The sequence below is a fragment of the Giraffa tippelskirchi genome, chromosome 3 (assembly GCF_054371585.1).
Source record: "Giraffa tippelskirchi isolate mGirTip1 chromosome 3, T2T-mGirTip1v1.2.pri, whole genome shotgun sequence".
NCBI lineage: Eukaryota > Metazoa > Chordata > Mammalia > Artiodactyla > Giraffidae > Giraffa > Giraffa tippelskirchi.
Genome location: NC_137277.1, coordinates 153,777,483 through 153,849,571, shown reverse-complemented (window position 1 = coordinate 153,849,571; position 72,089 = coordinate 153,777,483). Strand labels below are relative to the sequence as shown.

General features: G+C 43.1%; 2 long non-coding RNA genes across 2 annotated transcripts; one reads left to right on the top strand and one right to left on the bottom strand.

Annotated features, from left to right (window-relative positions):
* Positions 1-28,820: 28,820 nt before the first annotated feature.
* Positions 28,821-32,996, bottom strand: LOC145541464 (uncharacterized). Its single transcript, XR_014079038.1, has 2 exons — positions 31,804-32,996; positions 28,821-31,101 (listed from the first exon to the last, which is right to left on the bottom strand). It is a non-coding gene; the product is annotated as an uncharacterized LOC145541464 (long non-coding RNA).
* An 85-nt stretch (positions 32,997-33,081) lies between these two features.
* Positions 33,082-62,837, top strand: LOC145541463 (uncharacterized). Its single transcript, XR_014079037.1, has 3 exons — positions 33,082-33,399; positions 54,571-55,555; positions 62,721-62,837. It is a non-coding gene; the product is annotated as an uncharacterized LOC145541463 (long non-coding RNA).
* Positions 62,838-72,089: the final 9,252 nt, after the last annotated feature.

The window sequence follows — 72,089 nt, the reverse complement described above, 5'->3', positions numbered from 1 at the left end:
CTTACCAAAGTGGGAAAGTAGGTGAATATGCATTTGAAAAACACTTTCATTGAATAATGTTGAAAATATATAGATGTCCAATCTCTCTTTAGTAACCAAAAAACTTAATAATTTAATTGAAGTTTGTATTCGATAATTCCTTACTTCAAAAGATCCTAGGATACTTGCCAATCATCAACATACAAGACATATATCGATATGCAAGATATACTGCTCAAGTCAATACCTAGGACATAAAGATAATTTCTTTTAAACTGCTGAGAAGGCAAGAAGAAAATCTTTGAGAGACTATTAGAAAACTTCTTGCCTAAACATTTTCTTATGTCCTTTTATTCCCCCTCATCAGAATTCTTGTCTTCTCCTTAAGCCTATGTACCCTGGTAAGATATTCCAGGGTCTTTAAAAGAAAAAAAATATTGGGCAAGGCTGAGGCCAAGGGAGTACAATTAGTTTCAGAATGAGATTTTCAAGATGGGAGAAAACTCATCTGGGAAAAAATATCTTTCCATTGGCCTTTGTGGTTTGAAACTCTGCTTTATCCCATGACTCTGTAACCCCCATGTCTCTGTTTGGATAATTCATTAGGAAAACACTCAAAGATGTACAAGTGTATTCATTACCACACTGATTTAGATAATGAACTAATAGAAACAGACTAAATGATCATAATTGGGGGATAAATATAAACTATGACACATACATGCTATGGAATAATATGCAGTTAAATCTGTTCTGAATATGAGTTTTTTGTTAAATACATTTCTTATAAATATCTGGTGTGGCTTGTCTTTTCACTCTCTTAATGGTGCCTTTTGATAAACAGATATTTAAAACTCTGTAACTTATCATTTTATACTTTTTTATATTAGATTTTTTATGTTATATTTAATATATTATGTTTATATTATAGTTTCTATATCCTGTTTATGAAATCTTCTCTCTGCATGGTCATTGAGATTTTTTTTTCTTTAAAAAAATGTATGGCTTTACTTTTTATAGTGAAATCTACAGTCTATCTAGGCTTTATTTTTTACTATAGTGTGAGGTAGGGACTAAAATGTTTATTTTTCTGTATGAACATCCTTTTTCCCCAACACGATTTACTGTAAAGACATTTTCTCTTATTTTTCATCACTTCTAGTTTTATTACAAATCAAATGATTGTATATGTATGGAATTTCTGTTTTTTTCTATCGATCTATTTGTCTATCCTTATGCCAATACACACTGTCTTAATTAACTGAAGCTTTAAAATAGATAAAGGACTTAAAATCTTCATAAAAGAGAATATTCAAATGTCCAACAAACTTATTAAAAAGCACTCAACCTTAATAGTATTCAAGGAAAATATATACTAAAACCATAATGAGATATCACTACTTATCTACCAGAATGGTTAGAATGAAAATAAAAAGACTGACAGAAAATACCAGATGTTGATTAGGACATGGAACAACTGGGACTCTCATTTACTTCTGAATACACATTGGTACAATCGTTTTGGAAAGATGTTTGGTAGAAATATATGGATAATGTATGTATATTATATCATGTAGCAATTTCATTCCTAGACATATACTCAACAGAAATGCTTACATATGTAGGCCAAAATACATATACCCACATTACATACATACATACATGGATATGAGTGCAAATGTATCCTTAATAGGACTTTCATGTCCATCAGTAGTAGAATGAGTAAATGATTTGTGTTATAATCAGTCAATGAAACTGAACAAGCTATTGCTCATTTGTATGGACAAGCTATTGCTTACTTGTATGGAAAAACATGGATGGATCTTACAAGGATAAGGCTGAAAGAAAATAGACACAAAAGAATATACTCTCTGTAACTCCATTGACATGAAGTACACAACCAGGCAAAACTAATACAAATTAGGTAGAGACTGGGGACTAGAAACAAGAAGAGGAGCTGAGGCAGGATTCTTTGATGACAGTAATTTCTATTTCTTGATTTTGGTGGGGATTACTGAAAGAATGTTCACCTTGCAAAAATTCTTTGAGCTGTACACTTGTGCCCTGGTTAGTGTATATTATTTTCAGTAAACATTTATTTAAAAAATTAATCAGATATTTATATATTCAGTTCAGTTCAGTCTCTCAGTCATGTCCGACTCTTTGCAACCCCATGAACCACATATTATTGAGTACAAATTACTGAAATATGTGTATATATATATATATATATTTATATAGCACTTTTGTAAGTACCCACAAAGTAATACCACACATACATAAGTGCATATATATATATATATATTTAGAGGATATTAGATGTTGAGCATATGTTGGCTCATTAGAATCAGAATGATTTTACTTGATTTAATTCTCACAATTCTGCTGGCATCAGTGTTGAATCAAATTGGTAATGAGATTATTGGGTACATCCAAATTTCCTAAGAGAATGACTAGTTTTTTTCCTTATTCCCATTTTAGTTTATTTTCAAACTTTAAACTTTTTATTTTGTATTGGGGTATGGCTGATCAACAAAATTGTGGTAGTTTCAAATGAACAGTGAAGAGACTCAGCCATACATACCCATGTATCCATTCTCCCCCAAACCCCTCTCCCATTCATTCAGGCTCTGACATAACATTGAACAGGGTTTCATGTTCTATACAATAGGTATTTGTTGTTTATCCATTTTGAATATAGCAGTGTGTATGTGACCTTCTCAAACTCCCTAACTATTCTTTACCCCCAGCAACCATAAGTTGATTTCTAAGTCTGTGAATCTGTTACTAAGTTCATTTGTATCATTTCTTTTTCATTTCCATATATAAGGGATGTCATACAATATTTCTCCTTCTCTGTCTGACTTACCTCAGTCAGTACGACACTCTGCAGGTACATCTATGTTGCTGCAAATGACATTATTTAATGTAAGAGAGGGACTCAGCAAAAGGGGGTAATCAGAAAATTCCTATTTTCCTAGCACTAAATAGAGCAGAAATTATAAACTGACCAAACTGAAGGATCCTTGAGTACCAGTTGATCATAAACAATCCCTCAAACATTGTATCAGCTACTTTAACATTAGCTGTTTAATTTAACTGAAAAACAACCCCTGCAAATCCAAACTGTTAAAAAAAATCAAACATTAAAAAGTGCATCAATAAAGAGAACCAAAGAAATTCTTAAAAGATGGATGCTTCTTTTACAAGTTGAATTAGAGAAAATTCAGTCATAACAATGTTTAGGTAGTTTGGGAGAGTAAACATGGGGCCAGGATATGTGTTTATTTAAGAACCACAGAAAATGAAAATGTGTTATAAAAAAGGTGAAAGTCAGGACAGCCCGTTGAGAAGAATTCTGTGTATCACGCTTCCCAGGTGGCACCTGTCTCCAGCTTCAGGAGAGTAAAAGAGAACAAATGCATTTTGACTCTTTAAGTTGGGGTTTAGATAACAACAAAGCCAGGAGTCCTCCTGAAGCTTCCTGTGGACTTGGCTCCTGGGAAAGCAGGTAAGTTCAGTGAAGAATCTCCCCACAGTTAGCCTCCTCTCTTTCGGGGATATTAATAAGTAATTAAAAATAGTGATATTAATAAGTAATTAAAAATAAATCCCTTTGTTCACGTAAAGGCTAGAATTGGCTCTTTGGCCTTGGATGGTGGAGGTCCTGTATTAAATATTTATACCAGAGGAAGGGGCCATCATGTGTTATGGATGAGGAGCCTGCAGAGGGTGAAAATGCCTTAGAGCTCATGAGTTCTCAGCCCAAGCTATCTATTAGATTCACGTGAAGGACTTTTACAACACTGAACAGAATCTCAGGGGTGAGGGCGAGACATTGGTAGTTGTTAAATGCCCCCAATGGATTCTGATGCCTTTTGTGGGTTGAGAACCACTGGTCTATTCGGTCCATTGATTTTCATCTCTCTAGGACTCCGTGGTGTGCCACAGAAGTTTCAACTGAGATGCCCCACTGGATTCTACTTTACAGTTTCACAATTTGAAGAAAGGGTTCTATTTCTGAAGGCTTAAATATTTAGGACCATTGATGTAATCCAATGAATTTTCAGACTTTCATCTCTCTTCACCTGAATTTATTTGTCAGGTTAATCATTTGGCAATAATCTCACGTGTGTGTGTGTGCTCAGTCACATCTGACTTTTTTGTTACCCCGTGGACTGTAGCCTGATCCTTCAATTTGGACTGTAGCTTCCTCCGTCCATGAGATTTTCCCAGCAAGAATACTGGCATGGGTTGCCATTTCCTTCTCCGGAGGATCTTCCTGACCCGAGGATCGAAACTGTGTCTTTTGCATCTCCTGCATTGCAGGTGGGTTCTTTTATAGCTGAGTCACGGGGGAAGCCCCATAATCTCATGATGAGGCTGAAATTGGTAAGAGCCGTCCCAGGTTGCACTTTCTAGAAAGAGATTCAGAGCACTGTGCTCACTGCGCTCTACACCTGTGAAGAGGAGGAACCAGGAACAGATTGGGCACAGAAAGAAGCCTGCTGTGATGCAGGCCCAAAAGGCCTGGGCCCGTATCGCCAGGAATGCTGAGATTGGTGTCCTTGGCATCATGCTCTGGTGGGCACCTGTCTCTGCCAAAGGCTGTAGGCTGTTGGGAAAGAGAGTGATCTTGGAGAGGAGAGTCTCTGCAGCTGAAGCAGACCCCAGAACAGCTGACACCTGGAGCATCACTGCTGCTGACCTTCCTTCCACCGAACCCTCCCTTGCGGGAGATGCTAGGCAGCGCATCAGTGGATCAACAGGACAGGTATGAACATTTGTGGAGGTAGGAAATGCCTGTGGATCAAAGATCTCTGATTCAAGAAGAGGAAGGTGGTAACAGGGGCAGTACAGGCATGGTAAGCCAGGCTCCTGGCAGTGGGACCTGAGAGGCTCCTATAGGAGCACAGAGAGGTGATGCAGGTTGGAGAAGAAACAGTGCACCTCTCCTCTTCTTGGGACACCTCACGTGGTAGACCTCCTCTGCATAGCTTCCTCTTGAGGATAAAAAGGAAATAAAAAGAAATTTTAGACCTGGGATGGGGTTAGATATCATGCCAGAGGATACAGTTGTTAACTTGTGTCTCTCGCAATAGACTAACTTTAGCATAAAGGAACTTGAGCTGTTGTAAGTCAGATTCAGCCTATGTTTATCAATCTCCTGGCACTGGCTACCCTCTGGGTTAGGTCTTTTTATGCACAGTCCTACCGGGCCCATATTCTCATCTCAATCTGTTTGTTGAGAAGATAACCCTTGGGGTGATTTTCTTTTCATTTTTTGACTTATCTACTTTAAAAAAAAATCTAAACGTAAAGGACGTAATTTTTCTGAATTGAAAACAGTAGAATCCCGTTACTAATGTGATGAATCTTGTTCTCATTGTGTTTAAAAGATACACTGTTATCAACACTTTAATTATGCTTGTAAAATAAATCTTTATGAGCAGAAATGCCTTTAGCTAGGCCTTAATTTTAAGAGATACAGCACAATCCTTTTATAGTGGTTGAGTAGATTAGATCAAGAGCAGTGAACTAATACTGAGTTAATTATCACCAGATTTGTGCTTTATAACAACCTCCTATGACCAACATAGGTTAGAAAAGTAAACACAGGCTGTTTTCTACTACAGACCACAACATTCAATAACACATTTTTACAACAAACATATGTAGTTTCTCATAGTGAACACTTACAGTTTCAAGACTGTAACTGTTCTTAGAACTATTAAAAGAAACTTTTTAATATTGCAAGAACTCTCATTGCGGTAAGGAAGAGATTTAGGCAGAAAGTTTAACATAAGGTACAAACAATGGGCTGAAACAGCTTAAATTATGGTAACTGGTATGTAAATATTCAATACTAATTTTCTTAACCATTTATCAAGATGTAATTTCTAACTGAAAGATCTGTCTCTCAAACTACCTGTGTTGACTGTCTCCCAAGCGTTCAAGGTTTCTCATTAATCTGCTCACTGAAGCTTATAACTTCTGGCTTCAGTTATCATTTCTAGTCAGAGGTAAGTAAAAGAATATGGAGCTTATTAATTCCTGTTGCCATGCTAACTAGACTAGGTTTTGAATAAGCTATCTGTTATGTGTATTCTCTTTTGTCACAAGCACAGACATCCAGGACAGGCCCTGAGGCAGTGGCCTTAAGCAGGGGCAGATACTACAAATCATGTGTGGGTGTATGGACACCCCAAAACCAACTGCCACCCAGTGTTTCTGATCAGCAGCGTAAAGTGAGGGTCAGGAAGAGAGATGGACAGGAGGTGGCAGAAATGAAGGAAGGAGGGACTTTCCCAGAGCTTTCAGGCGTCACTGGGCCACCCCACTCCTCTAACTCCCAAATTATGTGCAGTGTACAGTATGAAATGGAGGCTGGTCATCAGGGGTGGTATGTTTTGTTTATAAATGAAGGCTAGGGCAGAGAGGCACATGAGGACATTGTGACTTTCCTGGGCCCTGTGCCCACCGCTCAAAGTGCCTAAGTGGGCTGTGTGTGTCCAGACGCAGTTTCAGAGTTCTGAGTTCCAAGTCTCAGTTTCACAGAATAATAGGAGCAGAGCCACCTTGTCTACTTGACAGCAAATCTGGCCACTTCAACCTCTGCAGGGAAAACCAGGTAAGAGGTACTCATCAGGGGCATAGACGAAGTGTAGCATCTTGTGGAAGAGTCCATCATCATAGGTGTGTTAGTCACCCAATCGTGTCCAACTCTTTGCATCCCCATGGACTGTAGCCCACCAGGCACCTCTGTCCATGGGGTTCTCTCATGGACAAGAATACTGGAGTGGGTTGCCATTTCCTACTCCAGGGGATATTCTGGACCCAGGGATTGACCCCAGGTCTCCTGCATTGCAGGCAGATTCTTTACCATCTGAGCCACCAGGGAAGTCCCCATCATCATCATCACAGTAGCGATTTGAAAAGATGTTTTCAATAATTAAGGTGGGGGGAGGAAGTGGGTAGGTTCTAGGGAGCCAGTGTTCTGTTAAACCTGTTACTCTAGAAACGGGACAACCCCAGAGGAAGACACGCAAAGAAGTTAGGAAGGTACTGAGATGAATGCTTACCCACCATGTCACCTCACTACTAAAATCTCTTGAGGGTAATGCCTTCAAGTTTCACATCTTCCAGTTCACATCGTATTGCTTTCAGGGTTGGCCCTTTAACATCTGTTGTGACATGCCACTGAGTATACAAGAAATAGCATGAGAAGCCTCCTTTGGACCTTGAGGAATTTATTTAATTTGTGATGGTTTGCATTTTGTTTGTGGGAGGAATGAAAACACAACAAACCCTAGGAAATAACTACTTCATTGCATCTTATAATTTATTCCACCAGGAGGTTGGAAGTATGCCTCCAAATCTCCCTAACACAATCTTTGAGGATTTGGTGGCTCATACTATCTGAAGTCAGTGGAAAATTTCCACATGAGAGAATTATAGTATTGGATCCTTTAAAACAACAACATGTGCACATACCACCCCATCCCAGTCCCACTCCCCCAGCATTTCTGAATGTCTGGAAATCCTGATTAAGAATTTGAAGAGCAGTCAGCATCTATTGCATCAGTTGTATTCCAAAGTATTTATGCAGTATATGTTTTAATACCAAAAAATGATTTGATTAGACTTAGCATTCTCAGCCTCATTCTCTGAGAGGAGTTTTTAATTGTTGTTTTAAAAAGTCCTGCTTTAAATCATTAGATAATATACAGGGGTTTGATGGCTTGGATTCTTTTGAAAAGCTAGGTAAATGGCATAGAATGTGGTAATAACCCATCCCTGTCTTCTACAAAATAGCTGATGAGAAAGAACCAATCTTTCTTTTCTTTTTGCTTTGTTCCTTCTTCCTTTCTCTCTTTTGTCCTCTCTTCCTTTCTTTGTTGCTTAAACAATCCTAACTAAGACTAACAGACTAAGAGCCACTCTCTTTACATATTTTATCTATTCTTGCTCTCAGATGGCAACTGTATTCAACTCATTTTGACCCAGAATGTCTTGAAATCTAGAAGTAGGTGGTGGGCAGAGAACTAGAAAGATGCTGGTTTTCAACGTCTGGTCTTGCTGTTCTGATCATCTCAGTGCTACGGGACATGGTCCAATGTAATCCCATAACAGTTACCCTGGCTTGGAATAGCTTTCCCCACTTGGACCCATTTTCACCTAGACAGAGCTTTTTCTTCCTTCAAACCCATATTTTTCATTTTTATGGGAACCTAAGTGCAGGCAAAGAGAGGTTGGGCTTGGCAAAAATGGTGACAGGTCAGTGGAGGCTGTCGGAATGGCAAGATCATCAATCCTACTCACAATTATGATTGTGGAAGTGGGGGAGGGACTGGTGGTGCTGGAAGGATCCCAGTTCAAACTGGACCAACCAATCAGTTAATGGAAGTCTTTCACCAGAAGATTCCATGCAGAAAGCCAAAGTTTATACCAGAGGTGCTTGGTAACATAACAGGAGTCTCCTCATTAAAACTCCTAGTCCATATTGCCAGCAAATTCAATTGGCTCTACTCCCTAAAGATATTTAAAATCTAATATTCTCATCACCTCTGCCACTAACATCTGGTTGGAGCCACCACCTTCTCTGACTTGGATTATCAAATACCTCCTGGTTTCCCTGCTTCTGCCTTCTCTACTGCAACTTCTTGGTCTCAATCCATCAGCCAGAGTAATCTTTCTAAAACCTGTCAGGTCACATCATTCCTCAATATCTCAAAGTAAAAGCCCAAATTGTCCCATTGAACTAAAAAGTTTCTGCCTAGCAAAAGTAACCATCGACAACATAAAAAGGCAACCTACTGAATGGGAGTAAATATTTGCAAATCATATGTTTGATACAGCTCAAAACCCTCCTAAGTCCAAACAATTTGATTTGAAAAATGAATTGAGGATTTGAATATTTTTCAAAGAAGACATACAGATGTCCAGCAGACACATGAAAAGATGCCCAATATTACTAATCTTGCAAATCAAAACCACAGTGAGCTATCACCTCATATCTATTAGCATCAGTCCAGTTGCTCAGTCATGTCTGACTCTTTGCAACCCCATGGACTGCAGCATGCCAGGCTTCCCTGTTCATCACCAACTCCTGGAGCCTATTCAAACTCATGTCCATTACGTTGGTGATGGCATCCAACCATCTTATCCTCTGTCGTCCCCTTATCCTCCCACCTTCAATCTTTCCCAGCATCAGGGTCTTTTCAAATGAGTTGGTTCTTTGCATCAGGTGGCCAAACTATTGGAGTTTCAGCTTCAGCATCAGTCCTTACAATGAATATTCAGGACTGATTTTCTTTAGGATGGACTGGTTGGATCTCCTTGCAGTCCAAGGGACTCTCAAGAGTCTTCTCCAACACCACAGTTCAAAAGCATCAATTCTTCGGTGCTCAGCTTTCTTTATAGTCCAACTCTCACATCCATACATGACTACTGGAAAAACCATAGCTTTGACTAGAGGGACCTTTGTTGGTAAAGTAATGTCTCTGCTTTTTAATTTGCTGTCTAGGTTGGTCATAGCTTTTCTTCCAAGGAGCAAGTATCTTTTAATTTCATGGCTGCAGTCACCATCTGCAGTGATTTTTTAGCCTAAGAAAATAAAGTGTCTCAGTGTTTCCATTGTTTCACCATCTATTTTCCATGAAGTGATGGGACCAGATGCCATGATCTTAGTTTTCTGAATGTTGAGCTTTAAGCCAATTTTTTCACTCTCTTCTTTCACTTTCATCAAGAGGCTCTTTAGTTCTTCGCTTTCTGCCATAAGTGTGGTGTCGTATGCGTATCTGAGATTAGCACAGACATCATCAAAAAGAAATAACTGTTAGTAAGGATGTAGAGAAAAGGGAACCCTCATGCACTGTTGATAGGAATGTAAACTGGTGCAGCCACTATGAAAAACTGTATGAAGGCTTCTCAAAAAAATAAAAATAGGACTACCATATGATTCAGCGGTTCCACTTCTCGGTATTTATCCGAAGAAAATAAAAACACTAATTTGAAAAGATATGTTCACCCCAGTGTTCATTGGAGCATTATTTACAATAACTTAAGATATGGAAGCAAGCTAAATGGCCATCAACAGATGAATGGATAAGGAAGATGTGGTATGTGTATACAATGGAATATTACCATAAAAAAGAATGAAATCTTGCTGTTTGCAGCAACATGGTCAGAACTTGAGGCTAATATGCTAAATGTAATAAGTCATCCAGAGAAATACAAATACTGCATGATTTCACTTCTATGTGAAATCTAAAAAATAAAACAAGTGAACAAACAAAACAAAACTCATAGATACAGAGAACAGGTTGTGAGGAGTGCCAAAGGGGAGGAGTGTTAGGGGAGTGGGTGAAGGGAGTGAAGAGGATCAAGAGGTACAAACTTCCAGTTATAAAATAAACAAGTCATGGGGATGTGATGCATAGCATGATGACTATTGTGAATACTGTATTGAATACTCAAAAGTTGCTAAGAGAGAGCTTAAATCTTCTCGGCACAAGAAAAAAAAATCGTGACGTTCTGTGGAGATGGATAGCAACTAGACTTACTGTGGTGATCATTTCATAGTGTATACGAATATTGAATCATTACATTATACACCTGAAAATAACATAATGTTATATGTCAGTTACATCTCAATAATAAAAAATTAAAACAAACAGACCCTTACCAGGGCCAACAGGGCCCTCCATGGGTCTCCTTTCCCTTCTTTCTGACATTATATCCTCTGTCTTTCTCTTTCTTTGTATTAATACAATGGTCCATCTACTGTTTTCCTTTTCATCCCAGGCACACTCCTACCTCAGAGTTTCTGTATTGTTTTTCCCTCTGGCTGGAGCACCTTTGCCCTGGAGAGCTGCATGGGCCACTCCTCCAACTCCTCCAGAACTTTGCTCACTGGTCACCTTTCTGATAGGAGAAGGCAATGGCACCCCACTCCAGTAGTCTTTTGCCTGGAGAATCCCATGGACGGAGGAGCCTGGCAGGCTTCAGTCCATGGGGTCGCTAAGAGTCAGACACGACTGAGCGACTTCACTTTCACTTTTCCCTTTCATGCACTGGAGAAGGAAATGGCAACCCACTCCAGTGTTCTTGCCTGGAGAATCCCAGGGACGGCGGAGCCTGGTAGGCTGCCATCTATGGGGTCACACAGAGTCGGACACGACTGAAGCAACTAAGCAGCAGCAGCAGCAGCAGCAGCACTTTCCTGATGAGTCTTAACCTGAGCACATCTTTAAACATCTTCCCCCCCAACCCCCTCCAAACCCCCACCAACCCTGGCTTGCTCTATCCCTCTTTCCTGGTTTACTTCTCTCCATAGCACTTATCATTGTCTGAGGTACTATACATTTTATTTTTTGGTTTATTTTCAATTTCTTCTCTTTTTTAGTAGAACATAAGCATGTTTGCTTTCTAATGTAGCCACAGAACTTAGAATAGTATAGAGCAAGTACTTAATACCTATTAATATTTGTTGAATGAATAAATGAATGAGTTCATTAACTAGGCCCCTAAGTATAATGGGGAACAAGTCAGCTCAAGAGTCAGTGAAATTGTCAGAATCTCAGTTCATGGTGCCAAGGCTAGGCTTTTGGAAAACAAAAGCAAATAAGATGCTGTTCATGTTTCTTAGATGCTCATAGTAGAGGAGTCCTATACCGAGTGTTATCAGTTTGTCAGAGAATGATCGATACCTATGCTCTAGTAGACTGAACACAGCCAGAGACTGACTCTGGCCTTCTGTGAACTCAGGACTCTAGCCCTTCTGTGAACCTCTATAACAATCACTGTGTCATCCATTCACTCGTCTATCCACCAATCCATCCATCCATCCACCCAGTCTTATGTCAGTTATTTATCCAATGGTTTTGCAAACCCAGCTTTGTATTTCTCAGATTTTCTGAACAGCTCTCCTATAGCTCACATTTTTGTGAGCAGGAACCTCTACATCATTGAATCTTGAATCACATTTCCCAACATGATGCTTTGAATGAATGAACCTTGGACAAGAGGTTGTGCCTTATTCTTTCTCTGTAAAACCCAAGAGGAAGAATCATGAGAATGGACAAATTATATAGTAAAGGTCTCAAATTTTCCAAACTAAGGGTTCAGATGTTTCTGACTGGTGCTGGGTACTCTCCCAATGCTGCCCACTTGCCTTTGTTCATTCACTGTGCACCCTCCCCATGAGATGGCTCATCTCACAGGATTGTTCCTTGTTTGGGAAACTGATAAGCCCAAGGATGGTCCCAATACTGAAAAAGAGGCTTCATTCTTGATTATTTATTCCATTAATTGCTAGATTGTTTTTGTCCACCTCACTGATTTCATTTCTCTTTCTTGTTCCATATTCTACTTGATATTAAATAACTGTAGCCTTTTCACACAAGTGAAAGTGAAAGTGTTAGTCACTCAATCGTGTCTGACTCTTTGTGACTATAGCCTGCCAGGCTTCTCTGTCCATGGTATTCTCCAGGCAAGAATACGAAGTGGGTTGCCATTCCCTTCTCCACGGGATCTCCCTGACCCAAGGATTGAACCCAGGTCTCCTGCATGACAGACAGAGTCTTTACTGTCTGAGCCACCAGGGAAGCCCACAAGGCTCTTAAAACAGATTTGTTAGTGTTTCTCCAAACAGTTTTTAATTCCTCACTGTCTGTCTTACTCCACTCAGCTTGCCATAATGATATATCACTGGCTGGGTGGCCTGAACACAGACATGAATTTTCTTACAGTTCTGGAGGCTGGAAGTCTAGGATCAAGGAGCCAGCCTGGGTGGGTTCTGGTGAGCCTCTCATCCTGGCTGGCAGATGGTCACCTTCTTGCCATGTCCTCCCATGGCTTTTCCTCAGCACATTTCAGTAGGGAGAAAGATTTTTCTCCCTCTTCTATTAAGGCTACCAGTGCTATTGAATTAGGACCCCACTCTATAACTTCATTTCACCTTAATTACCACCTAAAGCTTCTTTCTCTAAATATATCGTTGCATTGGGAGTTAAGGCTTCAACATAGGAATTGGAGATGGGGGGAAATAGCACTGCCCTCCTTCAGATACACAATGTCAGGTATCAATGGGGTGAAATTTGTTATAATTTTAATTTGATCATAACTTCAAGCCCAGTGTTTGTATTTTCTTCCTCACTTAGCATGTATTTCCATTCACCAATTAAATCAACTTCAGGGTATGTGATTTATAGATTAGTCTTACTTTGCCCCAATTGTAGGCTTTCACTTTACTCTGAATCTGGTTTCTTTTTTTTTTGTTAAAAAAATGGGTCAGTATGGAATGCTCTATCCCCATTAAACAATTTTACATGCCATCCTGTCTGGCCCTCATCTCCTCTGTCCTGTCTGTAGTTGCACAGATAAATACACACACACACACACACACACACACACACACACACATGCATGTATGCACATTCTTTACGTGGCGGCCTTCTTCTAATCATTTGAGCTAAAAAGCTTCACTGAGGTCTTGATCAACTATCATAGCTACAGAAGTCAGTCTCATCACATCACCTGTTTTCTTTTCTCTCTAACACCTAAGACTACTACCATTTTATGTATGGGTAAACTGAGGTTGGGCTAACCCCAATGGCTCAGTGGTGAAGAACTCACCTGCAAAGCTGGAGAAGCAGGTTCAATCCTTGAGTCAGGAAGAACCCCTGGAGAAGGAAATGGCAACGCATTCCAGTATTCTTGCCTGGAGAATTCCAAGGACAGGGGCGTCTGGCGTGCTATACAGTCCATGGGGTTGCAAAGAATTGAACAACAGCTTAGTGACTAAACAACATCAACAACATCCCATGCAATGCTTGGGACATATTTAGACTAAAACATTACTTGTGTTTCATCTGAAATTCAGATTTAACTGGTCGTTCTGCATTTCATCTGGCACCCCAAGCCAGACAGCTGCTCTACAACTACATGTATCCTGTGGGTAATGATTATAAGCCTCTGGTGAGTGTGCTGGGGAAAGAAAACAAGCAATACAATCACTTTGAGCTCTCTCATTTTCTTTAGTGACACCGTGATGTTCTTTGACAATAAAAACAACAACTTAAATATTCCCAAACGAATATATATTTTACTTTGGAAGATTTGACTTATATCTTTATTAGCTCAGTTCCTTTGATTTTCTGTAAATTCACAGCACTTATATAGCTAAGTATAAAAGGAACTAGAAAACGGCATGAGTTTGTCAATGCTGAATTCATGTTTGGGTTAACCTGGACAAGGTATCTTACATCTCTTTTGGCCTCAATTTATTCATTTGTAAAATGAAGATAATAAAAGCACCTGTCTTATAAGGTTGTGAGGAGTGAAGGAGAAAAATGTCTACAAAAGTGGCCAGTAGTTCAATGCTCACCATAGGTCAGTTCAGTTCAGTCACTCAGTCATGTCTGACTCTTGGCGACCCCATGAACCACAGCACGCCAGGCCTCTGTGTCCATCACCAACTCCCAGAGTCGACCCAAACCCATGTCCATCGAGTGGATGATGCCATCCAGCCATCTCATCCTCTGCCGTCCCATTCTCCTCCTGCCCTCAATCTTTCTCAGCATCAGGGTCTTTTCAAATGAGTCAGCTCTTTGCATCAGGTGGCTAAAGTATTGGAGTTTCAGCTTCAACATCAGCCCTTCCAATGAACACCCAGGACTGATCTCCTTTAGGATGGACTGGTTGGATCTCCTTGCAGTCCAAGGGACTCTCAAGAGTCTTCTCCAACACCACAGTTCAAAAGCATCAATTCTTTGGCACTCAGCTTTCTTCACCTTCCAACTCACACATCCATACATGACCACTGGAAAAACCATAGCCTTGACTAGACAGACCTTTGTTGACAAAGTATTGTCTCTGCTTTTTATTATGCTGTCTAGGTTGGTCATAAATTTCCTTCCAAGGAGTAAGTATCTTTTAATTTCATAGCTGCAATCACCATCTGCAGTGATTTTGGAGCCTAGAAAAATAAAGTCAGCCACTGTTTCCACTGTTTCCCCATCTATTTGCCATGAAGTAATGGGACCAGATGCCATGATCTTAGTTTTCTGAATGTTGAGCTTTAAGCCAATTTTTTCACTCTCCTCTTTCACTTTCATCAAGAGGCTCTTTAGTTCTTCTTTACTTTCTGCCATTAAGAGTGGCATCATCCACATATCTGAGGTTATTGATATTTCTCCCGGCAATTTTGATTCCAGCTTGTGCTTCATCCAGCCCAGTGTTTCTCATGATGTACTCTGCATATAAGTTAAATAAGCAGGGTGACAATATACAGCCTTGTCGTACTCCTTTTCCTATTTGGAACCAATCTGTTGTTCCATGTCCAGTTCTAACTGTTGCTTCCTAACCTGCATACAGGTTTCTCAAGAGGCAGGTGAGGTGGTCTGGTATTCCCATTTCTTTCAGAATTTTCCACAGTTTAAAGTGATCCACACAGTCAAAGGCTTTGGCATAGTCTATAAAGCAGAAATAGATGTTTTTCTGGAACTCTCTTGCTTTTTCGAAGATCCAGCAGATGTTGACAATTTGATCTCTGGTTCCTCTGCCTTTTTAAAAACCAGCTTGAGCATCTGGAAGTTCACGGTTCATGTATTGCTGAAGTCTGGCTTGGAGAATTTTAAGCATTACTTTACTAGCGTGTGAGATGAATGCAACTGTGCAGTAGTTTGAGTATTCTTTGGCATTGCCTTTCTTTGGAATTGAAATGAAAACTGACCTTTTCCAGCCCTGTGGCCACTGCTGAGTTTTATATATTTGTTGGCATATTGAGTGCAGCACTTTCACAGCGTCATCTTTCAGGATTTGAAATAGCTCAACTGGAATTCTATCACCTCCACTAGCTTTGTTCGTAGTGATGCTTCCTAAGGCCCACTTGACTTCACATTCCAGGATATCTGGCTCTAGGTGAGTGGTCACACCATCGTGCTATCTGGGTCATGGAGATCTTTTTCGTACAGTTCTTCTGTGTATTCTTGCCTCCTCTTCTTAATATCTTCTTCTTCTGTTAGGTCCCTACCATTTCTGTCCTTTATTGAGCCCATCTTTGCATGAAATGGTCCCTCTAATTTTCTTGAAGAGATCTCTAGTCCTTCCCATTCTATTGTTTTCCTCTATTTCTTTGCATTGATCACTGAGGAAGGCTTTCTTATCTTTCCCTGCTATTCTTTGGAACTCTGCATTCAGATGGGTATATCTTTCTTTTCTCCTTTGCTTTTCAGTTTCCATCTTTTCACAGTTATTTGTAAGGCCTCCTCAGACAGTCATTTTGCTTTTTTGCATTTCTTTTTCTTGGGGACGGTCTTGATTCCTGTCTCCTGTACAACGTCCCGAACCTCCATCCATAGTTCATCAGGCCTTCTGTCTCTCAGACCTAGTCCTTCAAATCTATTTCTCACTTTCACTGTATAGTCATAAGGGATTTGATTAAGGTCATACCTGAATGGTCTACAGGTTTCCTCTACTTTCTTCAATTTAAGTCTGAATTTGGCAATAAGGAGTTCATGATCTGAGCCACAGTCAGCTCCCGGTCTTGTTTTTGCTGACTGTATAGAGCTTCTCCATCTTTGGCTGCAAAGAATATAATCAGTCTGATTTTGGTGTTGATCTGGTGATGTCCATGTGTAGAGTCTTCTCTTGTGTTGTTGGAAGAGGGTGTTTGCTATGACCAGTGCGTTCTCTTGGCAGAACTCTATTAGCCTTTGCCCTGCTTCATTCTGTACTCCAAGGCCAAATTTGCCTGTTACGCCAGGTGTTTCTTGATTTCCTACTTTTGCATTCCAGTTCCCTATAATGAAAAGGACATCTTTTTTGGGTATTAGTTCTAGAAGGTCTTGTAGGTCTTCATAGAACTGTTCAACTTCAGCTTCTTTGGCATTACTGGTCAGGGCATAGGCTTGAATTACGTGATATTGAATGGTTTGCCTTGGAAACGAACAGAAATCATTCTGTCATTTTTGAGATTGCATCCAAGTACTGCAATTCGGACTCTTTTGTTGACTATGATGGCTGTTCCATTTTTTGTAAGGGATTCCTGCTGACAGTAGTAGATATAATGGTCATCTGAGTTAAATTCACCCATTCCAGTCCATTTTAGTTCACTGATTCCTAGAATGTTGACGTTCACTCTTGCCATCTCCTATTTGATCACTTCCAGTTTGCCTTAATTCATGGACCTAACATTCCAGGTTCCTATGAGAGTTCCAGAAAAACATCTATTTCTGCTTTACTGACTATGCCAAAGCCTTTGACTGCATGGATCACAATAAACTGTGGAAAATTCTGAAAGAGATGGGAATACCAGACCACCTCACCTGCCTCTTGAGAAACCTGTATGCAGGTCAGGAAGCAATAGTTAGAACTGGACATGGAACAACAGACTGGTTCCAAATGGGAAAAGGAGTACGTCAAGGCTGTATATTGTCACCCTGCTTATTTAACTTCTATGCAGAGTACATCATGAGAAACACTGGGCTGGAGGAAGCACAAGCCAGAATCAAGATTGCCGGGAGAAATATCAATAACCTCAGATATGCAGATGTCACCACCCTTATGGCAGAAAGTGAAGAAGAACTAAAGAGCCTCTTGATGAAAGTGAAAGAGGAGAGTGAAAAAGTTGGCTTAAAGCTCAACATTCAGAAAACTAAGATCATGGCATCTGGTCCCATTACTTCATGGCAAATAGGTGGGGAAACAGTGGAAACAGTGGCTGACTTTATGTTTTTGGGCTCCAAAATCAGTGCAGATGGTGATTGCAGCCATGAAATTAAAAGACACTTAATCCTTGGAAGGAAATTTATGACCAACCTAGATAGCATATTAAAAAGCAAAGACATTACTTTGTCAACAAAGGTCTGTGGTTTTCCTAGTAGTCATGTATGGATGTGCGAGTTGGACCATAAAGAAAGCTGAGCGCCAAAAAATTGATGCTTTTGAACTATGGCGTTGGAGAAGACTCTTGAGAGTCCCTTGGACTGCAAGGAGATCCAACCAGTCCATCCTAAAGGAGATCAGTCCTGAATATTCATTGGAAGGACTGATGTTGAAGCTGAAACTCCAATATTTTGGCCACCTGATGCAGAGAGCTGAGTCATTTGAAAAGACCCTGATGCTGGGAAAGATTGTGGGTAGGAGGAGAAGGGGACGACAGAGGATGAGATGGTTGGATGGCATCACTGACTCAGTGGACATTGGTTTGGGTGAACTCTGGGAGCTAGTAATGGACACGGAGGCCTGGCGTGCTGCGGTTCCTGGGGTTACCAAGAGTCGGACACAACTGAGTGACTGAACTGAACTGAGGGAACGAGGAGGGAGTTGAGAAAGAACGAAACTTCCCTATAAAGCAAGCAGAAAAAGTTGGGTGGCGATTAAAAGGGGATATGGAGTTAAAGGATTTAAAATTTTTTAATGGCAGTTATGACAGCATGGTTAAGCTGAAAGGAGTGACCAATAGGGAGGAAGGCAGAAGGCAGACAACTCTAGGAGTGAGTGCTTGGCGAGTTGATAAGGCAAGAGACTCCAGTGCGCAAGAGGATTTGAGCTTTGACTGCTTCCAGGACCTTCTGCTCACTGCAGAAAGAGGGGGGGTCAAGTGTATGAGGTTGAGGGAGGATGTGGGGGCTTAGTCGCCTTGGCAGTGAGAATATTGGAAGCTCTCCTCTAGCTTCTCACTTATCTTTATCAATAATTATTGATGGTTAAGTTGAAAATAATTATTGATGTTAAGAAGTGATAGCTTCCTTGTACCAAGCACCCCCAAATATCTAGGATACATAGCATCATCTCCCCACTCCTCCTGTGCACAGGAGACCGATACTTAATTCATTCACAGTCAGCTCTTCCGGCCCCCTGTGCTGTTCCCAGGCTGAGGCGCTCGTGTTGTGATGATTTCCAGCCGTCACATGTTCCTCTCCATTGAGATAACTTCTTCCAGAAGAAGCTGCCCATCTTGACAAGTCTGTTTCGCGTCCGTGCTTCACTGCACAGCCAGACCTGAAAGTGACAGGAACTGACAAACTCTCTGAACTTGTCCCATTGGATTTGTCTAATGGGCCTTTGCCTGACATAGATGAAAAAGTCATTGACAGAAGCAGACCATTTACCAAGAGCCCGAGCAGAGGTATAAGCAGCGACAGATGAAATAGGTCTTGAAACGAAGCTGGGAAATTCAGGACATGTGATGGTCTCAAGGAGATCTCTGCTTTCGAACGTCAAGATGAAATGGATAGGACTGGGTTTTGCAGCCCCAAGTCATCTGACTGATTAGTGAGAAAGCCAGGCCCCCACTCCCCTTCTAACTATACTAAGATTGACAGAAGCTGTTTAGTGGTGATGTGGGGGTCAGGGGTGCCTTTCAACAGGACACTCCAGATCCAAAGTGGGAGGGTATTCTCTTTCAAAAGGTAGTGAGACCAAAGAGAAAAAAATAATAACCACCATTCAAAAATTCTCAGCCATTTAGAAATTCCAGTCTGAAGGCAGAATTCTTACTGAAGGAAGCTTTCAGACAGAAGAGTTACATCTTAGCAGTGATATTTTTAGGTTCTATAATCAACACCTAACGTGAACATCATATAAACTTAGTATTACCCTTGAAAAGCCCTATATCACCCACAAGACATACAATCTTGTGTTCTAATTTCTCTCCACACTGAAATTTGATAATTATTGCACTTGATTAAAGGAGCAAACAGAAGGGAAATCCGTGGGCAGATGTCTGGCCTTGAGACCATTCTACCTCTAAGGCAGCTATCAGACCCCTAGCTTTGAATGAGCACTGGGTAGAAAATGCCAAGAGCTCTTTTTGGGCCACAGGTTTGACTCTATTTCCTTTTTAATACTAAATCTTGACAAACTTTATAAATAGTACAGGATGTGTTTGGAATTGTGAGGGTTAAATGGAATCATGACAGTGCAACAAATGCAGATTGGGGTGAAAGTCTGAGTGTCGATTCATGCTAAACTAATACCACCCCATTCCATTTACTGTAAGAAACATTTCAGATAGTCCAGTGGATATGGAAAGTCTGAGTCTCCTTTAAAAGGAGATGTTGGCTCAATGAAGAGTTATAATGGCTTTATTACGGCAATTTAATTTATTAAAGTATTAAGGCAATTTCTTAAATGAAAAAAAATGACAAAAGTACCCAGGGAAAGAGGGTACTCTGCCAAAAGACGGTTGGTGGATATTCAAAAGGGAAAAGGAGGACATCTCGGTAGCAGCCCAACATTGGAGTCTGGAAACTAGCACGGGGAGGAGAGAGAGAGAGATGGCAGGACAGAAAAGGTGCCCAGGAGGAACAGAGCCTGAGCAACAAGAGGGGCCTTGAACAAGGAGAGAGAGAACCAGTAGGTGCTGATGTTCTCAGGGAACAGAGATCGGAGCTCAACTTTCGTGTTTCTCTTCTGGCTTTTGAAAAGCCCTGTGATCTTCTCAACGCTCTGGTAGAGTCAGTGATCTGCTACAGCAAATGTGGTGGGGAATTATGCAGTGGGTCAGAGTCCAAGCTGGAATAGGAAAACTGGGAGTGCTACCTAGCCTTCCCAGGAGCACCCTTCCCCCCAGGGGTGGAAGCATCTCTGTATGGTTATTGCAGGTCCAAGGAGGTGAATAGCAAGTGCATCAGAGGAGTTCATGGTGGAGCAAAGATGGAAACTTAGTAGCCAGACAGTAGAAAGGACACAGCTGGAGGACCCCACACAAGAGTGGACTGAGACAAATGCCCTTTCTCTCCAATACGCTGGTATGAGAGCTGCTGAATCCAATGCCTCTGGAGTTAACAGGTAGCACCAAAGACTGAAGGTGTTAGCATAAACTTATATACTAAGTAAAAGTGCTGAGCTCCTTCTACTGGAATTAAACCTCACATCTGCTAAGAAACCTTGGCTTTTAAAACATTTTGAGGATGAGTCAGACAGTGAAACAAAACACTTTCTTGGGCTTCCTACTGCTGCAGGCTTCCAGGCTGTAGCTGCAACATGGGGGTCCTCAGACAGGTAACCCTCTGAGGAGGGAGATGCAGATGGGTCTCCAGCCTGTTTGTGTTTTCAACAAAGAGTCCTGAGAGCTAGCGCTGCCTGTTCTCCCTCTTGAGAGGGGATTTATGACCGTGGGCTCATGGATCGTATCCAAAGTAGCATCTCTGCCTGCCCCACAGGACGCAGCTCAGCCTTCAGCCGTTACAGAGATGAACAGAAACCTTTTCTATTTGTTCAGTGTTTCGGGGCTTTAAAGGAAATGTGCACTCCTGTTTCTGCCTGCATTTCTTGGTCTGCCACCACAAGGCTGACTCATCCTTCTTGGTCTGTGTTCTCCTGAAAGCAGAATTTCCGTCAAAGACTGAGTGTTTTCCAGGATCAGAAAACAGGAGAGAGGGAGCAGAGAGACTGGGGCAGGGTCTCACTGTAGTACATCACTGAGGTCTCTGCTAACCATTTACAGAAAGGGCCTGGGGCCCTGATGCATGGGCACTGGTCTCTTGGTAGTTGCAGGCTGGGGGAGGGGAGCGTTAACTCCTCTGAGCTTTCCTTGTGCGAAACTCCTACAGCTTCATAAAGGGCCCTAAGGCTGAAAAGCAGAGAGAGGTGGCCATGGGAGTAAGCTTGAGTGGGCATAAATGTAGGTGGGGGCTATGGTGCAGGACATCCAGAGTGTCTGCTCCCATCTCTAATGCAAGAGATGGGGACCCACTGTTCTTGGGGTGTGCCCAGGACTTGGCTTCACGCCCCCTCTTTTTCCCCCTCCCTGCTACTCCATTGTGTAAGCCCAGGATGCCTTCCCTAGACTGGGTGCTCCCTTGTTGCTTTCATCACACTCACTCTCAAGGTTTTCCATGCACTGAAATATGTGAAGAGCCAAGCGCATAGCAGCAACTCAGGGGAAATGAGTTCCTTTCTTGGTTTCCTCCTTTACCTTCTACTAAACTTTCTTTTTCCTCTTTCTTTTCCTCATAATACATGGTGGCCTGTCAGGTATAAATCCTGCGGATGCTTATCTTTTTTCTCCCCCCTCCCCAGGCAGTTATTTGGTTCCAGGGTCAGTGCTCCCCTCTGTGTCACTGCCTCTACCCCTCTAGGTAGGGTCTCTCTTTCTATCTATGACCTTCTGTTAATCCTCATTTACTGCAGAATCACCTGGTTATCTTTATGCTCAAGTTTGGGAACCTCAGACTCTCCTGGTGGCTCAGTGGTAAAGAATCTGCCTGTCAATGCGGAAGACAGGGGTTTTATCCCGGGTCAGGAAGATCCCCTGGAGAAGGAAATGACAGCCCACTCTAGTCTTCTTGCCTGAAAAATCTCATGGACAGAACAGCCTGGTGGACTACAGTCCATGGGGTCATAAAAGAGTCAGACATGACTTAGTGACTAAAACAAAAACATTGGGAACCTTGCCTCTAGAGTGGAATCTCGCACAGTGGGTTAAATGCACCTTTTTGGCCGTCTCCCACTCACCCCAGTTCCATATGCTAAAAGGGACCTGGCTTTCTACTCCCACCCATGCCTCCCTGACTCTTCCCAGTATCCTCCCTGTCCCCACAGAAAAAGAAAACACAGATTCTCTATTTCTGGTCATGCTGCAATCGATCCATGTCTGCATGTGTTCAGAACCCTGGAGCCACATTTGATTCTTTGGTCCTTCTGGAAGGAGCTCATAGGCCACAGTGTGGGATCAGACAGAGGCAGTGGCAAGGCTGTCTTGGAACAGATCAGGAGGTGAATAGCCAAATTTGCAAGGTCTTCAGCAACACACTGAGGCTGTAGAGTCCCAATGTCAAAGCTAGTAATAGAAGAATTGTTAGAGCCTGGCTTGTACAACCCCTCATGTTGCTGATGAAGAAGCTGAAGCCCAGACTGATGCTCAGCATTGACAAAGGTCACTTGGCCAGCTCATTCAAGAGGGACAGAGCCTTTCCTTCTCAGTGCCCTTCTGGCAATGATACCAATCAACAAGGAGCTCGTGTCAGGGACTTTTGAGTAGAATACAGAGCTCAAACAACAAAGTTATTTCATATAAGAAAAATTTTGGTTAGAAGTGTCTGGCTTCAGGGGATGTTCGAACCAAGAGCTTAAGTATGCCAATAAGGGCTGGTGGATGGAGTGCCCTGATGAGCTGAATCCAGACTCTGTGACCCCCCTGGGATGATGTGGGAGACTCAGAGAGATATGGGCTGTTGCAGACAGGGAAGAAAAACACTAGCTATTCATAGAGCCAGCAAAGAATCACTACAAAATCCAAAAAAGGACAGAGGTATGTGATCTGAAGTCTGAATGGTCCAAGGTCATGGCCAGCCTGTGTTCATCTCAGGACAATCTGGATGGAGGTCTGGGTTTGGGGTTGAAGCCAGTGGGAGCTCTGGGACTTTTCGTTGGATGACGGCCTTCCATAATTAATCCCTGTGCCCTGAACATTCTTCTTGTCTGTTCAGAGGGCAACACTACATTCTTGGGATGACCTAAGACTCCCCCTGGAGAACCTGGTGTACTGGGTGGTTTTGCTTATTTCTAGGAAGTGAGGCAGAGGAGGGAGGCTGGGAGAGCTGCCCAGCCAGGACCTAGACCTTCCCTCTGGGCAGTCATCTTCCTTGGTTAGCTGGTCAGTGGTTAGAACCCTGTACCCCGGCTCTCACAGTCAGTAGGACTTGAAGCTCTACTTCTTCTTCTTCACAGTGCCTGTAGCATCAATCTCTTCCTCTTCTCTCCACTGCCAACCTTCAGCTCAGGTGTGAGTTTCCTGGTGCCAGGACCACCTGCCAGAGTTTGCAAGCTGGTCTCCCAGCCTTGCTTCTTACCTGTTCCAGCGTATCCTGTGCCTGTGCCAGAGTACTTGCTTCCAATACTGATTTTGTCATAATATCATTCTCCTGCTCAAAAGCGTTCAGTGAGCCTGTCCCCACTAAAAGCAAGAGCAGGTCCAGGCTACTAATCTGGGTTCAAATATCACCTCCACTGAGACCCCTGATAGACATGTTGAGTGAATGAGTGAGTGAAAGTCACTCAGTCGTGTCCGACTCTTTGTGATTCCATGGACTATAGCCCGCCAGACACCTCTGTCCATGGAATTCTCCAGGCAAGAATACTGGGGTGGGTGACCTTTCCCTTGTCCAGGGGATCTTCCCGACCCAGGGATCAAACCCAGGTCTCCTGTACTGCAGGCTGATTCTTTATTGTCTGAGCCACCAGGGAAGCCCTGCAGACCCAGGTGCTGTGGTGATCATTCTTGTCTTCAAACCCCAACAGCACCAAGTGTCACCCTTGGTTAGAAATGACCAGCTTTTCCAGTTTTCCATTGTTAATTACAGTTTTATATGTGTCTTCTTACTTTGATTCCGTGATCTTGGCAGACAGAGATGTACTTATCTAACTATCTCTCTGTGCCCTGTATACAATGGATGAACAAATAGTATTAATTGATACAAATAGTATTAATTCACTGGAGTTAGACTCATGCTTGGAATTTTGGTCAATTAAGACTTTCTTATTATAATATTTTTAAATCTCTAGAAATGTAAGTTCAAATTATGAGATGGGAAGAAGATAAATGGGAGAGATTTTCCTACCCTTTTCTTACAATTAATTTTCCTTGTCTGCTTGAGTATATATCAGCATCAATATCTACCTCGGACTTAATTTAGCAGAAAATGCTCTTAAAACCTAACCAGTGTGCATTCCTAGAATTCAAATGGGCATATGGATTGAAATACCAAATTTGTCATGTCTCCAGCATGCAGGCTCAGAAGAGTATTTCAAAAAACAACACACACACAAAAAAAATGGATTTGAGGCCAAAACAATTTTAAATGGGAGTTTTTGAAGCATTAAAAAAGTTTCACAGGAGTGCTTTTTCTTGACTCTCATCCATTTAATTATTCTGTAGTTATGAGGCCAAAACCCAACTGTTGGAAAGGCCTCTGCATCCCAGTCTTCAAATGGGCTGAGTGCATGGATGGGACAGCCCTAGCAGAGAGAGATTGCAAATGGTATAGACTTATGTGTTGGGAATTAGGAAAAGAGGCTCCTTTGGTGAGTTTTAGCTGGGGTAATGTGACATGGCCACTTGATGGGTGGCGGAAAAACACAGCATGGAGAGAGTCAGGTATACACCTGCCACTTGGCGTTTTCCTGTAACGTAGGTCAGTCAAATGCTGAGTCCCAGTTTATGTTCCAAACCAATGGACCAAATTTGATTGCTTGTTTTCAGTGTTGATCAAGAGGTAGTCAGGCAGAAGCTGCCTTCATTCGAAGGAACCAAAGTGAGGGACTCTCTTGGCAGAAGTGGAGAAATAAGGGCAAGGAGTTGATAGGCCCCTTCCCTCCACCCCAGTACAGTTATTGCTGCTGTCCTTCCTCCTGTACCCATGGAACAACTGACTAAAAAGCTAACGCTTATAAAACCCCTTCTTTTCTGTTATCACTGCCTGAAATGCAGTGGAATTATTTGATCTTGCTTTGGTGGATGGGTGGGTTAGGGGAATGGTCATGGCTGTGGGTAAGTAGACATCTGGGGCAGAGCTGGAGTATTCCTATGTCAATGGCAGGACATGTGTTTACCAAAATGTTTGTGCACACAGAGACTCACGTATTTGGTCCTGCAACACAGAACAATCATCATGGTTTAGATGGGCTGAATCGTCCCCAAATTCACATGTTGAAGCCCTACCTCTCAGGACCTATGAATGTTACAGAGTTTGGAAATAGGGCCTTTAAATGAATAAATAAGGTACGCTGATAAGAGGAATTAAGGGTTATACGGGTGAGCCCTAATCCACTGTGACTGGTGTGTCCTTATAGGAAGAGGAGATCAGGACACAGACACGCACAGAGGGAAGACCATGGAAAGACATGGACATCTTCATCCAGGACTTTCTGCCTCTAGAATTGTAAGAAAAGAAATTTCTGTTGTTTAAGCTACTCAGTCCTTGGTGTGGGCTGACACAACTGTTAAGAAGGAGCTGAGAGAGAGAGAGACAGACTTAAAATGGAGAAGCACAACTTCGCGAAAGCCCTGAGTTTTATTGTGAATGAATAAAGAAGGCATCCATTCATCCTTCAGCATATACTTTTATTTCAGACCCTTAGAGAGTGGCACGGAGCAGCTGGAAGAAGTCCTCCCTTTCATGGTCCCCAGTTGAGAAAATGAAACATACCGGGGAGGGCTTAATAACCTCTGGTCAAGAGCTGCTGGTGCCCTGGCTCTGGGAGGCGAGGATAAATCTAGTGATCCACTGATTGCTGCACACATAACTGAGATCACTGGGATCAAGCAACTATTATCTTTTCATATTTTCATTGAACCTGATACTGCAGAACCAATGTTATCCCCAAACTTTACGTCCTCCGTTTGTCTATAGTCCTGGCTTGCATTGTGAGTGTCCAAAATAGATAAAATATTTAATATCTTTTTATTGCCCCTCTCAGCACTGTGCAAGGGCCTGGCTGGCCTCAAGCACGTGGTGTGGACAAGCGGGCTCACTCACTGAGCTGCTCTTACCAGCTGCTTTGTTAATGGCTCTAGCAGGTGGTGCCGTATTGAGGGGAGGACAGGAAGTCTGTCCCTGGAGGCTGGGCGAGCATCTCTGGGTAAACGGGTAAAGGACCATCTTGTCAGCTTGAGACACTGCAGCTCCCCACGCCCCACTTCTTAAGCTGATTTCTCCCTCCTGACTCATGTCTGCTGCCTCATTTGAGTTACTGTGCAAACGTTTAGCCAAGAGGCCATACCAGACCTCGCACTTATTTATGACCGACGGCCGGGGAGTCTCAGGGAGGCACTGAGGCTGCATTCCAGACCGAGCCTTCTGGTCAAATAAGGACAAAGTGAACCACACCTTTCATTCTTGGCCAGTGAAGTATGTGCCTTAGAGTGCCCTGTGCTGGTGCAGGGGCCTCCCCTAGGGCAGGCCGATCCTTGACTGGCTCCCCAGCCACTAGTGAGTTAGAAGAGAGAAGGGACAAAGGGTTGTGTGGGGACAGAGGGTGCTGGGGGGAGGTGCCCTGTTTGTTCCTCTTTCTGTGTTTCCTACAGGAAGCCAGTTGTGCCTTCTAAGGCAGAGGTGCTTTTGCCATTATATATATCCTGTTTGGCTGCAGGAAGCCTTCTAGAAAAAAAAAACCCTCAAAGAGGGGCATGAAACAATGCAGTCTAAGACACACATATGGGTACGGGCACACACATACACACACAGCTGAAAAAAAGCCCAAAGGAACAGAGGCGTAGCTGCCAAACTAGGGGAAGAATCACCGAAGAAATCAGCCTCAGTGAGGGGACTTGAAACCCAGGGTGGCCCTGCCAGGCAGAATTTCTCACTTGAAAAGCCTTCAGGTGTGCTTGTCACCAACCAGAAAAGTTGAATTTGCTATCTGTAAACCCAGGCCTGCTTCTTCACCTTGTGAGGAACCTGACAACTCCCCACATCTGGCTGGGAGGACTTTATGATCCAGCGAGGTAGATAGGTTCAATTAAACAAAAGCACAAATGGTCAACACCAGGGGTGGGATTTGATGACCCAGGAGTCAGACTGTTTCAGAAGTTCTGATGATGTTGTTATTGTTCAATTGCGAAGTCGTGTCCGACTCTTTGCAACCCCACACACTGCAGCATGCCAGGCTTCCCTGTCCTCCACTGTCTCCCGGAGTTTGCTCAAACTCATGTCTGTTGAGTTGGTGATGTCATCTAACCATCTTCTTTTGCCTTCAATCCTTTGCAGCATCAGGGTCTTTTCCAAAGAGTCAGCTCTTTGCATCAGGTGGCCAAAGCATGGGAGCTTCACTGAGGCTGTGCTATTATTCTATTTGTTTAGTAAATGATAAGCCTAATTCCTAAGCAGTAAGATCTACTATATGTAAACCCCTTAGGTAGCAGAGGATCTAGTGGGAATGGCATCAGTTAGAACCATTCTATCAGCTCTGGCATGGAGTCTAGCTGGTCTGTAGAAGGGACCTAATGCTACCAGCTGTGTACTTCCCAGGGTGGTCAGGAGGAGCAAGCAAACAGCATAAGGCATGCCGCTGCTTGGAACACTGCAAGTGCTTCACGAGACATTTGAAGACAAGAGGGTAAGTGAGCTTCCATTTCCTCCTTATACATTAGTCCACAGCACAAATTTGGGTGATCATGATGGGGAGGGTTTTAAAGGAATCCCTCTGGGGTGGGGCTGGAGAATGCTTCTTTATAAGATAAATATTTATAACTAAAATAAAAGGGCAAAAGGAAAAGGAAATAGGCCCTAGGCTTCCCATAAATATTTTCCTATCTCTTGGTCTCTCTTTTTTTTAAGAGGCATTTCTTTCTGTCTCATCCTCTCCAGCCCCAGCCCACTACCTGCTGCTCCTGCCTTGTCTCCAGGGAGATTCCTCCCCTCCACCCTCCGTTACAGCTGTCCCCAGGAGGAGGAGCCCCTACTCCACTGGCGGGGTGGGGGGTAGGGGTGGTGAAAAGGGCCCACTGACGGGAGCTACTTCTCCACCTCTCATCAGCTTCTGTCCCCGCGCTATGGTTTTGTCAAGGAGCCTCTGACACACATGCTTTCACAGCTAGGATAACAAGGGCTGGCTCTGCCTCACACCCCTTCCCACCCTTCGTCTCAGCACCCCCCTTCCCTTCCCCTGCCACATGCTTCTTCCCGAGAGCATCCTTCGGGAGCACTGGGGACACCCCCATCCCGGTCATCAGGGCCAGTTAGGAGGCTGTGCAACTGGCAGGGAGCACAGACCTTTGCAGGCAGCGTGGCTGAGATGTGAATTCCCCGCATGCACATCCCGGATGCACTGTGAAGAGTCCTCTTTGGGGGAGGGGAGGGATAGGAGGAAACAAAGGAGGACAAAAGAAGAAAGGTGGGCAGCTCAGGACTGCACCTCTTTATTGTTCCTTTCCAAATGAGATGGCAAACCTCGGTGAAGTCCATAGGGGTTGTGTCTGGCATGAGTCAGCAACCAACACAATTTACTGCCAGTTGATTAAATTAGCATTTGTTATAAGCCAGAAAGGAAGGGGGGAGGGTGTCATGTGCGAGGATAGATGGAGAATGAAGAAAATCTTCTTCATGCCTTTTGAATTATTTATGGCCTGGAACTTTACATGCTAAAACCTAACCAGACTTGATAGAGAGAGCCTGAGAAGGATTCTCTCCTCCCTTAAAGCCACAGAGCACATGCTTTTGGTCCCCTGGGGGACCAGGAGAGTGCTAACAATGACAGACTCCAGTGAGAAAGTGGAACTCTTTCTTAATTTCATTATGACCTTGAAAACAGCAATGCTGCACAGATATCCTGCCTCCACCAGTCACAGAAGACTTAGATTTCTCAGTAACCTTGTGAGCTGCGGCCATGAGTGTGTGAATATATTCCACTTTGATTTTGCCGTGTGGGAACTCGGGCTGACTGTCAGATCAGTGGACAAAGGATAGGTCTCTTCGATCTTCGCCTCTGGCTTCCAGCCAGATGGGAGAGAAACAAAGACTTTGGAGTCTCTGCCTTCCTTCCCCCACCCCTCTCCCTCCTCGCCTCTCCTCCTGCCTTAACCGCTTAGAGCCGATTAATCTGGATGGAGTCTCCTGACTGCTCTTACATTTGGGGAAATCATGTCTAATTGTTTAGGGTGTGAAATGAAGTGATACAGTCTCAGAAAGGGGCCCTCCTTTCAGAAGATGTGCAATGCAGAAGAGAGAACCCCATGCTGGGTGTGTGTGCAAGGGAGCTGGGCAGGGTGGTTGACAGTGCAGGGGAACAGTGTGTGTGACTTCCAGCTGCTCCTGCTGGGTACCAGGGTGGCCTGGTGAGCATCTTTTGTTCTTGACTCCTCTGACTGCGGTTGGGGGGAAGGGTGGCGGGGTGGGGGGAGGTGATGGCACAGCAGGACAGACCCTACACCAGCCCAAAGGAGCTGCCTAGGTTCATCATCAAAATCTGAAGCTTTTGTCTTCAAGCCCCAGAAAACAGGTGAACTACTGGGGTCCTCCTATAGATTCATGGCCTGCCCCCCAAATAGCTGTAGGGTATTCCTTCTTTTCACTGGAACTGTTGCCCACGGACCACACTGTAATCAAAGGTTTTCACTGAACTAGAGAGAGAGAGAGAATAAGACAGTAGTAAGGGAATAGTGGCTGGCTGAAAGAAGGAGAGACAAAAGCCACGTGGCAGATAACAGGGAGCAGAGTCAGACAAAGAGCTGGGACATGTGCTTTGGTGAAAAAAAAAAAAAGCAGGGAATGGAGTCATTTCCTTGCTTCATCACTGTTAGCTCAATTTACCCATAAAATAAATACATTAAAAAATAGAGTCCAATGCTGACCCTTTAGTAAGAACTGAGTCATTTCTTCCAGTTGTTAGCCTAAGTCCTCTATTTTCACCTGCAACAAAGCAGGTGGCATCTACTGCAGTCTGGTAAATGCAAAGCGAGTAAGTGAGGAAAGTGAACATGTTTCTCATGGAAAACAGAAGGGCTCATAGCGTTGAATGGGAGCATGGGGTTTTCTCTCTGTCCCCATTCAGCACCAAAGGCGATCCGTGTACCTCAGGCCATGGGGAAGGGCTGGGATCTTACAGCTTGCATACCATGCAGTGCCTAGTTCTCCCTTAGTTACACCAAAAAGTAAATCGAAGTTATCTTCATAATTTAGGTAAAACCTCCTTTTCCACAAGAATTACTGAGATATTTCAGGCAAATGCAGATCTCAAAAAAAATTAAATGGCAGAATTTGAATTTGGGAGCTCATTAAAAAGCAGTGAGACTTCCTGTGTTGCATCAATTATAAACAATTTGGAGGAGAGAGGGGCTGCTTTTTTCTTTTAAAGAAATTATCTAGAAAATTACCCAGGTCTTCGCTTCCTCTTTTCAGATGGGATCTGGACAGACTGTGTTAAATACTGTAACCTAATTAGGATAGGTTTAGATAATTAAACCAGGAGAAGAAACCAAGAAGCCGAAACTCTGCCCTCAGGCTTGTCTCCAACCAGCCTTACCTTTGATGGTGTGTGCTCAACTGCTCAGTCGTGTCTGACTCTCTGTGGCCCCACGCACTGTAGCCTGCCAGGCTCCTCTGTCCATGGAATTCTCCAGGCAAAGAATAATGGAGTGGGTTGCCAATTCCTTCTCCAGAGGATCTTCCTGGCCTAGAGATTGAACCTACATTTCCTGAGTCTCCTGCATGGGCAGGTGAATTCTTTACCACTGAGCTACCCGGGAGGCTCCTTACCTCTGATAAGTCAGTTCATCTCTCCAGGCATTAGTATCTTTTTTGCCTCCACTGAAATGAGGCCAACCCCTTTGACCACTTGTCCACCTTATAAGAATGCTTTAAAAATTAAAATATACTATGAAACCAGGAGAGCCTCAGAGGAACAATCCTATCTCAACACGAAGCATTATCAGTTTTGTTTTGCCTGCCACTCTCAGTTGGCAATGATATATTGTTCAGAATCTCTCTAAAAATCTTTCTTTTTCTGACCCCCATGACCAATAATGATGGGAAACAGTGTACTGGAATAAATCCAAGAAAGAAATATTTTTGCCTGTCCATCAACTCAGCCAATAGGTTTTAAAGTGAAAGTGACTGCCATCATTTTAAGTGGTTCAGTGATTGTATAAGCTATGTACTGTTAAAGGAGTTTCAGTCGCTGACAATCCTATCCTTCCTTGCCTGGGTTTTTCTTAGTGTTAGAGTTGGTATGGAGAGGAGAATGGAGATTTTGAGTCTTAGGGATTTCGGGAGGTGAATCCTGCTGAGGAGATATATGGTTTTAGTTAATAGATATTCCTAGAATCTGTCCTCACCCTTTCCATCCCTAACACCCTGCTTTGATTCAAGCTCTTACTGTTTTTTGCCTGGATGTCTGTAGCAGTCCTGGAAGTGGTCTTCTTGACTCCAGTGTTATCTGTGAAGCAATTCTCCACAATGCTGCTGAAAGTACTTCCGGAAAGAGGGCTTTGGCTTGTAGGAGCCTCCGTTGTCAGGAAGATGCAGTCCAGGCCCTCCCAGGGGAGGGATACCCATGCTCTGTTCATACCTTAACCACCTGGATCTCCAGCTTCAGCTCCTACCATTCTCTGCCATATGGATTCTTATTCAGCAAAAGCAAGCTATGTATGTTTTGTACCATGTTGTATGTGCTAGGTCTATTCAGTTGTGTCCGACTCTGCAACCCTATGGACCGTAGCCTGCCAGGCTCCACTGTCCATGGGATTCTCCAGGCAAGAACACTTGAGTGGGTTGCCATGCCCTCTTCCAGGGGATCTTCCTGACCCAGGGATCGATCTCACGTCTCTTGTGTCTCCTTCATTGGCAGGCTGGTTCTTTACCACTAGTGCCAGCTGAAACAGTGCTGCTATTTACTTTTGAACCTCTGCTCGTGCAGCCCTCTCTGCCAGGACTATCTTAAAGCAAGCAGCCAGAAACGGAAAAGGAACACCCATAATTCCTTATCCATCATTCAGAATCAGATCATGTGGCAATAACTTGTCCTTCTTTGTCCTCTCTCTCCTCTTGGCTGTGACTGTCTTCTGGATTCTTCCCCTCTGATAAACTGGGCAAGACTATAGCGTAAGCTGACATAGAAGGTTATACGGATCTTTCTATATGCCTGTCTACCCACTCAACAGTGGGCTCTCTGAGGAGAAGGAACCTGTTAACATCATTTTCATCTCTGTTTCTTGCATAATACCTGCCTCAAGAAGAGGCTGAACATAGCTGAACACACACTTCTTAGTGTGTAAGGCACTGTGCTAGGTGCTTGGGGAAAGTTTCCAATACTAGGCTGTGCAAAGGGAAAAACTGTCTGACAAGTATATCAATGCATACCTTAAGTGAAGTATTTATCTTTCTTTGAATGAAAGATCCAGAATTACTCAAATAATTAGCAACTGGGGGAACCCTGTGTCAACAGCAGGCCATCTGGCTGTGTGAAGTCACAGCACGTTGCTTCTCTTTGCTGCCATGACTCTGGGGCCTGGGGCTTTCTTGTAGCTGTGGCCTTGGGTATAGAGACCTCCCCCTTCTCTGAAGTTCTCTGCCTTGTATTCTGTTGCCATGGTGACAACCCACTTTCATTCTGGAACTTCACGCATGGGAGAGGGGAACCCTTTACTACCATGGCATACAAGATGAGGCTTATTTAAAAAATAAGTCGACAAGGTTAATCATCAACACATTATGCCACTTCCAGAAATTCTGATTAAGTGGTAGGACAGTTTGTTAGGTATTTCTGAAAGTGCCGAAAAATGGATTTGTCTCAGCATCTGAGATTGGGTGTATCCTTTGTTTAAATATCAGTCTATGTGCCTGTTGGGATTCTATTTTTAAGGCAAAAAATATTTTTGTTCTCTAAGTGTATCAGAAAACCTGTTTTCAGTCAATCTAGTGGATCAACGAGAAGAGCAAACATTTTAGAAGGAAAGCTGAGCAATTGTGCAAGGTATGAAAGACTGGGAATACTAAGATTCTAACACCTGTCCAGCACTATAACAAATCTGCTCGAATCTGTTACAACGTATGTGAAACCTAGCCATGTGTCATTGAAAGTGTTTACCTTTTTTGGAATAGAATCAGAAGAAAAAATTGCTAGAAGACTTGCTTTTTAAACCCTTTTCTGTATTCAGGTGAGCAAGTGCAGATACACATTACAGAGCCTACTTCATTGTTCAGTGACCGCAGAAGCCTGATAGAGAGATCCTCGTGCTCTAATGACTAAGATGTCTTAGTCTGCTCCGTGAGTCCAGCCTCCTCATAGCTCAGCATCTCTTCTCTGTGCTCCCGGAGAAATCAGCGTTCTCTTTCTAGTTCAAATAGTGGCTTACCCCTGGCTTAGGCTGAGTTCCTTTTGTCTCTTTACCCAGGCAGCTTCTCTTTTCTGGTTTCCAGCCTTTACTCCCAACAGAGACAGAGAACTCTGGTTTATTGAAGAGGCTGGCCTCTGCTGAACCGCCTCATGGAATGATGTGGTTCACTGTCTCCTACCTCCTCTGGATGCCTGGGTTCTCCTTTGATCAGATATGCCTTGCCACTGCAGCCCATTTTTCTTCTCTTGGAGGAGCCACACAAGACTCTCATTTATTCCCTTGCAATCAGCTATTGCCATTGCACAGAGATGTACAGTGTGTAAGAGCATTACTACACCAGAAGCATCGTATGCTCAGGCACGGGCCAGAACCGGGTAGGGACTGGACTGGCAGGCTTGTCTGTGACAGAGTTGAGCAGTAGATGGTGTTTCTGACAAAAACAAAGGTGACAGTCTGCTTACTAGGCATCATTCTTAGTGGCTGCCCTGGACCAGGCCATACGTGGCTGCCATGTTTAGTTCCTTATGATTCAACATGTAGCTGCAGCTGATTAGATTGCTACTGCTAAGTCACCTCAGTCGTGTCTGACTCTGTGCGACCCCATAGATGGCAGCCTAGCAGGCTTCGCCGTCCCTGGGATTCTCCAGGCAAGAACACTGGAGTGGGTTGCCATTTCCTTCTCCAATACATGAAAGTGAAAAGTGAAAGTGAAGTCGCTCAGTCGTGTCCGACTCTTAGCGACCCCATGGACTGCAGCCTACCAGGCTCCTCCATCCATGAGATTTTCCAGACAAGAGAACTGGAGTGGGGTGCCATTGCCTTCTCTGTGCTGATTAGATTGGGGGCACCTAAAGGAGAGATCCGATTGGATTTAGTCCATTAAGATTCTGAACTCAGAAATCCCAGTGAGTGGGTGAGCAATGGGAGGCTGGTGTAGCCACCAATGGCCACATCCAGGCTGAAGGTGTAAGGCAGCAGAGACTAGGAGCAAGCAGCATCAGTTGGGTAGAGAAAGGTGACACAGACCATACAGAGAGTCAGGGCAAAAAGAGACTGGAGTAGACAGACACACGAAGGAGGGAGCATAGACATGCTGAGAGAGACAGAGAGAAGAGTGGAAAGAGAAGAGTGGAAGAACAGTACCAAGAGGAAGAGATGACGAGAAATGTGGAGGGAAGGATGACAAGAGGGAGAAATCCCTAATCTGCTGCGGTTCCACTCAAGTTCCCATGGGGTCGCGCAGACTCGTACACAAAGGAGAGCAGGCAGTAATACGTGTAAAGATTAACATTAATCAGAAAGGTGTAATAGGAAATGATGGGACATGAATAGGATTTGAGTACGAGTCTGTGCGACCCCATGGTTCAAATCCTGGCTCATCATTTACTGCCTTTGTAACTGTGGGCAAGGTACTTAATCTCTCTGTACCTTAGTTTCTTCTTCTGTAAAATGGGTATAAGTACAGTATCTACCTGATAGCAGTACGGTGAAAAACAAATGAGTTAACACATGTGAGAGTACTTATCGGGATGTCTGGAACACTACACGTGATCTACTTTGCTCTTGGTTTCTACCAAGAGTGCCTCATGTGGGTTGTGAAAGCAGTCATTACCCCCGCCCCCCAGACTCCATCTGAGTTGAACACATTTGTGAATATCAGCTCCTTATGATCAAAAACAGCTTAACTGTAACACCTTTAGGGTACTTTCCAAATTTTGAATGCAAAAAAAGTCACATTTTCTTTTGAACTTTATGAATTCAGGATAAAAATAGAAACCAAGTGTGTGCCTCTAGGGAACAGAAATAGGCAGAGTGAAAGAGAAGCCTTTCAAAGTGTGCACCTTGTCAAAACAAGCCATCTCTAATTTGGGCTAATGGGGAGGAAGGCAGCCTGCACCTTCCCTTCCTCTTTGTGGATCCAAATGCCACATGAGCCATGCTTTCCTTTATGAAATGCTCTCCTCCCTAGTCTGGGACTTCCCAGGTGGCTCAGCGGTAAAGAATCTGCCTGCCAATGCAGGATACAGGGTTTGATCCCTTGGCTGGGAAGATCCCCTGGAGATGGAAATAGCAACCCACTCCAGTATTCTTGCCTGGGAAATCCCATGGACAGAGGAGCCTGATGCGCTACAGTCTGTGGGTCGAGAAAGAGTCAGACACAACTTAGAGACTAAACAACAACTCTTTGCTGTCCTATACTGGATAAACATGTTCACTTTTTGTTTCATTCCGTCATATTATTTCATTTATGCCCTGAAGATTGCACCCTTCTCTCCTTTGGACTTTCCTGGTAGCTCAGATGGTAAAGCATCTGCCTACAATGCAAGAGACCTGGGTTCAATCCCTGGGTCGGTTACTTCTTGGCAAAAGTTGGATTCCTGCACCATCAGCCCACTGACAGCACTCATCATGGGTGGCTGATTTTGTTCCCAGAGTTTTTATAAGTGCTGGCAGCAAAGTTTCATTTTCAAACACCGAGAACAAAGGCCATGGATGTGTTCCCCAGTGGTCAACACTGCTCCAGAGACTGATTTGTTCCTTGCTGGTGGGGAAAGGAGACCTCAGCTACAAGACTATTGCAGACCTATGGTTGCCCGTCTGACATAATGATGATATTAGTTGTCTAGGACCATCTATCAAAAGTACCCCAAACTGGGTGGCTTAACAGAAATTTATTGTCCCAGAGTTCTGGAGACAAAAAGTCTGAAATTAAGATGGTTTGTTTTGAAGGCTGTGAGGGCTGTGAAGGAGAATGAAGGAGAATTTGGTTTAGGCCTCTCTTCCAGCTTCTGGTGACTTGCTGGCCATGAGGCTTCTGCTCCATCACCTGATCTCTGCCTTCATTTTCTCATGGGCTTCTCCCTGAGTGTGTCTCTGTGCTCTCTTTTTGTAAGGACAGTGGTTGTCTTAGGATCCACCTTAATGGTCTCATTTTCACTCGATTATCTCTGTAAAGATCTTATATCCAATTTAGGTCATATTCTGAGGTGCTTGGGGTTAGGCTGCAACGTAACTTAATGTGTTGACACAATTCAGCCCATAACACTGAGATATTTGAGAAGTGAGCACTGAAATGGTTCTTGGGGTTGACAGATTGGTGGTTGGGCTTATTAATGGGGTATTTGTGAAGCAAGCCCAGTGGCTATAAAAATTGCGAATCATACCCTCATTGCTTAACACTCTCTGGGCTTTTGTAACTTTATACTCTCTTGTTTTTTCTATCTTGGCTTTTCCTCTCCTTAGAGTCCTCTGCTTGTTTGCCCTGGGCCCTGCACTTTTACCCTCTTTCTTCTCCATCTGCATCCCCTCTTCTGGGAATCTCATCCAGTTCCATGGCTTTAAATACCATCCTTAGACTAATGTCTCTCAAATTTATCTCCATGTCTTCAGCCTTGATCCCTCCCTTGAAATCCATGCTCATAAATTTAATTATATGTTGCCTTCTAGTCATACTCACTTGGATGTTTAATGGGCATCTCAAACTTTAAATAACTAGAATTGAAGTCTTGATTTCCTCCCGTAGGTATGTTCCTTCCTGCGTTTTTCTCAGTAAATGACACCTCTGTGGTTCAAGTTAAATCTCTGGAATTCTCTCTGGAATGCTTTGCTTTTCCCTCATGTCCACCTGTATTCAATACAGCTTCAAGTCCTGTTGATTCTTCTTTTTTAAAGAAGTATAGTTGACTTAAAATGTTATGTTAGTTTCAGGTGTACAACAAAGTGATTTTTATGGTGAATTGCAGTAAGTCCCCTACATACAAACCTTTAAGTTGTGAACTTTCAAAGATGTGAATGTGTTTTTGCATGTCCAATCACATAAGTTAGTTCATGTGTCTGGCATACTTTGTCATATGTGTGCATATACAAGTGGTTGTGCTTTTGTGTACTTTACTGTACAGTACTGTACATAGTACAGTAGTATTATATCTTTATTTCAAGCCAAGGATGTCCATAAGCAAGCATAAAAGCAGTGGTGATGTAGCTGGTACTACTGTCCTTTTTAAGGTACTGTACTGTAAAATTAAAAATGTTTTCTTTAATTTTTTGTGTTTGTTTTTCATGTATTATTTGTGTGAAAAGTATTATAAACCTATTACAGTATAGTGTTAGTTGGATACCTAGAGAACTTTGAGAACAAAGTTCTCAAAGAACCTAGAGAACAAAACTTCCACTTTTGTGTTAGTTGGATACCTAGACTAACTTTGTTGGACTTAGGAACAAATTGGACTTACGAACATGCTCTTGAAACAAAACTAGCTCATATGTAGGAGACTTATTATATACAGATTATACTCCATATAAAGTTGTTATAAAATATTGGCTTCATTCCCTGTATCGTACATTACATCCTTGTCACTTATTTATTTTATACCTAGTAGTGTGTAATTCCTTCAGCTGTCTTACTAAATCCTGTTGACTCTTAGTCTAAGATCTCACCAGCATCTGTTTACTTCTCTCCATCCCTGTGGCTCTCATAGTGATCAGGCCATCAGCATCTCTCACTTGGATAACTGTATAATAGCCTTCTAAATAATCTATCTCCCTCTACTCTTGTTCTCCCACAACTATCCTTCCTGAAGGTGTTCAGAGTCAGGTAGGTCAGATCTTACTCCCCACTTCACTTTAAATTCTCCACAGCTCCTTGTGGCACTGAAAAAAAAAAACAAACACAAACTCTTTGCTTTGACTAGATGACCTACAATGGATATGTGTCTGCCCACCACTTTCCACTCCTTTTACAAAGCCCTCCACTTTCATTCCTGCCTTAGAGCTCTGCTAGCTATTTCCTCTTTCTAGAAAGCTCTTTTTTCAGATGTTCAGGTGGCTTAACTCCTTCTTGTCATCTAGGTCTCACCTCAGATTTTACCTAACCAGAGAGACCCTCTGATTACTTTAATTATTATTGTTTTCAGTTCAGCTCAGTTCAGTCGCTGAGTCATGTCTGACTGTTTGTGAACCCATGAACTGCAGCACGCCAGGTCTCCCTGTCCATCACCAACTCCCGGAGTTCACCCAAACTCATGTCCATTGAGTCAGTGATGTCATCCAACCATCTCATCCTCTGTCGTCCCCTTCTCCTCCTGCCCTCAATCTTTCCCAGCATCAGGGTCTTTTCAAATGAGTCAGCTCTTCGCATCAGGTGGCCAAAGTATTGGAGTTTCAGCTTCAACATCAGTCCTTCCAATGAACACCCAGGGCTGATCTCCTTTAGGATGGACTGATTGGATCTCCTTGCAGTCCAAGGGACTCTTAAGAGTCTTCTCCAACACCACAGTTCAAAAGCATCACTTCTTCGGTGCTCAGCTTCTGTTATAGTCCAATTCTCCCATCCATACATGACTACTGGAAAAACCATAGCCTGGACTAGATGGACCTTTGTTGGCAAAGTAATGTCTCTGCTTTTTAATATGCTGTCTAGGTTGGTCATAACTTGCCTTCCAAGGAGTAAGTGTCTTCTAATTTCATGGCTGCAGTCACCATCTGCAGTGATTTTGGAGCCCAGAAAAATAAAGTCATCCATGGTGTCCACTGTTTCCCCATCTATTTGCCATGAAGTGATGAGACTAGATACCATGATCTTAGTTTTCAGAATGTTGAGCTTTAAGCCAACTTTTTCACTCTCCTCTTTCACTTTCATTAAGAGGCTCTTTAGTTCTTCTTCACTTTCTGCCATAAGGGTGGTGTCATCCACATATCTGAGGTTATTGATATTTCTCCCGGCAATCTTGATTCCAGCTTGTGCTTCCTCCAGCCCAGCGTTTCTCATGATGTACTCTGCATATAAGTTAAATAAGCAGGGTGACAATATACAGCCTTGACGTACTCCTTTTCCTATTTGGAACCAGTCTGTTGTTCCATATCCAGTTCTAACTGTTGCTTCCTGACCTGCATGCAGGTTTCTCAAGGGGCAGGTCAGGTGGTCTGGTATTCCCATCTCTTTCAGAATTTTCCACAGTTTATTGTGATCCATGCAGTCAAAGGCTTTGGCATAGTCAATAAAGCAGAAATAGATGTTTTTCTGGAGCTCTCTTGCTTTTTCGATGAGCCAGTGGATGTTTATGTATTATTATATATAATAATTGTTTTCTATAAATCCTATTCATATCCCATTATTTCCTATTACATCATTCTGATTAACTTGAATCCTTGCACTTATCACTGCCTGCTCTCTTCTTGTCCATTCACTGTCTGCCTCCTCCCACTAGAAAAGAAGCTGCACACCACCAGGTACATTGTCCTACTTATTCAGTTTGTATCCTTAGGGCCTGTGGCAGTGCTTTGCACAATTTAACCATCAATGTGTATTTGTCAAATGAATAAATGAAGAGTTTCTGAGCAAGGAAAGTGAGAGGAACCTGCAGTTAAAATATACCAGGCATGGTTCAAGCCTACCACTGGGATTCATTTTGATCCTCATAAAGTCCTCTAAGTTAAGTGTGGTCCCCATTTGACAGGTGGGGAGATTGAGGCTCTGAGAGACTAAATAAAGATACTAATACAACCATTCATAAAGTGCAGAGCTGAAGTTCTGACTGATTTCCACATATTTTCTACTATGACACAAACTGGAGATGGTAAATATGTAGTACAATTAATATTTTAGAAATAAGGGTGTAAGTAAGTTATTGAAAAATGTCAAGAATAATGTTTAGTTCTGAGTCAACTAAAGAAGATACTCTTTTTGACCTAATCTTTGTGATAGCTGGAGAAAGTAATTGAAGGATGAAAGATTTCCACAATAGGAGGTATGCTTAGGGTAGACGATTTGAAATAGAAGTTTTAAACTTTAATGAAAGGAAAATTATTAAAAGGAAAAAAAAAGTGGAATATTTTTATTACCCTGTTTTGAGATTCACTACCGAGAGGCATAATGTAAGCCACGAAAGTTGGTGGTGGAGGGGTGGGTGGATAGAGAGGACACAAATGGTTTTCCAAGATGCTCTATGCTTAGTATAGTGCTACCAGTAGTAGGTGCTCAGGAGTATTTGTTGAATGACTGAACTGGAAGAATTAAAGTATGCAAGTCTATGTAAACAGACATTCTTTTCATCTCCCACATGCTCTTCACCATGAGCAGAGGTTAGGACAGTGAGACTTCACGTACTAAGTGACTGGAAATCAGTTACCAGACTTCACCAGGGGGCATAGGCCAGCCCCAGTGTTCAAAGAGTGTGAACATTCTCTGCTTCTGGGTCCCCATCCCCCATCAGCTTCACGCACATTTATCCCTCATATGCCTGTATGGGAATGAAGACTTGATGTGTCACTTCACAAGGATTACCAACTCTCTCTCCTATTATATCTTAATGACTTCACATCCATCCTTTGCTGGCTGTAGTTATGCTTTAGGAGAGCATGATTTAATCCATGATATAGTGCATTCTTGGTGATAACAAGCTGTAAAGAATGGGATTCCATTGTAACTTATTTCAATAAATTTCAAGTTACTATATAGAAATACTAGGAATAATCTTGTGAATAAAAGAAATAAAAGAGGAATTTATGACATATTTATATTCTCTAAGGAAATAATTCAAGTACCAAAATAAGAAGCTAAATTCAGGTAATCAAGGTATTTAAAGGAGAGCTGTTATTTCACAAGATCTGAAATAACCACTTGGAAGGCAATGAAAAGCAGGAAGTGTGCCGTCTTACAGGGAACCAGTGTCGTGAACCAATACAACCATTTATGGATAAAATTATCCAGGTCAAAACAAACTAGGTGACTCAATTTACAAAGGGCATAAGAGACAATGGGGAAAAGATCCTTTATGTAGCCAACAGAAAAGTGTAGGGGAAGTTCTCAGTTCAGTTCAGTTCAGTTGCTCAGTCATATCCAACTCTTTGCGACCCCATGGACTGCAGCACGCCAGGTTTCCCTGTCCATCAACAACTCCCTGAGCTTGCTCGAACTCATGTCCATCGAGTCCATGATGCCATCCAACTATCTCATCCTCTGTCATCCCCTTCTCCTCCTGCTTTCAATCTTTCCCAGCATCAGGGTCCTTTCCAGTGAGTCAGTTGGTCACATCAGGTAGCCAAAGTACTGAAGTTTCAGTTTCAACATCAGTCCTTCCAATGAATATTCAGGACTGATTTCCTTGAGGATTCACTGGTTGGATCTCCTTGCAGTCCAAGGAACTCTCAAGAGTCTTCTCCAACATCACAGTCCAAAAGCATCACTTCTTCGGTGCTCAGCTTTCTTTATAGTCAATTCTCACATCCATACTGGATGATCCTACTGGGAAAACCATAGCTTTGACTAGATGGACCTTTGTCGGCAAAGTAATGTCTACTTTTTAATATGCTGTCTAGGATTGTCATAAGTTTTCTTCCAAGGAGTAAGCGTCTTTTAATTTCATGGCTGCAATGACCATCTGCAGTGATTCTGGAGACCCCAAAATAAAGTCTGTCACTGTTTCCACTGTTTCCCCACCATTTGCCATTAAGTGAGGGGAAGTTATAACACCAATGACACATTTTAACAGAAAGCCATGCTTACATTGGAATTGTAAATCAGATTCCCCAGGCAATAGACTCTGCAGTGGTTATTTGCATGCAGGTGACTCTGGGGAGAGAGCTCTGGGGAACAATACCTGTGGGGGTGTAAGGGAAGAAGGATGGGGTGGAGGAGAAATTGAATTGTGAATGGCCCTTCAGAGATACCCTGAATTGAGGCAAGGGAGTGGGGCCTTTGTATTGATCAATTAGATGTGTGCTTCCCCAGGGAGGGGGTGTATCTTTGAGATAGGCAGCTCCCTTCAGCAACCCCTGGGGAGGAACCTACCTCTACCACTTAGCACTAGCACTTTTGGCAGTGGGGGAATGAGAGGCTCAGTCCTAAAGGTGAGAGGGCGGAGAGGCAGGGACGTCTCCACAGAGAACCACGCTGTCTAATCTGTTGGAAGCACCACTGGGGGCTTGATAAGAAAGAAAGAAGATGGTAGACTGTATGTTACTTGACATAAGATATTTTCTAAATGTGATGCTCTGTTGACCATCTACTTTACCCTGGATCACTATAGTAACCACACGCAGCCCCATTCAGACTAAAAGAGGAGCAATCTGAAAACATAAATCTACTCATATCATACCTATGCTTAATACCCTTCAATGATTTCCTATCTTACATGTAATAAAATCCCCCAGCTCTTTGACATGCCTTTGGGTAGGGTGACCATATAATTTATTGTGCAAAGAAGGCCTTATAATAATTACACAGAAGCAAAGGTCTAAATGAGGACTGTTCTTGGCAAACTGGGATGTACATTCATCCCACCTGTAAGGCTCCTGTGAGTAACAGTTAAGTATTCTTACAGATACTGTGGCTGCCCCGTTCCCCTCTTGTCACCTTCTTCCCAAAGTTCACTCCCCTTTGTCCTCCATTAGGTTCTGAACCAAATGAAACTCTCACCCCATGGCCCTTGTGTTCAGCTTTTCTTCATGCACTTTTTAAGGCTATCCATTCCCCTTTAATTCTTTAAATCTCAGCTTAAATTTTCCCTATTCAGATGCTCTCCCATTTAACCTCCATCATAGTACCTGTTTCTTTAATCCACAATCCTAACTATGATATGAAATTATAACCACCAGATTTTAAGTTCTGTAAGGACATGAATCTACATTGTCTTGCATTCCAATGTATCCCTGGTCATTAATTAGCCCAGTGATAGTCCATACATGTTTGGTGCTCAGTAACTTACAAATAAGGGAATAAATGAAGAGCTTGGGAAATTATTCTGAAACAAAAATCGTGTGTGTGTGTGTATGTGTGTGGGTGTGTATTCAGTGAAATGCCCACAGACCAGCAAAGCACAAACAACACATCACCTACACTGGGAGCTGTGGATGTGTCTGCTGACCCTGGAAATGTGGACATAGAGGAATGCAAAACATTAAATAATCAATCTGCAAACACCCAGAGGATCTTAGGCTGCTGGATAATAACCAACAGTTTAGCGATGGGGAGATAGTGTCAGAACAATCTAATTTCCTTTTAAGACAGAGGGACCTTCATCAAAATCATTTATTAAGTGTCTGCACGCAGCCGGGAGAAGCCTGTCAGAGGTGGAGGGGCTTGTAGTCAGCTGTGAAGCGTCAGATTTAATACATGTTTTGACTTCAGCTAAAATCTGATTTTGCTTCTCTGATAATTTCCTTTCACAGGGCAAACAAATATGAGCTCCTTACAGTAGAAGGTGGTAGCAGAATAGTTACAGGTTTAAGCCCAAAATAATTACTAAAACCTTTAAAAGTTGAAAAAGGAAAAAACCTCTCATGATTAAAGGTGAAATCATTTTAAAAGTGAAAAAGTGAAAACCCTTTTGCCCAGGTTACATGAGGTTAACTTTTCAGCACTCTGCCTCGTTACAGGTTTAAGCCCAAAATAATTACTAAAACCTTTAAAAGTTGAAAAAGGAAAAAACCTCTCATGATTAAAGGTGAAATCATTTTAAAAGTGAAAAAGTGAAAACCCTTTTGCCCAGGTTACATGAGGTTAACTTTTCAGCACTCTGCCTCGTAACATCTGACTGTCACAGAAATCAGAATTGCACTGAGATTAGCAGGTATGTTGTTGTTGGTTCATTTGGAATGATTACTGAATGCCCTCCTTGAGAGAGGGTCGAAATGAACTACCAGAAGTATAAACTTTGATCCTAATTCACACGTAAGAATCCAGGGCAGAGTTGGAGGCAAAAAGTAATACCCCTTCAAGGGACTTTCCCAGATATCAGCACCAGGTACTCTAACCTTGACTTTTAGACACAGACAGCGTTTTGGGTCAAGCTGACAGACTCAGTCTAGCATCCAGCCATACAGACCTTGCATGTGTGTGAACTGAATACAAAGCAGCTGAAAAATTCCACAACAATAAATGCTTATAGAATCTTAAAGGCAAGGTTCTGGAGAGATGAGCCCCTTAAACATAGTTAAGGGTATGACTTGGGGATACCCAGCTGTGGGGATGAGCAGTCCCACCAGCCAGTGAAAAATCCACACTGGAGAAGTCGGCAGTGGTGCTGGGGTCCTGGGCTCAGCCGCAGCATCCTACCTGATAAAGAAACTTCAGTTTGGGGGATGATGAAAAAAATCTTTGTGTCTGTCCACAGAGGGATATGGTAGGGGCAGCACGGTTACCAGGTGATGCCAAGTGCAGCACTGATGGTGCAAAATCAAGTGGGATTTGACCTTCCTTCATGTACTCAGTGTTTGAATTTATTTGTGGTTGGATACAGGACTAGGGGCTGGCATACAGTGCAAACGAGACAAATGCCATCTCTGTTGCCATGAAGCTTAGAGTTTCCAGAGAATCTATGTCGACTAACCTGATGGGCCATCATATTTCCAGGCCTGTGGGGGTTTGGGGTATAGCTGAATGTAGGAGAACAGGGATTAGGAGGGGTGTGGGGTAGTTGATATTAATAATCTCAGTTAATCGAGCGGCAGAAGCCTGCAGAGACAGAATCCAGAAAATAATTTTACAATCCATTTTATGTTCTGGGATGTGTTATTGCCCTGAAAAGGGAAAAAGGTCTTTGAACGTTTGCCACATTCAAGATTGCAGGAAAGTTCCAGTCCTCCGTATGAGGCAGGAGCATTCAACACTACTGACCACATCCTCTTTTTGCCCATTCTACCCTCTACGTTTTGGTGATACTGTAGGTACCTCCTCTTAGCCCCTTCCTTTACTAGTTGGTCCTTCTCAGTATCCTTTGCTGGCTTCTTCTCAATTGCTCAACCTGTGAATGTTGGCATGTCCCAGACTTCTGTCCTGGGCTCCTGTCTCTCTTAATCACTGTCCTCAGGTGATGTCATGCAACCCAAATCTAATATCTTCAGGCCTCAAGGCACTCCTCCAGGGCTGACACCTCCTCAGGACTCCAGGCCCACATGGCTCTCACATATTTGGCCTCTTCACTGTCCTAATAGACATCTCAGGCTCAAGTTGGCCAGCCCTCAAGCCTGCCCTCCCCTAACCTCTTGCATTTCAGCTCATCTAATTGCTGAACTAAGATCTAGACGTTACCCTTGATTCTTCTCTTTCCTTTATCTCCCACATCCAATCCATCCCAAGTCCTGTCACTTCTTCCCCTAAAACATACTCCTCTTAATCTCCATTACTATAGCCCTGGCTCAGACTAAATTATTGCAGGAGCTTCTTAACTGATTCCCTTCTTCCACTTTGCCCCTTAATAACCAGTCTATGCCCATCAGCCAGAGGGATTCATTTAAACATTAATCAGATTATGTTACTCTTTCTTGAGTTAAAAAACGATGATAGCTTGCTTAGTACATTTAGTATAAAATCCGAATTCTTTTTCCTGGCTTAAAAGTTCTACATGTTCTGTTCTTTGCCCACACCCACTACCTCCCCTTTCCTACCATGTTCTAGATGCACAGTCTTCTCGCTGTTCCCTAGACAACCTGTATTCCAGACTCAGGATTCTGCAACTGCTCTTCCCTCTGCATAGACTGTTGTTCCCCCCATCTTCACACGGCTCACTCTATAATGACGTTCAGATCTCAGTCTAAGTGTTTTGGCAAGGAGACTCCCCTGGCCATAAACCTAAGGTAACCATATAGTTACTCTTTATTGTATACCTTTCAAATGGACTATGTATTGCTTACAACTAGCTGATATATATATATATATATATATTTTTTTTTTTTTTCTGGATGAAGGAGATTTTCATGGGCACCAAAATCAATGCAGATGGTAACTACAGCCATGAAATTAAAAGACATTTGCTCCTTGGAAGAAAACCTATGACAATTCTAGACAGAGTATTAAAAAGCAGAGACATTACTTTGCCAACAAAGGTCTGTATAGTCAAAGCTATGGTTTTTCCAGTAGTCATGGATGGATGTGAGAGTTGTACCACAAAGAAAGCTGAGCACTGAACAACTGATGCTTTCAAACTGCAGTGCTGGAGAAGACTCTTGAGAGTCCCTTGTACTACAAGGAGATCAAACCAGTCAATCCTAAAGGAAATCAATCCTCAATATATATTGGAAGGACTGATGCTGATGCTGAATGCCAATACTTTGGCCACCTGATGCAAACAGCTGACTCATTGGAAAAGACCCTGATGCTGGGAAAGATGGAAGGCAGGAGGAGAAGGGGATGATAGAGGATGAGATGGTTGGATGGCATCACCAACTCAATGAACAAGAGTTTGAGAAAGCTCTGAGACGGTGATGGACAGGGAAGCCTGGCATGCTATAGTCCATGGGGTCATGAAGAGTTGGACAAGACTGAGCAACTGAACAACAACAACAACAAAGCTGATATTTTTACTTATTTGCTCATTTATTTATAGTTTGTCCTCACCCATTGGATTGCAAATTTTAAGAGAGCAGGGACATTGTGTCCCCAGAACTTGAAATGATAACTGATTTCTATAGGAGTTCAACCAATATCTGTAGAATAAATGAGTATATAAATGCCTGAAGGGTAGAGTTACTCCATCCTGTCATGCATGTGCCTTCTCCCTTAAATGATTAAATGCACAAGTTGCTATATAAGAAATTACCCCCTAACATAATGACTTAAAACAACAAGCAGTTACTATGGCTCAAAAGTCTATAGGTCAGCTGCGTAGCTCGCTAACTAGGGCCAAGTTTTGTTGAGATTGGTTTGGCTCACTCATGCATCTGTGGTCAGCCGGCAGATGGGTCTTACTTTCTCGCAAGCCTGGAAGTTGTTGGACTGTCAGCATGGATCACAGTGGGACTGGGCTGTGCATCTCTCATTCAGCACACTCCCAGCTTGTTCATGTGATCAGAGTTCAGGAGAGAGCGGAAGTGCTCAAGGCTTCTCCAGGCTGAGGCTTAGAACTGGCACATCATCACTTACTTCTCATTCTATTGGTCAAAGTGAATCATAAAGCCAGTTCAGATTTCAAGGGAGGAGAAATTAACCCCACTTACCGACAGGAGGAAATGAAAAATCACATTGCAAAGGTGTGACCACAGGGAGAGGGAAAGGACTTGGGGGCATTTTTGCAATCCCTCTATCACATTGAGGGTGACAACAAAAGTGGTCACTGCTCATGGCTACAAGTCTCTTCCCAGAGAAGCACATAAAGAGCTTGTAATGAGGCCAAGAAGTGCCTTCCTATCTGTCTGTGAGCACAGATGTCACAAGATCCAGCCTGTTCTTGGTCACACAGTGGTGGTGACAGGAGTGGACGGAACTGGCCCCTGGATACCCCGCAGACTGCACAGCTGGGAAGACTCCTCTGTGGCCAGTGGGAGCCTCAGGACCCCAGTCCTCCCTGGTTTTCCTTCACGCTCAACGGACCAGCCCCTAATTCCATGTGGCCCTCCAGGCAGGGCCCAGTGAGGTGCTAATACCTCTAGGAACCCACCTCAGAAGGTGGTGAGCATCAGGGGTCCTTTAATGCCAGACAGCTCCCAACTTGCAGGCATCTGGTGAAACACAATGTTAAATCAATGGGCTCTTCTTTGTTTTGGAGAATAGAACTCAAATGACTGAGAATGGAAAAACCTTGATGTGTCTTAAGGGAACTCCTTAAAAAGTGAGGAAAACAGCATGTTCGGCCTTGTCCATGCCTTCTGTGCTGAGTATGTCTGCATCCTGAGCCAGTCAAGGCTAAAGCCAAAAGAGAAAGCACTTGTTCTAACAGATATGTTCTTGCATCTTTCCAAAAATACACATATGCTGTCCTCAGTATTTAAACATTATTCCTGATGCCTAGATGAGCTGAAGCTTGCCACTGGGTCACAGGATTGAAAAACTAACTCAAAGGGGATTCGCAACTTGTTTTAGATCTCTCACCAAGTGGAAAAGGCTCCCCTGATGTGACTCCCTGTCCGATTCTCCTCTCCCTTCCCAGCTGTCAGGTCAGGTTTAAGTTCTTTCTCCAAACTCACAGGCAGACGCCTGTGTTTGACTTGGACATACTGATTTCAAGCAGATGAAGAGTGGATGTAGTGGGTCAGCTTGACAAATCTTTAGATTAGTTCAATGTCCTTTGGTATCACTTGAACCAAACGTTTCCTGTCCCCAGCCATTCCACTCAACCATCTATCTCCCCAGCATGGAATATTCAAATTCTTTCTAAATTTCATGTATTAAAAAAATACTTCTAGACCATGGTTACATGATATCTCCAGTGGGAGCCCTGTTCCTTTCTCTACCCTGAGCAAGCCAGATATAAAACAGATTGAAACAGCTCAGCAGTTGGACTGAGGTCTCTCTCTGTGCCTATTTAACTGTGGAGTTGACCAGACTTTGGGACTCTCTTGTAATCGGGCACAGAAAGAAAAAAAAACATCAGTAACTCTGTTCCATTGTATTTGAAACTTCTCATGCTTCCCACAGACACATTCCTAAAGGCACCAGTCGTGGATGCAGAGCTCTGTGGGGTCAGAGTTGGATCCCACTGGGCTGTTTGGGACTTGTAGGGGAACCAGCGGAGATTCATGACTCATGGTTCTCCAGCCCAGCCCGGGGGACTTGCCCAATTTCACCACAGAAGGAAACAGATTGTAAGTTTGGAGAGCCAGGGAGGAAACCAGAGGCATGTCTGGGATGATTAGAAACATGAAAAGATCCCCGCGGTAGGCTGTGCTTGTCATCCTCTCTGGCTGGAGGTGGACAGAGAGCAATAAAGACAGCATTTGATTGTAAATGTCAAGGCTCATACTGGATATAGGTGTAAAGACTTCTAGGCACCTTGGCTAGAGCAGGAGATGACTGCTAGGAGAGGTGGCTGTCATGAGGGGGTGAAGGGCCCGCATGGATGTGGTGGTTACGAACTGCTTCCTGTTTCTCTGCACAGGAAGAGATCACTTGTCTGTAACCATGGAGGGGCTGATGCTTGATGGTGCCCATGTTACTGGTTCCTGATTGCTAGATCAGAGACAAGGTACTTGGATTGGTTCAGGCAGATCAGGCATCTCCTGACATCCTTAAAAAGGAACTAGGATATTTGATGCTCTGTTATAACTAACAGATTCCCAAGCTTTACTAGCAGGTGAGCAAGAAGGTCCTATTCCCTCTGGTACTCACATCACCACCAACTCCATCAAAGTGTGCAAGGCTTTTCTCCATCCCCTCACCCTTTCGTCAAAATATACCCCTGAGCTGAAATGGAAGCATTCAGATATCTGCCACCAGCTTCAGCCAGAACCATGTCTTTCCTTGGATTTTGGGGCCTGCTACCAGATCTGTTTCACACTTCAGGCTCTTTCCCTCGTGGTGGGGCCTTTCTCAGGTGCCTTGCATTCCCTCCATGCAAACTGACTCAGGTTGCCTCCCCTTCTCCCTTCCTTCCTGTTCCAGTAGATGTGTCCATATGTTTGAACCTCAGAAATTCTGCATTCCCTTGGGGTCCCCACAACCCCCATGTAAAGGAGTCAAAGTAGGTAGGAGCAGAGGGAGCAGTTTTGCCTAGCTGTTTCTGCCAGCCTCATTCCAGTCAACCGAGACCTAGATAAATGCTGCCATTTCTGGTAGGTGGATTATATATGGGCTTCCAGGATCTGAGTCACTGCATTCACAGGGCCATTTGGGTTGGCTCATTCAGGATGCCAGCAACATGGCATGTTCCACGGGGCAAGAGCTGTGTTGGCCAGGGGAAGTAATGTGAGACCTGGAAAGCCAGAGGAGGAAAAAGCTGAGGATCAGGTACCAGTGAGATTTTGTTGAAAGAGGAGTCTAAAGAGGATGGCCTGGGACTCTCTAGTGGTCCAGCAGTTAAGACTCCGCACTTCCAAAGCAGGGGCCATGGGTTCCATCCCTGGCTAGGGAACTAAGATCCCACATGGCTCATGGCATGGCCAAAACATTGGGGAAAAAAAAAGGAGGATAGCCTAAAAAGGGTTGTAGATTCAGTGTTCTAGAAGTGGTGCCTGCGTGCATGCTCAGTCATGTTCAACTCTTTGTGACCCCATGGAGTATAGCCTGCCAGACTCCTCTATCCATGGGATTCTCCAGGCAAGAATACTGGAGTGAGTTGCCATTTCCTATCCCAAGAAGTGGAGCCTAGATAGGATCAAAATCCAAGCATGCTGAGATCATGCAATGGTGTTTGAGGGTGATTGTCCTAAATACCTGTAATGGTTTACAACTCACTTGAACAGGCCAGATTGTGTCTGTTCTGCCAATGGACCAGGCTGGCTTACAGGGACAGAGGAGGTATCTCATGCCCCAGACAGGTGTTATCCAGTAGTTAGACTCCTCCTTGTACTTAGAGGATTATTTATGAACATAAAGATACCCAAGGGCTTCCTTGATGGATCAGATGGTAAAGAATCTGCCTACAATGCAGGAGACCTGGGTTCGATCCCTGGGTTGGGAAGATCCCCTGGAGAAGGGAATGCCTACCCACGCCAGTATTTTTACCTTGGAAATCCCATAGACAGAGGAACCTGGCAGGCTACAGTTCATGGGGTGGCAAAGAGTTGGACAAGAGTGACTAATGCACAAACACATACATAAAGATACCCAATGAGTATAATTCCTTTGTAGTGATGGGATTAACATCTCAACAGTCTTCTAACTGGTTTGGAAATTGGGAATGTTCTATGGAAACTGGCTTCTTTTGAATTTCACCTGCATGCACAGTGGATTCCCCTCCCCCCCATAAGTGGAGGTATATGGCAATCTGGGTGTTCTCTTACTGAAGTAAAGATAATAGTTTCTTCATTTTCTCAAGTTTCATTATCCTTTCCACAAAGAGAGATGCTCTATATTCTGCTTGTCTTTTTCTATTGTCATCCACTGGGGACTATGACAATCTCCTCAGTATCACCCTCAGCTCTCTTCTCACAACACCTTTTGTGTGTGACAACATGGCTGCTCAAGGGAGACATGATAGTGGCAACTCTTTGTACTTTAGGGGATGAGGTGTGATTTGGGAAGCCTGCGAATTATGAGCTGAAGGTCATTATCTCTGTTTCTAGATCTACAACTGAGCAGCAGCATCACAACTAACCAACCAATTAATTATTAATTTAGTCCCTTTATTAGAACCTACTGTGCCCCCATCACTTTCCTTGGCCTCATGGACTATTAGACATGGTGAAAGTGAAAGTGTTAGTTCCTTAATCATGTCCGAGTCTTTGCAACCCCATGGGGTGTAGCCTGCCAGGCTCCTCTGCCCATGGAATTCTCCAGGCAAGAATACTGGAGTGGGTCGTCATTCCCTTCTCCAGGGGATCTTCCCAACCCAGGGATCAAACCCAGGTCTCCCTCATTGCAGACAGATTCTTTACCTTCTGAGCTACCAGGGAAGTCCATTAAACATGGTATTTGTCCTCAAATTGCTTAAACGCCAATTGGAAATGCAGAAATTACAACCATGACACAATTAGCAAGAGCTCAACAGCTCGACAACCCTGGATGAGGAAGAGGGAAAGTTTGGTGTGGCCTGGTGTGAGAAAGCAGCTTCAGGAATGAGGTCGGACAAGAGGTAGAAGGAGCTCAAGTGCCAGCTGTTCTTCTGCCCCTACATCCTGGAGAGGGAGACTAAAAATGGTATTGCACATATATGGGCCAGTACAGGGTGCCAATGACACTGATAAGGTTACTAAGGGGCTCTGGGCAGCAGTGCTGGGACTGGGGAGGGAAAGCAAGATGTCTGGACACTTGCAAGACTTTGAGAGTGACCTTCAATTCGGAGATCAGTTGATAAAGAATCTGTCTACAATGCAGGAGACCTGGGTTTGATTCCTGGGTCGGGAAGATCCCCTGGAGAAGGAAATGGCAACCCACTCCAGTATTCTTGCCTGGACAATCCCATGGACAGAGGAGTCTGGCAGGCTACAGTCTGTGGGGTCACAAGAGTTGGACATGACTTAGCGACTAAACTGCTACTACTTTAACTTAGTGTTCTAGGGGCCTCTATGGCCTCAGCCTGGTCCCAGCATTCCATACCCATGCTCTCTCTATTTCATTCTCTACCTATAACTTCTGTCTTTTAGTTAGTATTATTTCACTCCCTCCTGGCTGTTTCTCTCAATTTTTCTCTTCTATTCTTTTCTTTTCCCTTTTTAATCAGTCTGCCTCCAATCTCCTTCCCCTAAGTGACAGATTCAAGTCTTGCTAATTCTAATGTAGGCTGGTGTCCAGAGGTCATGGGGGTGGGTGCAAGCAGTGACAGTGACCTGCTTTAGCATTATTATTTTTAATACTGTGATAACAATAATATAGGTACATATTACAACTCGTAAGTCTGGATTTAGTTTCTAAGAAAGCCTCAATTATTTTTATGTAAGAACTCCTATGTGAAGAAACAAGATAACTAACTTCCATGGAAAAATTAACTTCAATGAAAGGCTGTTAATAAGTTTGATATTCTTAGCCAACTAATGCTGCCAAACATCTTCCTTTTGGACTATAAATTTCTTGCTTATCTGCCTTGTTCTCCACTGACCCTTCTCCACTTCATCTCCAGCACCTAGAATAGGGCTAGGTACATATTAGGAGCTCAATACACATTTGTGAAATAAATCAATGTAGAGTTTTAGGAGTTGAAAGGGTGTTTTCAAATGAGGGAAAGGCTGAGGCATAAAAAAATCTCAGAAACGAGGCAAGCTTATGTAATGATTTGGAGATAAAGTCTGAAATGGAAGTCATGATCTAGCTCGAAATCCTCAGTGACAATCGGCACGTAAACCCAGTTTCATCATGTCACCGCAGACCTCAGTGCCTTCGTCTGTAAAATGAATGAAACAGTCTGGAAGGTCTTTCTGCCTGAAAAATTCCTCCATTTCTTTTCCAGTGTGAGGTTTGGGTAGGCCCATTGGAAATGGCTCCATTTGGCTTTGATTTTGAATTTGATTTGAATTTCCCACTTCCATCTCCACTTGGTGCCCGGACAGCTCTTTGATCACAGCCTCGGAGAACTGAGCAGCAGACAGCATCAAACTAAGCCTTGCTCAGGAGCTTTGAGACTAGAAGAAAGCTTCTCATCCATGTTTTCGGTGTCAGCTTCAGTTTCCTCCTTTTGTTCTGTATTATTATTATTAGTTACAAACATTTAATATATGGATTGTTTCTTTGGCTCCTGCATAACTGCTTTCACAGGCACAATGACTTGTAAACTAAGGAAAATAAGCTGGGCAGCTGAGATTACAAGGCCTGAGAATCAGAGTCCACATGGCCCACAGGAAAAATGTACATTATAGTCCCATCGCCACCCTATTTCTCCTGATTTCCTTTAGGAAAGGTACTTGGAATTTTCTTGGCACAGTCCAGGTATTCCATGGACATTCATGCCTTCCTTTTCCCCAGAAGGAGGAAGCGATCTTTAGATGCCATGGTCTGAGTCTATATAAAGAGCTGTAACAGTCTTGGAGGACTTCACTTTTCCTGCTAAATGTTCATTTTTTAAATTCCACTTGGTCAGTTTCTTCCGCTCCATTTTGGTGGTTGCATTGACTTCCTTTTAGTAGCTATTAAATAGAAATAGTGATAAGAATAGTGGCAGCAAAGACACAGAAAGGGGTATGTGGGAGGTTGTTCTCTGACAAGGAATAGAACATAAACCCAACAGTGAGACCAACAACTCAGTTGGGAGCATGAGCGGTGGCAGCAGTGGGTAATTGCTTGAGACGATCTGGGAAGGTCTTCATCTTTTAGAATGGGGGTTGCAAATTCACAGCCTGGGAATCAGATTCAGCCATAAACACAGTAGTTTAGACATAAAAAATGTTTGAAAATGCTCTTGCTGGGTAATGCCTTAGAGAGGTCCATGTTTCTCATTACTCCCTATTGTCTTATCCTGGACCCATAACACACTTAATGCAAATCTCCTGTCCTCTTTTTTTTGCAGTTTACTTGAACAATCCATATATTCTCTGGTGTCAGTTGAAACTCCTGTATGGATGTTCTCCCACCAAAAGAAGACCTGCACCACCAGCTCATCACCAGCTCCCTTATTCTTTATCTTGGCTTTGCCCAGAGTAGTTTAGGTCATCATCAAGAAGTTTGAGGATCATGTCTGCCAACAATAACTACAAAAATTATCATCCCGATTGACTACTAGAAATAAGCTGACTCCTTGTTTCAGAGGCTCTCTTTCTACTTTTCCCTGCCGTGCTAGTTATGTGACAAGCCAAGCTCTCTCTGTGTCAGTCTTCACCATGCTGAGCTCTGTTGGAAGCCTCTGGGAGCTCAATGTGCAAAGGAGATAAGCCAGGGGCATGGTGCTTGTTTAACAGTTCTCTCTGTAGTGTCCTTGTATCCTTAGCTCCTATTTTTCTTGCCCATTTCCTTGGCCTTTCATCATAAATTCTCTGTGTTGTTTCTATACCACTCTTGGCAGGATGGCCCACTATATTCTTTTATTAGCTTGCCTCTGCAAGGAAAATAATGCCATACCATTTAATGGGCTTTTTTCTGTGAGCTCTTGGACACTCATTTTACTGGACTCTCACTTTTTAAAACCTTTACATACCATCCTTGTGCCCCTTCCAAGAAGCTGTACTCTTTTTTTCTGGCACACAGTTCATCATCTTACTGAGTTTTATGGCTACCCTGATGTTAGAGCTCGACCCCTGAGGTGGTACCACCTCCTCTTAACTCCTGTGTGAGAATGTGGAACCCTAAATACAGAAAAGTTTCTTCTTTTTAAATTTTGGTCATGCCCACGGTATGTGGGGTCTAAGTTCCCTAGCTAGGGATCTAACCCTGGCCCCCTGCAGCGGAAGTATGGAGTTTTAACCACTGAACCACTAGGGAAGTCCTGAGAAATTTCATCAAAAAGTCATTTGATTGTCTCTTAAAGATATCACAGAAGGGATTTCTGAAGTGACTGGGTAAGGCATTGGATTTCAAGACCCTTCAATCTATTATCTTTTGGAAAAAAAAAAACAAAACCTGTTTTTAATGCAATAAGTTGATTGGAGGAGTACTCTCAGGATATCATTGTTGAGGGACTGAATAAAACAGGATCGAACAGGGGGAAATGTTGAACTGCAATGCAGTCACAGCTTTTTTTCTACCATTTTTTTAGGGTACTCAGAGCTGGAATAGAATTTTCAGAGATACCTTAAATCAGGGCAAGGGGCCCAGGTCTATATACTCCATATGGACCAGCAGAGTGAGGCAGACTGCCGCCAGGAATGTGGCATGACCTTGGTCATATTCCAGCCTTTAGATTCAGGAGATGTGCTAAGGATGCATTCGGCCACTTGTATAGAGGGGTCTGCAGAGATACCCACCGGTGCACACGCAAAGCCCTCAGGATCTGATGCCTAAGATTTTCTATGATTATTGCCTTGAAAATATTGTCTGTTGATGACATTGGTGACCACACTTGTTAGTTACAGGGTATTTGTCCCAGCTATAAGTGAGGGGACAAAGGAAAACACAGCACGCTGGCAGGTAAGACTGGACTCCAGACAGGATGACAGGGGCTGGCTGGGGGTGGGGTATGAAAGAGACCTCACCTCACAATACATCTCTCAGAATGGAATCTGTTCAATTTTTAATTTTCTGCCTTGGGCATGAAACATGCCTCGTTTTATCTTTAGCTGCTGCTGGGGAAGTCTAAGTATTTTTTCAGCTTACCTTTTCCAATCTTTCAGGCTTTTCACTCTGGGGTGCCTTGCTTGTGGTTTTAACCTTTTATCTTTCTTTGTGATGGTTGTTTTGAGTTTACAACTAATCAAATATTCCATGGGCTCCCTGGGGTTTGACTGGTCAGTGAGGAGCCAGAGACAATTCAAAGCCCATTTCCCACTTGCCAGTCTCGTGGAGTGACTTGAGGAAAGGAGGGAACTCCTAACATATGGAGTGTGAATTGTGTGTATAAGCAACTTGAAACCCAGGCAACCTTCAGCTCAGGGTTTCCTGTTAATCAGCTGGGCTTTCTGGCATAGCGATGAGCAAGTGGCATTAATGAGGTAGGCATAGATAATGCCGGGGGGCTTGGACAGTGAGAAGGAGGGAGGCAGGGCAGTGGCAGAGAAACAATAAATGAAGAATTTATTTTATTCCTCCACCTTTCTTTTACAGTAGCAACTTTTTGGCTGATGAAAGGACTTTTCAGGGTTCCAGGAGGAAAGTGTCTTTTGTAGTACACGCTAGAACGTCAGTTCTCATTATGAAGCCCTAGCTGTTCAAATGCTATCTGAATCTCCCCAAGGCCTCCTTGGGGAGGCTGGAGGCAGAAATTTCAAGGAGCTTATGCCAATTATTTTCTTTCTATCTACATATTGATGGCTGACCCACAGTAATCATGTGAGTCAGGTGTGATGAACACAGTTTCCTTTATTTCATTCATGGCTTTTAAGACAGATAAGATTTCTTTTCAAGACTCTTTTTTTTTCCTTTAGCCCCTGGAATTGCTGCTTTTGTTCTCTACTTGAGAATGGCATGGCAAACTGGAAAGAGAGTGACCCAGGGTTTGGGGTTTTTTTTTTCTTCAATTATTCGGTCCTTTTCCACACTGATTACCAGAGTTAGAAGAGAACACATAACGTAAACATATTCAGAGGCCTCAGTGGTGGGAGCAGGTGTAGAGCTCTGGGCTTCATTGTTTAAAAAGTCTATAATTTAGGGTCCTTTTATTGTAAGTTACACATATTAACCTGGCAACTCACAAGGGAAAAAAGCAATTAATTGAAGGATATGTAGTAGTCATTTAGTAAAAGCCAAAGCTGAAGACCAAGTGTCAGAAAATACTAGAACCAGAGAATTTGAGCTTCCCTGGTGACTCAGATGGTAAAGAATCTGCCTACAATGAAGGAGACCTGGGTTCAGTCCCTGGGTTAGTGAGATCCCCTGGAGAAGGGAATGGCAACCCACTCCAGCATTCTTGCCTAGAGAATTCCATGGACAGAGGAGCCTGGTGGGCTACAGTCCATGGGGTCACAGAGAGTCAGGCATGATAGAAGCAGCTCACATTTCCTCTTTCACTTTCAGAGAATTTAGGTAGCACGAAGCAGTGGAGAGTCTCTTTAGGGGAATACCAGTGTTTTGAGTTGTCTTCAAATTATGTCCTCATTCTTTTCAAGATGTAAATTCCCAAGAGAATCTGCTTCACCCATCTTGGGCCTCATGTCAACCTCATAGCTAGATAAGGGTGAGGCGCTTTAAACTGATAGCCCTTCTAAAAACTGTTAAGAAGGAATAATACAGAAGAAGGGTGACTAAGCTCTGGACAGGCTAAATCATGTGATGGAGACCCATCATAAGCTGAAAGTTTCCTGAATGCCCTAGAAAGGGATGCCCAGTGACCTCATCTTATACTGATTCTTGTCATTATCACAAAGTGACACAAGAGCCTGCTATGGACTGAGTATTTATGCCCCTCCCAAATTCATATGTAGAATCATCCCAGTGGGATGGTTTTTGGGAGTTGAGGTCTCTGGGAAATAATTATTGATAGATTAAGTCATGAGGGTAGGGCCCTCACGATGGGATTAATATCCTTATAAAATGAGGATCAGAAATGAGATCTCTTTCTCTCCATGTGTATACATCAAAGAAAGGCCATATGAGGACACAATAAGAAGGCCATCTGAAAACCAGGAAGAGGACTCACAACAGACATCAAATCTGCTAGTATCTTTATCTTGGACTCCATGGCCTCCTTGGAAGAGTCTTTGGATTCTCCTAGAATTGTGATAAATAAGTGTCTGTTGTTTAAGCCACTCAGGCTGTGGTATTTTGTCATAGAAGTTGGGACTGAGGGTCTTTCTCCTTTCCTCAAAGCAGCCAGATGCACTCTGTGGTGCCATCTTGGAGGGAGGGAAGATGAACCACACTTAACCTTCTGCATAGAAAACGATCACCAAGAAGAATCAGGTTTAGCAGATTCCAATCCAGCTGAGAGGACAGGCTAGCATACAATGTGGGCAAAAATGATATCTTCTCAACCTTGGAAGACTTTCCTTGAGCTACTAGAAATGCCAGAGAGGAAGGTGATGACTCTCTACAAACCCCTGTTTCTCAGGCCCTCTGATCACAGTCATTCTCTTCAGTTGATCACACAGGCTTCCATCAAGTCTTAGCAGGCCTCATGTGTATTATTTATTTGATTAAAAAAATTGTGTCATTTGCTTTTAAGGAGCCTCTGGGAATGAGCATAATTAAGCATAGATTAAAATGTCTGAAAGACTGAAAACCACTATAATAATATGGTGAGATGAACATAAGAAGCTTGAAAACATCCTTACATTGTCATTCCACCAAAGCATCCCAATTTGCAATGATACCCTAAAAACTGAGTCTCACTGGAAATGATCAAATTGACATTTCAGCTGCTTGAACACAGGCAGTGATTCTACAAATTTGGGAAGATTAATTTGGAAGAGAGTTCATCTGTACAATCAAAGGAAGCATAAAGGGCATCAGTCAGATTTGATGGAAGAGAAGGAAGAGAAGAAAGAAGGAAGAGGGGAAACAGGAAAAGAAGAGAAAGGAGGAGGTGCAGGAAGAGGAGAAGGACCCACTGAGACATCTTAGCGAACATAGCAGAATTAGCTGGAGATTGCATACCAGTATCTGAACACTTTCTATGAGCTGGGCCACGTTCCAGGTAACACTTGCTATGAGCCAGGCCATGTTCTAGGTAAGATGGACAGACTGTCGAGTGCAGAGAGATTTTGAACAAACAATTCCTACTTACATAGGAAACGCACAATGTACAGGATAGGAAGTTGAGTGAAGAGGACAATGTAGTCCTGTGAAGCTCTGGGGAGAGATTTTTCCCTGCAGAAAGGAGTAGTGAGGGCAAAGGCCAGGAAATGAGGCAGAATGCCTGTGTGTGCCAGGTCACCTCAGTCCTATCTGATTCTTTGTGACTCAATGGACTGTAGCCTGCCAGGATCCTCCATCCATGGGATTCTTCAGGCAAGAATACTGGAGTGGGTTGCCATGCCCTCCTCCAGGGGATCTTTCAGACCCTGCTATTGAACCCACATCTCTTACATCTCCTGCATTAGCAGGTGGGTTCTTTACCACTAGCGCCACCTGGAAAGAGGCAGAGTGGCGGCCAGGTTATCTTTCCTGGAGTGTCCTTGGGGAGGGGAGTAGATGTGTGAGTCAGGGTGGGGCACAGTGACCAACACACCCTTTCTGAAGGGCTGCTTCTAGGTACCTCTAATAGTAGGTGCTTTTAGTTGCAACTAATAGAATCCCTAACTATTGGTAGATACAAATATAAGGCTTAAAGTTTTGGTTTTTTTTTAATCAAACAATACATCCGAAAGCTGGCAGCTCAGGGCTGGTGCAGTTGCTCAATGGCATTTTCAAGTTCCTGGCACTTTTCTTCCCTTGTCTCCATCCTCCATGTGTTAGAGGTGAATTCCCCCATGGCTGCAAGATAGATGCCACAGCACCAGGCTCTGTGTCCTCATGTAGCCGCAGACCCAGCAGGAAAGAGGACGCAAGCAAAACCATTTTCCTGTGGAGAGTCCTCCTCTCTGAGAGGAAAATCTTCCCCAAATCCACCAGTAGATTTCCCCACACACTTCCCTTAACAGGACTGACTGTGTGGGCAGCCTAGACTTGGAAGGTAAAGAGGGACAGGAGGGTTGCTGAGGTGCTAGAGAGGACACCACGACCAAGTTATCCTCAATGTAAAATGGACAGCCAGGAAAAGCAAGATGAGAGGATGGTGTTAGCAGGGCAGAGGGGCAGAGTCCAGACTGGGGGGTAACGGGAGCAGATTCTTTGGGTCCATGTCCCAGCATTACCACTGACTAGCCATGGACCACCCTCTACCTCACCATCTGTACCATTGAGGGTGTTATAGTACCTGTCTTATAGGATTTTGGGACAGACAGACACTTAGTGTATGTAAATTCACTTAGTGTATTAAATTCACAGAACAATCCCCCATACAACGTTCAGTCTCTAAAGATGGCTGTGATTTTATTGTTGCTCTCTACCTCTCGCCTTTCCCCATGTCAGATTATCCTTCACTTATCTGCAAATCTTCACATTTGCTTTGGCTTTTCCTGTGGCTCAAATGGTAAAGAATCTGCCTGCAATGCAAGAGACCTGGGTTCGATCCGTGGGTTGGGAAGATCCCTTGGAGAAGGGAATGGCTACCCACTCCAGTATTTTTGCCTGGAGAATTCTATGGACAGAGGAGCCTGGCAGGCTACAGTCCGTGGGCTCGCAAAGAGTCTGACACAACTGACCAACTAACACTTTCACATTTGCTTTACAGAGAAACTTCACTTGGGCTGCCTCCCTGGCTCTTGGGTTACACTACTCTCTCTCTCTTTTTTAAAAAATTTATTCATTTATTTTAATTGGAGAATAATACTTTACAATATTGTGATGGTTTTTTGCCATACATCAATATGAATCGGCTATAGGTATTCATGTGTCCCCTCCATCCTGAACCCCCTTCCTCCTCACTCCCCACCCTACCCCTCCAGATTGTCACAGAGCATCAGTCTTGGGTTCCCTGCATCGTACATCAAATTCGCATTGGCTATCTATTTTACATATGGTAATGTATATGTTTCAATACTATTCTCTCAAATAATCCCAGCCCTCTCCTTCTCCCTCTGAGTCCAAAAGTCTGTTCTTTATATCTGTGTCTCCTTTGCTGCCCTGCACAATCATCGGTATCATCTTTCTAGATTCCATATATATATGTGTTAATATATGATATTTGTCTTTCTTTTTCTGACTTCACTCTGTATAAATAAGCTCTAGGTTCATCCACCTCATTAGAACTCTCTTTATAGCACCTTGTGGCCATAAGCCTGAGAAAACTTTGGGGGGTGCCAGCCCCACAATTGGTGCTGGAGGGCTTTGGGAGCGGCTGCCCCAGGCTCCTTGCGGGAACCCGTCACAGGAGGTGCTGAGTGAGGGTGGCTGGGAGCCGTCTTGTAGGGGGCCTCAGTGCCAGTCTTCAAACGCGGCAGCCGCTTCTTTGATGCTCAGGGGGTCAGGAGTGTTCTTGGCATGGCCTCAGTTGCTTCTCACTGTGCCTGGGAACTGAGGGTGGGGGTGAGAGGTGAAGGGGAGGGGGACGAGTGGAGGAGCCTGACCTTAGCTTTCTTCCCTTACCCACAGGAGCGTTTACTCCCGCCTGACTCAGGGTGTCTGTGGGGGAGCAGAACTCTTTTATAGTGAGGATTTTTTTTTTCCTCCTCCTTTTTGTTTTTCTTTTCCCATCAACACTTGTCAAGGATTCAAGGCAAAAAGCCTGGCAAAGGCCCGGGTTTCTGCACCAGCTCAGGCAAAAGATGGGTCTAAAGAGGGAACAGAGCGAGGCATTGTTCCAACACTGCAGAGTGGGAAAAGTAGGTCAGGGAAGAAAATGCAGGTTTGACAGAACTGGGAATTGAACTTGTCACCTCAGAGCCTATTGGCGTAGAAATTGAACAGCCAGCAAGGGACCAGGGAGTAACTGAAGCCCGCTGCCCCAATGGGGAAGACACACACTGTGAGAAGCCTCCTGTGTGTGTGTGTTTGGGGGGTGGGGGATCTAATGGCTTCTCCCAAGGAGAAGCGCTGCTATGCCCCCTCCCCCGACACACTCCACCCCTATCCTGGGAAACTAAACCGAGTGATGATTCTGGACGGCAGGAACAGCTGAGCCTCTCTCTAGAGAGCGTGCCAGGCGGCAGCTTCCCGCCACCAGCTGCCTGCTCAGGACTGGGAATTGAGACAACCCCCCTCTCAGAGATGAGGCTCTAATTACAATCAGCATCACCTTCTAGGGAACTTCTTGGGTGAGCGGCTACCAGCAGACCAGAGCTTTCTGCTCACTACCCTCCTGGTTAGTACTGTAGCCAGGGATTCCAGCTGCGGTCTGGGAAGAGAAGAAACACCTCTTTCAACAGGACTTGCCCAAACCTCGGTAATTCTCCCACTTTCTCCCCCAGTCAAGGCATTGAGTTCTTTTGGATGAAGAGTGCTTCCTCCCTGACTCTTAGGACCTTTTATTTTGGACATATTCCAAATGTCTTGATCCAGGTTTGCCTAATACATGCCTCCTCTTCCTTGCAGGTCTCAGAAATCTCTCAGCAGCAGCAGAATGACCTTGAACTTGTCATTTCAGACCACACCGCTGGCACTGTGAAGTGCAAGTTCGCCGTATGCTCCTTCATTAAATACTTTTCACTGTGCACTTGGATCTGAAACAAATTTGTAGCTAAAGACCACACACCTCCATGCCTACCACTCATAGAGTAACTTCTTGAACTTTCTTTTGTAATTAATGACCTTTCCCCCCTCTCTGTGAAATGAGAATAGGATTGAGAATAATACCATTTATTTATAATGGAACTGGTACTGGGCTAGATCCCAAGACACAAATTCCAGTTCTACAAGCCATTCGTCTTGTGATTTTAGGCCATTTACTGAAATTCATCACCTTCAGATTCCTCAACTGTGACATGGGGATAGTTAGCATTCAGAACAGAGTTGTAAAGCTGTAACCGAACATAAATGAGGTTTGTGTACCAAAGCACCTTTTTCAAGTCTGGGCCAGGAGGAGGCATAGTTCAGAGTTTGCTCGCTGCCTTCCTTGTTTCTGATAATACTGAAGGAATTTCTGAAGGAAGCATTTGGAGTTAGATAGACGTTAAACTGGTTAAAACAGCAACAACAAAAACAAAATAGAACAGAGAACAGGGTATATCTTGACATCTAATCCCGCACTATCCAATATAGTAGCTACTAGCTGCAAGTGGCTATTTAAATTAATTAAAATAAAGTAAAAAAATACAATTCCTCAGTCACAGTAGAAATAATTCAAGTGTTCAATGTCCCATGTGGCTGGTGACTATCATACTGGACAACACAGATAAAGAACATTTCCATTGCAGAATGTTCTACTGGATAACATTGAAAGGATTCTCACAGAAATTACCATAATGACAAGAACAAGTTTCTCAAGGTAAAACCCAGATTCCCTTTCGCCGTGGAGTACACCAGCTTCTCTCAGTGGCACTGCGTTTAAGACACACAGTATTTATTTCAAACCATAACCAAGAAAGCACATTGTATGCCCAGATGTGCCCACATCTTCCTCTTAGTCCTGCACATGTGGACATGTGTCTCTTAACCAGCTCCTGCTCTTCCTGCCAAGCTCATCAGGGGGAAAGGCCTGTGAGTACAATTTAGGTGAAAATTGAGCTCTCATAGACCTTCTGCCCCGCATGGCTTTGTGCCTGGGAAATAATGGGAAGATAACACCGCACTCTGTAATGGACTGTGGGATGGGCGAGGTGACTTTAAAGCAGGTACGAGTGCCTGCTTCTGTTTCCTTTGCAAGAGCTGAGTGAGAAAAAAGATTTTTGATTTTTTTTTTTTTGATGTAGCAAAGGTGGTTGTTGTTGCTGTGATTGGTAATGTGAGTGAGGAAGCTGGGGGAAAAATCTTTAAAGAAAAATGAGTGTTGTGAAATTAGAAAGAGGGACATTTTCTAAATCCCAAGTTGCTTTAGCATCTGGCTATCAGTATTAGTGGAATAACATTTGGTGGTCATTTTCCATGGGCGGGCAGATGCCCCAAGGGCCCCATCTCTGCAAGCTTCCATATGACACCACTTCTCACTGGACAAGAAGCTTATCCAACTGCTCTCACTTTCTGTGATCCAAATAGAGCAGAAGAAGTTTCCTAGAGGGATTAAAATGCACACCTGAATGACTCCAGCCAACATCAGGCTGGAGAGAAGCAAAAGTCAGTGGATGGGGGTGGGGAAGCATGAAATAAGTCAAGGTTAATTCAGCATGTGAACAAGGTTTGAATTATTCATTTTCTGACCCTGTACCAGGTACTTTTTACAGCAGTCTGTTACCATCTCTTTGGGGGGCATTACAGTCACGCGTGTTTTTTAGCCATCTTTTTGAAACATGCCTTGTCCTTTAGTTTGAGGCAAAGAGATTACTGACATAGGCTCTTGTGTCAACAGCAGTCTGGAAGATGCCCTTTAGAAGCTCCAAAACATCAGCTGAGAGGAAGAAGGGAGCAGCCACTTAGCACTTCATTCCCATTAGGGCTAAGTGATTGTGAGGGAGAAGAAGACAGATTAAAAGCAAGAAGTGAGAAAAGCATGTGAAGGTTTGGAGAGAGTAGGAAGAAGGTGGAAGTTTCATGGAAGCTGTGTGATTTGATTTCCTTAAGTCATTGGAACTCTTTGTCTTTAAATGACATGTCTATTTGGAGGTTCATCTGAACAAGAAAAAACCTAGACAAAGTTGTATTAATTTAAGTATGTGGGAAGTATTATGGGAACAGGCTAGTGTCTATTCAGAGGCATTAGCGCTGTGGACCTCGACTGGGGAGTTCTGGTCTGTTAGGGGCTCTGTCCTCACATCTTGCCGCACTATGATGTGTCACCAAGCATGCCAAGCAGTTTCTGGATCTCTGAGACTGTTCTTGGCTGGCATTTTATTTAGCTTGTGACATTTTTGACTGTTCAGATTTTGGTGGGCATGGATACTGCCCAAACCTGTCACTGAATTTAAAATTGTATTCAGATGCCCTTTTGTTCTGGTTGCTGCTTCATGACCACCATTCCTGAGCAAGTTGAGATAGCTGAGTCTGTGCATCCCAAGGCTGCAACTCTGCATCTGAGAGTGTGGCAGCCTCACGAACAGTCTGGGTTCCTATACAAGGCTAGAGGAAACCCTTCTACGAGTGGGACTGAGAGGTGTTTATGTGCAAACTGTGCTCAGGGACTCTAGAATTTAACTCCTTTTGTTTTTGGTTGAACCTAACTCAGAAGCCATTTTGGGTAGAGGTCACAAGCTTAGTTCCCTATGGGGCCCAGGTAGATGTGAATGAGTCTAGTAAGTGAGTTTAGTGGGTTAAGTGTAATGCCATAGGGAGTGATGTGGACTGTGGCCAACTGGAGAGCATGTGGCTGGTATAGGAGGAAAGGTGGTACTCAGTGTCAGCAAATTAGTATCAAGCAGGAACACTGGTGCAACATTTCCAGACTTGTGGGGTTTTGGTGGTGGTGGTGATTTTGTTTGTTTTCGTGAAGTCTTTTGACTTTTTAATATTGGCCTAAACTGAATAGGCAGAGTACATCATGAGAAATGCTGGACTGGATGAAGCACAAGCTAGAATCAAGATAGCTGGGAGACATATCAATAACCTCAGATATGCAGATGACACCATCCTTATGGCAGAAAGCGAAGAAGAACTAAAGAGACTCTTGATGAAAGTAAAAGAGGAGAGTGAAAAAGTTGGCTTAAAGCTCAACATTCAGAAAATTAAGATCATGGCATCTGGTCCCATCACTTCATGGCAAATAGATGGGGAAACGGTGGAAACAGTGAGAGACTTTATTTTGGGGGGCTCCAAAATCACTGCAGATTGTGACTGCAGCCATGAAATTAAAAGACGCTTACTCCTTGGAAGAAAAGTTATGACCACCCTAGACAGCATATTAAAAAGCAGAGATATTACTTTGCCAACAAAGGTCCATCTAGTCAAAGCTATTGTTTTTCCAGTAGTCATGTACGGATGTGAGAGTTGGACTATAAAGAAAGTTGAGTGCTGCAGAAGTGATGCTTTAGAACTGTGGTGTTGGAGAAGACTCTTGAGACTCCCTTGGACTGCAAGGAGATCAAATCAGTCAATCGTACAGGAAATCAGTCCTAAATATTCATTGGAAGGACTGATGCTGAAGCTGAAACTCCAATACTTTGGCCACCTGATGAGAAGAAGTGACTCATTGGAAAAGACCCTGATGCTGGGAATGACTGAAGGTGGGAGGAGAAGGGGATGACAGAGGATGAGATAGTTGGATGGCATCACTGACTCAATGGACATGAGTTTGAGTAAGCTCCAGGAGTTGGTGATGGACAGGGAGGCCTGGTATGCTGCAGTCCGTGGGGTCGCAAAGATTGTGACACGTCTCAGCGATTGAACTGAACTGAACTGAATGGGGCTTCCCTGGTAGCTCTGATGGTAAAGAATTTGCTTGCAGTGCAGGACACCAGGGTTCAATCCCTGGGTTGGGAAAATCTCCTGGAGAATGGAATTGCTACCCACTCCAGTATTCTTGCCTGGAGAATTCCATGGACAGAGGAGCCTGATGGGCTACAGTCCCTGGGGTCCGCAAAGAGTTGGAAAGGACTGAGCAGCTAACATTTTCACTTTCACTAAACTGAATGGTGTGGCCAAGCAAAAAGCATCCATGGACCAGATTCAACCAGTGGCACACCGGTATGCAAACCATGATTTGGAATCATCTGTGACAAGACTGAAGCGACTTAGCAGCAGCAGCAGCAGTGACAAGACTGGTTCCATCAATTTGTCTCTACCATTGTCTCTACCAATTTGCGAAAGTAATTAGTTTCATAGCTCCCATGATCCTGAAATCCCTCCTAAAGGGCTTTAGTATTAAGCAAGGCCAAGGGAGAAAGCCCCACACTCCTTTCATGCGTAGCCATTTTGCTAAGTGGCTCTTACCAGCCCTCGGCGGTAAAGCCCCTCACCCTGTTCCAAATAAGGCCTGGTCTTTCTTGGGGACTGGAAATTGTGCTCGTTCCTCTTCTAGCTAATTGCTTTAATGCATCCTGAATGTATCTAGGCTGCCGCCCCTAACCACTGGGTCATCATTTATTCACAGGCCTGAAGTCCCTTAAGCAACCTCCTGCTGGCCTTCACGCTGCAGGGGATTAATGTAGTCTAGCTGGTGAGTCAAAAAGAAAGATGACATCATTTTCATGTCAAGAATCTGAGTGTGTGTTTGTGTATGTAAAGGTTACAGAGTGCAAAGAGAGGAAAACTGAGGCTACTTCTTGTATAAGGAGACACAGTGCTCCCCTCCCCCCATCTTTTGCTTTCAATCCAATCTGGCTTCTCCCAAGTGAGTTATTAATATGGGGCACAGCCTGGATTCTTCCCTTCTGTCTCCTCATATAAATCCAACTAATTAATTTACTTTAACAAGAGGAATATTTTTCTATCTCTTTCAATCTTTGTCCTTCCAGCTTAGATTCTCTTCACTCAAACCCAAGACACACGATTACTTGAACAATCCCCGCAGAACCTTATTGGTGAGGCTTAGGGTTATCTCTTATTTTGCATCATGAAATCCAGTGTCATAAACTGGGGATGGGGGGTGGGAGGGAAGGAGTTTTAAGTAAAGGGGCCATCAAATGAAAAGACAGTTTGGAGAGCAGGGAAAGGCCAGAATTCATATTCTGTCTGGTCCTGTTAGTGAAAAGAAAGAATCCTGCCTGTGCTGAAATCGTGCAGTCTGAAAAGCTTTACAAAATTTTTAAGAGAACTCCACCACATCGAGTCCATTCAATATCACAGAATGGGGGTGGATGGAGTCCCACTCTTGAAGAATATGTAGTTAAACCTTGTGTCTCCTTTCAATGTATGAATAGAAAACCCCTCCAAAAGATGCCATTTGTCGCCAGTTTACACAATTGCCCCTCCCTCAAAAACAAAACCCTAAAGCAATCAAAGCTGTGTTGATGTCAATGTTACCTAGTTTCTATAAGAATGTCAGCATGCCACAAGCTGAATAAAGTTGATCATGCTGGGGAAATTCAAGTCAGATGACAAAGGTGAGGCCCTAGCAAAGCAGGCGTGAATTGGAGACAACCCTCTGTTCCCATCAGCTGCAGAAAGGTGTAGAACTCATTTCCCGCGTGAATGAGGACTGGTAGAACTTCCCATATCATTTCTTAGGCCTCCTTTATTTCTTTCCTTAGTGCTGCAAAGGGATTTTCTTTCTTTGTGGGAAGTGTCAATGTTTGTCTTTCAAAAGCCAAAAAAAAAAAGTTAAAAAAGGGGATTTGCAAAAACAAGTGCCATGCTGCCCATTTGCACACTCGTGCAGAAAGAAGAGTCAGGAACTGCTAATGAATGTACCAGCTGTGTGTGGAAAATCAGCCAAGCTCAGTCTTTGGGCTTTCGTTTCTCTGCTCAGATCCTTATTCTAGACTGTGTGAGAGATGAGCATGGCTTCAGCTAGGACATGAACAGAAAGTAAGGGTGACAAAGGTGAGGCTACCCTGAGTTTAGTTAAAGAAGGCAGAGCAGCTGCCTTGTCTTGAAGCAAAGCAGCTATAATCCCATTATTCCTTCCTGACTTGGTCTGATAACATCTTAAAATATAGGAAAAAACCCTCTCTCCTTCTCAGGACTGGAGAGCTTTTACACTTCGCTTTCCAGAATTTAAGTGGAAAGTTTAGTTACTTTTTTTTAGCTATTTATATGTCTCTCTCTCTCTCTTCCTCCCCCCACTTCCCTGTGTCTGTCCCCTCTCTGTCTCCCTTCTCTTTCTTTCGCTTCCCCCGCTCCCCGCCACACTCCCTCTCCCCTTCTTTATTTTTCTCTAGTTTTACTGAGGTGTAATTGACAAATAAACTGGTAATACATTTAAAGTATACCACATGATGATCTGATATTTGTATACATTGTGAAGGGATTCTCATTATCAAATTAACACATCCATCATCCCATATATTTACTTCTTTTTTGATGAGAATCTTTAAATTCTATTCTATTGTGCTTAGTCATTCAGTCATGTCCAACTCTTTGCAACCCCATGGACTATAGTCCCAGGCACCTCTGTCCATGGGGATTCACTCCATGGACAAGAATACTGGAGTGAGTTGCTATGCCCTTCACTGGGGAATTGTCCCAAACCAGGCATCAAACCCAGGTCTCTTGCATTACAGGGATTCTTTATCATCTGAGCCACCAGGGAAGCCCAAATTCTACTCTTAGCAAATTTCAATTATACAATACAGTATTAACGACTATAGTCCACCATGTTATACTTGAAATCTTCAAACCTTATTCATCTTATAACTGAAAGCTTATACACTTTTACCAGCCTCTCCCTAATCCTCCCTGGCAACCACCATTCTACTCTCTCTGTTTCTATGAGTTCAACATTTCTTTTTAGATTCCACATATAAGTGACATCAGGCAGTATTTGCTTTTCTCTATCTGGCTTATTTCACCTAGCACAATGTCCTCCAGTTCAATCCATGTTGTCACAAATGACAAGATTTCCTTTTTTAAGACTGAATAATATGCCATTGTGTGTATATATATTTTGTTTTCCATTCATACATTGACTGACACTTGGGTTGTTTCCACATCGTGGCTATTGTGAATAATGCTGTAATTAACATGGGAGCACAGATACCTCTTTGAGATAGTGATTTTTTTTTGTTTGGATATATATCCAAAAGTGACATTTGGTGGATCTTATAGTAGTTTTATTTTTAACGTCTCAAGAATCCTCCATACTGTTTTCCATAGTGCTTTTAATAATTTACATTCCCACCAACAGTGTGCAAGGGTTCCCTGTTCTCCATATTCTCACTAGCATTTGTTATCTCTTGCAATTTTGATGATGGACATCCTGACAGGTGTGAGGTGATATCGCACTGTGATTTTGATTTGCATGAAAACACATGCAAATCTTTTCATGTGTCTGATTGTCATTTAGACATCTTTGGAGAAATTTCTATTTAGGTCCTTTGCTCATTTTTCAATTGGGTTATTTGTGAGGTTTGTTTATTTTTTTGCTATAGTGTTACATGAGTTCTTTGTATATTTTGGATATTCACTTTTTATCTATTCAATATGTGATTTGCAAATACCTTCTCCCATTCCATAGGTTGCTTTTCTATTTTGCTGATGTTTCCTTTGCTGCACAGAAGCTTTTTAGTTGATGTCACCCCACTTGTTTTGTATGCTTTTAGTGCCTTTGTATTCAGTTTCAAATACAAAAAGATCATTGCCAAGGCCAATATTAAGGAGCTTGCCACTTGTAAGTTTTACAGTTTCAGATCTTAAATTCAAGTCTTTAATCCATTTTTAGTTGATTTTCATCTAAAAGGTTCAGTTTTCAATCTTTCATCTTTTTAAATACTACAAGTGATCTAGCTACTATTTGACTGAAACGGATCAAAATCTCACCGTGTATGAACTTAGGGATGACTGCAATCTTGAGTAAGTCCACATTCATGGACATATGTGTAGCGAAAAATATGGCTCACCCTTTGTGTGGCTTTTCTGCACGTTCACTTCTATCATAATAGTAGCTATTGTTTATTGAGTATTTAGTGTGCACAAAGCACCACACTGAGCTTTGCATGTATTTCCTTATTTAGTGTAATTACTAAAACTGGGGAGAATTGGAATATTTACCTTCTACATTCCAGTAATTCTTTATTAATGGATTCCTTCAGATAAAATTATGCCACTACACCTAGCCTAAGCCCACATTATTACTGTTGCCAAAGATACAGCTGTTTTCATGCATAACCATTATTCTCATTCTAAAGGAAAAGGGAAATGTGTTTTTTCAAAATAGTGAGTCCATGGTCATTTTGGGAAAGTTGCTCACAAGGGACGTGGATGCCGCAAAGTGAATTAAATTATTTGCTCCCTAAGTGTAGTCTTAGGCAAGCTACTTGCACTCCTTTCCTCATCTGTAAAATGAGATTTAATGGGTATGTGTAAGGGGCTTAAAACAGTGCATGCATATTGTAAACATCCAGTGAATGGCAAATGAATGTTATCATCATTGATAACAAAACCCAAAACACTCTGAAGAAGGTATTTTCATCCCTATTTTATGATGGCAGAACTGAGGCAAAAGGATTTACCAACTTGTCCAAATTGATATAGCCAGTCAGTAATGGAGCCAACTGCTCTAACCCTAGATCACTCTTACTCTAGAACTAACAACTGAAATTCGATGTTGCTGCACATTCTAGAAAGTGATATCTGATAATGGCTGTATAGAATACAATTTCTTTCCCCTATAGGAAACTTGAGCCCTAAAGCAAATGTAAAATGTCTTGAAGACTGGTCGTGTGTCACACGAGAAGCATTTTCGATCCCTCTGGTAGAGAGGGAGTGCTTAATTACCATGTGCCACTGCTGTTAACCTCTGCAAATAAGTCTAATTATCACAGATTAATGAACATAGCTTAGGCACATCTAAAGGGCTTTGCTGAGGGGTTTTCATTTCTGCATTTCATTATCTCCATAAATACTGTTGTTCCCTATGCACAAGGTTATGGGACTTTTATTATTTTTTAGCTGTGCTCTGTGAAATATCAACAACAGTGCCTGTGAAATATCAATAGCTCAGGGCAAGGATCACTTTCCAGGAAATCTTTAGGAAGCATGTAAGTTAGGTGGCTGCTGCTTCACTGTTTACTGATGAATCATGCCACATGGGTTCATAGGGAATAAAGCTTAGACAGTTGCCAAGGAAACAGGCTGAGATTTTGGAAATATCTGAAACCATGGTGAAATTTCCAGGAAAAATCAATGTCTTAGTCAAGAGTCAGGTTAAGCCTTTCTGCATCAGAGTAAGTAACAACAATGCAAATACAGCTTGGAAGATCCACTCCTGTCTGCGCCGTG